This window comes from Mauremys reevesii, linkage group 14 (assembly GCF_016161935.1).
Source record: "Mauremys reevesii isolate NIE-2019 linkage group 14, ASM1616193v1, whole genome shotgun sequence".
NCBI classification, from domain to species: Eukaryota; Metazoa; Chordata; order Testudines; family Geoemydidae; genus Mauremys; species Mauremys reevesii.
In genome coordinates, this window is record NC_052636.1 from 15,746,740 (window position 1) to 15,807,687 (window position 60,948).

The 60,948-nt window shown below is 58.5% G+C and overlaps 1 protein-coding gene and 1 long non-coding RNA gene across 2 annotated transcripts; both read left to right on the top strand.

Annotated features, from left to right (window-relative positions):
* The first annotated feature begins 39,109 nt into the window (after positions 1–39,109).
* LOC120381362 lies at positions 39,110–42,985 on the top strand. The gene is made up of 2 exons (XR_005588040.1): positions 39,110–39,335; positions 39,958–42,985. It is a non-coding gene; the product is annotated as an uncharacterized LOC120381362 (long non-coding RNA).
* Positions 42,986–51,077: 8,092 nt separating this feature from the next.
* LOC120381537 (mucin-2-like) lies at positions 51,078–60,687 on the top strand. Its single transcript, XM_039499716.1, has 7 exons — positions 51,078–51,147; positions 53,126–55,492; positions 56,295–56,492; positions 58,263–58,378; positions 58,688–58,746; positions 59,219–59,367; positions 60,521–60,687. Exons 1-7 carry the CDS (start codon positions 51,078–51,080, stop codon positions 60,685–60,687), a joined length of 3,126 nt encoding a protein of 1,041 aa, XP_039355650.1.
* The last annotated feature ends 261 nt before the right edge of the window (positions 60,688–60,948 follow it).

Sequence of the window (60,948 nt, forward strand, 5' to 3'; positions counted from 1 at the left end):
CCACCACCACCTCCACTGACACAACTACCCTCATGACCACCTCCACTGTGCCCACCACCACCTCTACTGACACAACTACCCACACCACCACCTCCACTGTACCCACCCCCAACTCCACTGACACAACTACCCTGATCACCACCTCCACTGTCCCCACCACCAAATCCACTGAAACAACTACCTTCATCACCACCTCCAGTGCACCCCCCACCACCTCCACTGACACAACTACCCTCATCACTACCTCCACTGTGCCCACCACCTCCTCTACTGACACAACTATCCAAATCACCACATCCACTGCACCTCCCACCAGCTCCACTGACACAACTACCCTCATCACCACCTCCACTGTGCCCACCACCACCTCCACTGACACAACTACCCTCATCACCACCTCCACTGAACCCACCCCCACCCCCACTGACACAACTGCACTCATCACCACCTCCACTATGCCCCCCACCACCTCCACTGAAATAACTACCCTCATCACCACCTCCACTGTACCCACCCCCACCTCCACTGACACAACTACCCTCATGACCACTTCCACTGTACCCACCACCACCTCCACTGACACAACTACCCACATCACCACCTCCACTGCACCTCCCACCAGCTCCACTGCACCTCCCACCAGCTCCACTGACACAACTACCCTCATGACCACTTCCACTGTGCCCACCACCACCTCCACTGAAATAACTACCCTCATCACCACCTCCACTGTGCCCACCACCACCTCCACTGACACAACTACCCTCATGACCACCTCCACTGTGCCCACCACCACCTCTACTGACACAACTACCCACACCACCACCTCCACTGTACCCACCCCCAACTCCACTGACACAACTACCCTGATCACCACCTCCACTGTCCCCAACACCACCTCCACTGAAACAACTACCCTCATGACCACTTCCACTGTACCCACCACCACCTCCACTGACACAACTACCCTTATCACCACCTCCACTGTGCCCACCACCACCTCTACTGACACAACTACCAAAATCACCACCTCCACTGCACCTCCCACCAGCTCCACTGACACAACTACCATCATGAGCACTTCCACTGTACCGACCACCATCTCCACTGACACAACTACACTCATCACCACCTCCACTGAACCCACCCCCACTGACACAACTGCACTCATCACCACCTCCACTGTGCCCACCACCACCTCCACTGAAATAACTACCCTCAACACCACCTCCACTGCACCCCCCACCACCTCCAGAGACACAACTACCCTCATGACCACTCCCACTGTACCCACCACCACCTCCACTGACACAACTACCCTCATCACCACCTCCACTGTGCCCACCACCACCTCCACTGACACAACTACCCTCATCTCCACCTCCACTGAGCCCACCACAACCTCCATTGACACAACTACCCTCATGACCACCTCCACTGTACACCCCACCACCTCCACAGACACAACTACCCTCATCACCACTTCCACTGTACCCACCACCACCTCCATTGACACAACTACCCTCATCACCACCTCCACTGTACCCACCCCCACCTCCACTGACGCAACTACAATCATCACCACCTCCAGTGCACCCCCCACCACCTCCACTGACACAACTACCCTCATCACCAGCTCCACTGTGCCCACCACCACCTCTACTGACACAACTACACAAATCACCACCTCCACTGCAACTCCCACCAGCTCCACTGACACAACTACCATCATGAGCACTTCCACTGTACTGACCACCACCTCCACTGAAACAACTACCCTCATAACCACCTCCACTGCACCTCCCACCACCTCCACTGACACAACAACCCTCATCACCACCTCCACTGCACCCCCCACCATCTCCACTGACACAACTACCCTCATCACCACCTCCACTGTGCCCACCACCACCTCCACTGACACAACTACCCTCATGACCACCTCCACTGTGCCCACCACCACCTCCACTGACACAACTACCCTCATGACCACTTCCACTATACCCACCACCACCTCCATTGACACAACTACCCTCATCACCACCTCCACTGTACCCACCCCCACCTCCACGGACACAACTACCCTGATCACCACCTCCACTGTCCCCACCACCACCTCCACTAAAACAACTACCCTCATCACCACCCCCAGTACACCCCCCACCACCTCCACTGACACAACTACCCTCATCACCACCTCCACTGTGCCCACCACCTCCTCTACTGACACAACTACACAAATCACCACCTCCACTGCACCTCCCACCAGCTCCACTGACACAACTACCATCATGAGCACTTCCACTGTACTGACCACCACCTCCACTGACACAACTACCCTCATCACCACCTCCACTGAACCCACTCCCACCCCCACTGACACAACTGCACTCATCACCACCTCCACTGTGCCCACCACCACCTCCACTGAAATAACTACCCTCAACACCACCTCCACTGCACCCCCCACCACCTCCAGAGACACAACTACCCTCATGACCACTCCCACTGTACCCACCACCACCTCCACTGACACAACTACCCTCATCACCACCTCCACTGTGCCCACCACCACCTCTACTGACACAACTACCCACATCACCACCTCCACTGCACCCCCCACCAGCTCCACTGACAAAACTACCCTCATGACCACTTCCACTGTACCCACCACCACCTCCACTGACACAACTACCCTCATCACCACCTCCACTGTGCCCACCACCACCTCTACTGACACAACTACCCACATCACCACCTCCACTGTACCCATCCCCACCTCCATTGACACAACTACCCTGATCACCAGATCCACTGGGCCCACCACCACCTCCACTGAAACAACTACCCTCATCACCACCTCCAGTGCACCCCAAAACCTCCACTGACACAACTACCATCATCACCACCTCCACTGTGCCCACCACCACCACTACTGACACAACTACCCAAATCACCACCTCCACTGCACCTCCCACCAGCTCCACTGACACAACTACCATCATGAGCACTTCCACTGTACTGACCACCACCTCCACTGACACAACTACCCTCATCACCACCTCCACTGAACCCACTCCCACCCCCACTGACACAACTGCACTCATCACCACCTCCACTGTGCCCACCACCACCTCCACTGAAATAACTACCCTCAACACCACCTCCACTGCACCTCCCACCACCTCCAGAGACACAACTACCCTCATGACCACTCCCACTGTACCCACCACCACCTCCACTGACACAACTACCCTCATCACCACCTCCACTGTGCCCACCCCCACCACCAATGACACAACAACCCAGATCACCACAACCACAGGGCCCACCACCACCACCACTGAAACAACTACACTCATCACCACCTCCAGTGCACCCCCCAAAACCTCCACTGACACAACTACCATCATCACCACCTCCACTGTGCCCACCACCACCACTACTGACACAACTACCCAAATCACCACCTCCACTGCACCTCCCACCAGCTCCACTGACACAACTACCATCATGAGCACTTCCAGTGTACCGACCACCATCTCCACTGACACAACTACACTCATCACCACCTCCACTGTGCCCACCACCTCCTCTACTGACACAACTACACAAATCACCACCTCCACTGCACCTCCCACCAGCTCCACTGACACAACTACCATCATGAGCACTTCCACTGTACTGACCACCACCTCCACTGACACAACTACCCTCATCACCACCTCCACTGAACCCACTCCCACCCCCACTGACACAACTGCACTCATCACCACCTCCACTGTGCCCACCACCACCTCCACTGAAATAACTACCCTCAACACCACCTCCACTGCACCCCCCACCACCTCCAGAGACACAACTACCCTCATGACCACTCCCACTGTACCCACCACCACCTCCACTGACACAACTACCCTCATCACCACCTCCACTGTGCCCACCACCACCTCTACTGACACAACTACCCACATCACCACCTCCACTGCACCCCCCACCAGCTCCACTGACAAAACTACCCTCATGACCACTTCCACTGTACCCACCACCACCTCCACTGACACAACTACCCTCATCACCACCTCCACTGTGCCCACCACCACCTCTACTGACACAACTACCCACATCACCACCTCCACTGTACCCACCCCCACCTCCATTGACACAACTACCCTGATCACCAGATCCACTGGGCCCACCACCACCTCCACTGAAACAACTACACTCATCACCACCTCCAGTGCACCCCCCAAAACCTCCACTGACACAACTACCATCATCACCACCTCCACTGTGCCCACCACCACCACTACTGACACAACTACCCAAATCACCACCTCCACTGCACCTCCCACCAGCTCCACTGACACAACTACCATCATGAGCACTTCCACTGTACTGACCACCACCTCCACTGACACAACTACCCTCATCACCACCTCCACTGAACCCACTCCCACCTCCACTGACACAACTGCACTCATCACCACCTCCACTGTGCCCACCACCACCTCCACTGAAATAACTACCCTCAACACCACCTCCACTGCACCTCCCACCACCTCCAGAGACACAACTACCCTCATGACCACTCCCACTGTACCCACCACCACCTCCACTGACACAACTACCCTCATCACCACCTCCACTGTGCCCACCCCCAACTCCATTGACACAACTACCCTGATCACCAGATCCACTGGGCCGACCACCACCTCCACTGAAACAACTACACTCATCACCACCTCCAGTGCACCCCCCAAAACCTCCACTGACACAACTACCATCATCACCACCTCCACTGTGCCCACCACCACCACTACTGACACAACTACCCAAATCACCACCTCCACTGCACCTCCCACCAGCTCCACTGACACAACTACCATCATGAGCACTTCCAGTGTACCGACCACCATCTCCACTGACACAACTACACTCATCACCACCTCCACTGAACCCACCCCCACCCCCACTGACACAACTGCACTCATCACCACCTCCACTGTGCCCACCACCACCTCCACTGACACAACTACCCTCATGACCACCTCCACTGTGCCCACCACCACCTCTACTGACACAACTACCCACACCACCACCTCCACTGTACCCACCCCCAACTCCACTGACACAACTACCCTGATCACCACCTCCACTGTCCCCACCACCACCTCCACTGAAACAACTACCCTCATCACCACCTCCAGTGCACCCCCCACCACCTCCACTGACACAACTACCCTCATCACTACCTCCACTGTGCCCACCACCTCCTCTACTGACACAACTATCCAAATCACCACATCCACTGCACCTCCCACCAGCTCCACTGACACAACTACCCTCATCACCACCTCCACTGTGCCCACCACCACCTCCACTGACACAACTACCCTCATCACCACCTCCACTGCCACCCCCACCCCCACCACTGACACAACTTCACTCATCACCACCTCCACTATGCCCCCCACCACCTCCACTGAAATAACTACCCTCATCACCACCTCCACTGTACCCACCCCCACCTCCACTGACACAACTACCCTCATGACCACTTCCACTGTCCCCACCACCCCCTCCACGGCCACACCCACCCACCGCACCCCCTCCACTGCCCCTCCCACCAGCTCCACTGCACCTCCCACCAGCTCCTCTGACACATCTACACTCATGACCACCTCCAATATGCCCACCACCACCTCCACTGACACAACTACCCTCATCACCACCTCCATTCTGCCCACCACCACCTCCACTGACACAACTACCCTCATGACCACCTCCACTGTACCCACAACAACATCCACTGAAACAACTACCCTCATCACCACCTCCACTGTGCTCACCACCACCTCCACGGACACAACTACCCTCATCACCCCCTCCACTGCAACCCCCACCACCTCCACTGACACAACTACATTCATGACCACTTCCACTGTACCCACCACCACCTCCACTGACACAACTACACTCATTACCACCTCCACTGTGCCAACCTCCACCTCCACTGACACAACTACTCTCACCAGCACCTCCACTATTCCCACAACCACATACACTGACACAACCACCATCACCAGCATGTCCACTGTGCCCACAAGCACCTCTACTGACACAACTACACTCATTACCACCTCCACTGTGCCAACCACCACCTCCACAGACACAACTACCCTCATCACCATCTCCACTTTGCCCACCACCACCTCCACTGAGACAACTACACTCACCAGCCCCTCCACTGTACCCAACACAACCTCCACTGACACAACTACCCTCATCACTACCTTCACTGTGCCCACTACCGCCTCCACTGACACAACTACCATCATGACCAGCAGCTCTTTACCCACCACCAGCTCCACTGACACAACTACCCTCATCACCACCTCCACTGCGCCCACCACCACCTCCGCTGACACAACTACCCACATCACCAGCTCCACTGCGCCCTCCACCACCTCCACTGACACAACAACCCTGATGACCACCTTCACTGCGCACACCACCACCTCCACTGAAACAACTACTCTCATCACCACCTCCACTACACCCCCCATCACCTCCACTGACACAACTACCCTCATCACCACATCCACTGTGCCCAACACAAGCTCCACTGACACAACTACCGTCATGAGCAGCTCCTCTGTACCCACCACCACCTCCACTGACACCACTACACTCATCACTACCTCAACTGCACCCCCCACCACCTCCACTGATAGAACTACCCTCATCACTACCTCCACTGCACCCCCCAGCACGTCCACTGACACAACTACCCTCATCACTACCTCCACTGTGCCCACCACCACCTCCACTGACACATCTACCCTCACAAGCACCTCCACTGTACCCACCACAACCTCCACTGACACAACTATCCTCCTCACCACCTCCACTGTGCCCACTACCACCTCCACTGACACAACTACCATCATGACTAGCTCCTCTGTACACACCACCACCTCCACTGACACAACTACCCTCATCACCACCTCCACTGTGCCCACCACCACCTTCACTGACACAACTACCCTCATCACCACCTCCACTGTGCCCCCCACCACCTCCGCTGACACAACTACCCTCATCACCACCTCCACTGTGCCCCCCACCACCTCCGCTGACACAACAACCCTTGTGACCACCTTCACTGTGGTCACCACCACCTCCACTGAAACAACTTCCCTCATCACCACCTCCACTGCACCCTCCACCACCTCCACTGACATAACTACCCTCATCACCACCTCCACTGTGCCCACCACCAGCTACACTGAAACAACTACCCTAATCACCACCTCCACTGTGCCCACAGCCAACTCCACTGACACAACTACCCTCACCAGCACCTCCACTATTCCCACCGCCACATACACAGACACAACCACCATCACCAGCACCTCCACTGTGCCCACAACTACATCCACTGACACAACTACTCTCAAGACCACCTCCACTGAACCCACCACCACCTCCACTGACACAACTAACCTCATCACCACCTCCACTGTGCCCACCACTACCTCCACTGACACAACTATCCTCATCACCACCTCCACTGCACCCCCCACCGCCTCCACTGACACAACTACCCTCATGACCACTTCCACTGTACCCACCACCACCTCCACTGACACAACCACCCTCATCACCACCTCCACTGTGCCCACCACTACCTTCACTGACACAACTACCCTCATCACCACCTCTACTGTGCCCACACCCACCTCCACTGACACAACTACGCTCATCACCACCTCCACTGCGCCCCCCACCACCTCCGCTGAAACAACTACCCACATCACCAGCTCCACTGCGCCCCCCACCACCCCTGCTGACACAACAACCCTGATGACCACCTTCACTGCGCACACCACCACGTCCACTGAAACAACTACCCTCATCAACACCTCCACTACACCCCCCACCACCTCCACTGATACAACTACCCTCATCACTACCTCCACTGCACCCCCCAGCACGTCCACTGACACAACTACCCTCATCACCACATCCACTGTGCCCACCACCACCTCCACTGACACAACAACCCTCATCACCACCTCCTCTGTGCCCACCACCACCTCCACTGACACAACTACCCTCATGACCACTTCCACTGTACCCACCGCCACCTACACTGAAACAACTACCCTAATCACCACCTCCACTGTGCCCACAGCCAACTCCACTGACACAACTACCCTCACCAGCACCTCCACTATTCCCACCACCACATACACTGACACAACCACCATCACCAGCACCTCCACTGTGCCCACAACCACCTCCACTGACACAACTACTCTCATGACCACCTCCACTGTATATACCACAACCTCCACTGATACAACGACCCTCATCACCGCCTCCACTCTGCCCACCACCACCTCCACTGACACAACTACCCTGATCACCACCTCTACTGTGCCCACCACCACCTCCACTGACACAACTACCCTCATCACTACCTCCACTGTGCCCACCACCACTTCCACTGAGACAACTACCCTTATCACCACCTCCACTGTGCCCACAACCACCTCCACTGACACATCTACCCTGACCAGCACCTCCACTGTACCCACCACAACCTCCACTGACACAACTACCATCATGACCACCTCCTCTGTACCCACCACCACCTCCACTGAAACAACTACCCTCATCACCACCTCCACGGTGCCCACTACCACCTCCACTGACACAACTACCATCATGACCACCTCCTCTGTACCCACCACCACCTTCACTGACACAACTACCCTCATCACCACCTCCACTGCACCACCCACCACCTCCACTGACACAACTACCCTCATCACCACCTCCACTGCGCCCCCCACCACCTCCGCTGACAAAACTACCCTCATCACCACCTCCACTGCGCCCCCCACCACCTCCGCTGACACAACAACCCTTGTGACCACCTTCACTGCGCCCACCACCACCTCCACTGAAACAACTTCCCTCATCACCACCTCCATTGCACCCTCCACCACCTCCACTGACATAACTACCCTCATCACCACCTCCACTGAGCCCACCACCACCTCCACTGACACAACTACCCTCACCAGCACCTCCACTGCATCCCCCACCACCTCCACTGACACAACTGCCCTCATCACCACCTCCACTGTGGCCACCACCACCTCCACTGACAAAACTACCCTCATCACTACCTCCAGTGCACCCCCCACCACCTCCACTGACACAACTACCCTCATCACCACCTCCACTGCACCCCCCACCACCTCCACTGACACAACTACCCTCATCACCACCTCCACTGTGGCCACCACCACCTCCACTGACATGACTACTGTCATGACCACCTCCACTGTGCCCACCAGCACCTCAAGTGACACAACTACCCTCATCACCACCTCCACTGCGCCCCCCACCGCCCCCACTGACACAACTACCCTCATGACCACTTCCACTGTACCCACCACCACCTCCACTGAGACAACTAATCTCATGACTTCTTCCACTGTACCCACAACCACCTCCACTGACACAACTACCCTCACCAGCACCTCCACTATTCCCACCACCACATACACTGACACAAGCACCATCACCAGCACCTCCACTGTGCCCACAACCACCTCCACTGACAGAACTACTCTCATGACCACCTCCACTGTACCCACTACTTCCTCCACTGACACAACTACCCTCATCACCACCTCCACTGGGCCCACCACCACTGGCACTGACACAACTACCCTCATCACCACCTCCGCTGTGCCCTCCACCACCTCCACTGACACAACTACCCTCATGACCACCTCCACTGTACCCACCACCACCTCCACTGACACAACTACTCTCATGACCACTTCCACTGTACCGACCTCCACCTCCACTGACACAACTACCCTCATCCCCACCTCCACTCTGCCCACCACCACCTCCACTGACACAACTACCCTCATTACCACCTCCACTCTGCCCACCACCTCCTCCACTGACACAACTACCCTCATCACCACCTCCACTGTTCCCACCACCACGTCCACTGACACAAGTACCCTCCTCACCACCTCCACAGCACCCCCAACCACCTCCACTCACACAACTACCCTTATGACCACTTCCACTGTACCCACCACCACCTCCACTGACACAACTACACTCATCACCACCTCCACTGTGCCCACCACCACCTCCACTGACACAACTACCCTCATCACCACCTCCACTGTGCCCACCACCACCTCCACTGACACAACTACCCTCATGACCACTTCCACTGTACCCACCACCACCTCCACTGACACAACTACCCTCATTACCACCTCCACTGCACCCCCCACCACCTCCACTGACACAACTACCCTCATCACCACCTCCACTGTACCCACCACCACCTCCACTGAGACAACTACCCTTATCACCACCTCCACTGTACCCACCACCACCTCCACTGATTCAACTACCCTCATCACCACCTCCACTGTACCCACCGCCACCTCCACTGACACATCTACCCTCACCAGCACCTCCACTGAGCCCACCACCACCTCCACTGACACAACTACCCTCATCACAGCCTCCCTGGGATCCACCCTGATCCCCACAACTGATCCATGCCTCTATCCTATTCCCCCAGGGCATCCCAGTGGTCCTCCTCCTACAGCAGGTGGGTGACTCTTCACTTTTTCGATTGCAATATTGTTCCTGTAAAGTGGTCATTTTTGGGTTATGTACACAGGGGGCATGGGGTGTGAGGTTCATTCCCAAGTGTAGAATCTGCTCTTAATTTTCTTTATCTGCTCTTTGACCAAAAACAGTGCAACTCCTCTGCCTGTGACAGCATTATATGAGATGTGAAGTGGGTCTTGTGAGTTATGGATATGTTAAATATTTGATTTTATCACAGTGTCTTAGTCAATATTCTCCATGGGTTCGATTGGGTTGGGACATTCCACATTTTTGCCCTTTTAAGAAGGCACTGGGCAGCTATAAGGATAAGAATATCTACAGTTTCTTTCATCCAGAGAGAGAAGCATGTACTGGAGTGAAAAGGAAAGAGATGGAGAGCGATATCGACTGGCACGCAGAAATCGCAGTGGAAAAAAATCCAAGCTCAGTCCATACTAGATACTCTGCCCACAGGAGACACTGCTCACAGCAGATCATCCTGGGTGCTTTGCTGACCAGTGAATAATTAGGGATGTTGACTTTTAAAGTAACAGCACTGGGGGTCTCCAGCAGTCCCTCGTCACCACCAAGGGAGGAAGATGAAGTAGCACCTTAGGCCAGGCAGTGATCTGGGTGGGCTGTCTGCGCTATGATACAGGCGTCTTGTTGCCGAAAGCGCATCATCGCCAGCAGCATTATCGAACCTTGCTCTTGCACACCTGATGCAGTCTGTGTCCCACCCCGTGCCACATTCCTGCTCCGCTCCTGGCTCCCTCCCTGCTCCCATTCCTTGCCTGGCTCACGAGCATCTGCTCCAAATCCTGGCTATGACCCCCCATCTCCGACGTCAGACTCCGTCTCTGGCTTGACACCTGATTCCGGCACTTGGTATCGGACCCCCTCCCCCTCCCCAGCTCTGACCCTCTGCTTTGATTCCTGGTTGTCACTCTGGTGCCACCCCTGCCCCTGGTGTTCAACCTCTGACTCCAGTCCTGACTTTTGGTGTCATTTCCCAGTGCCTGACCCCGGCTCCGTCCATTCAACTCCCACTTTGACCAGTCAGGCATACTGCCTGCATCCCGGTTCCCAACACTTCCAGCCTGAAACTATATGATAACGCCTTGAAATCTGGAGTAAAATTTTCTTAAGTTCCCAAATGACTTGGGAGCTGATGGGGCTGTCTATAAATTATGTAATAAATTGGGGGGCTCTGCTTTCATTTTGCATGTTTGTTTCAGTGTTACAAAGTGTTGTGCGAGGTGGGTGCATCTTGAAAATCACCAGAAAATGGGCAGACCCTAAGTCCCATTTTTAAGATAACTTGGGCCCAGCCTACACACAAAAGTATAAGTATATTAGCAATAACTGTCAGAGAGGGGAGTGTGGTTTTTTTTTTAATTGAAATAATTATTAGAGTTCAGTGAATAATTGAGTCTCCTGAAACTAAATGAAACGGAAAGTTTTCTTTTTTTCTCACTGAAACAAAAAGACATCAGGAACGTAAATGTCACTTCACTGAAACTATGCAGGTATAAGAAAAAATTAGCTCCTGTTGATTTCACTGGAGAAGCAGGAGTTAGTGGGTTAGAGCTGGAGTGGCTGAGAGCCAGGACTCCTGGGTTCTTTCTCTAGCTCTTGGAGGGGAGGGAGATCTGGTGGTTTAGAGCGGGGATTGAAAGCCAGGACTCTTGGGTTCTCTCCCAGCTCTGGGAAAGGAGTGGGGTCTGGTGGGTTAGAGCAGAGGGGTTGGGAGCCAGGACTCCTGGGTTCTCTCCCTGGCTCTGGGAGGGGAGTGGGGGCTGGTGGGTTAGATCAGGGGGGCTGGGAGCCAGGACTCCTGGGCTCTCTCCCTGGCTCTGGGAGGGGAGTGGGGGCTGGTGGGTTAGAGCAGGGGGGGCTGGGAGCCAGGACTCCTGGGTTCTCTCCTAGCTCTGGGAAAGGATCTTTTGGATCTGCTTTGAGAGCACATCCTGAATCCCACTAAAACATCTTCCAGTTCCCTGTGAGAACGGTGGAGTTGCCCACCTGAGCCAATGCGTCTGCCTACCGGGCTTCACTGGAGACCTGTGTGACTCTGAAGCGCCCCACGACGCCTGCCAGAACGGCAGCACAGCCGTGGGAACCAAATGCCTCTGCCTGCCTGGATTCTACGGCCCCCGGTGTGAGTCCTACAATAGCTCCATGGCCTGCCAGAACGGGGGCACTCCCGTCGGAACAGACTGTGCCTGTCTCCCCGATTACTACGGCGCCCGGTGTGAATCCTCTAACAAAACCACCACGGCAACCCCTGTCACTATGACTACAAACAGCACCACCATCCGGAGCACCGCAAGCACCCCCACAAACCCCACCATGACCCAGAACAGCACCGGCACCACCACTGGCATCACCATCTGGAGCACAACCCTAAGCACCACCACCACAACCGCCACCGTCCCCACCACCACCACCATCCCCATCACCATCCCCACCACCATCACCACAACCCCCACCACGACCCAGAACAGCACCGGCACCACCACCGGCACCACCAGCCGGAGCACAACCCTAAGCACCACCACCACGACTGCCACCGTCCCCACCACCACCACCATCCCCACCACCACCACCACAACCCCCACCACGACCCAGAACAGCACCGGCACCACCACCAGCACCACCAGCCGGACCACAACCCTAAGCACCACCACCACGACTACCACCTTCCCCACCACCACCACCATCCCCATCACCATCCCCACCACCACCACCACAACCCATACCACAACCCAGAACAGCACTGGCACCACCACTGGCACCACCAGCCAGAGCACAACCCTAAGCACCACCACCACCATCCCCACCACCATCCCCCCCCGCACCACCACCACAACCACCACCGTCCCCACCACCACCACGACGATCACCACCACCACCACCACCACCACCACCACCACCCCAGGTGAGTGACAGCTCATGCTGGAGTTGGCAAGGCTCTTGTAGCCGTGTTGGGCCCAGGATGGGAGAGAGATACGGTGGGGGAGGTAAGCTCTTTTCTTATTGGGCCAACTTCTGTTGGGGGCAGAGAGACAAGCTTATGGGCTGCACGGAGTTCTTCTTCAGGGGTGGGAAGGGGACTCTGAGTATCCCAGCTAAATAAAAGGTTGTTAAGCATAAGGGGTTCGCACACCTTGCAGGACACCACATGAAGTATTTGACCTGCCCTGAGTTTAAACATAAGCTACTTGCCTTCACTTTCAGGGCCCATCACGGTCTCTCTCTACGTGCCTCTGGGCAGTTCATTGCCAATTTGTTACATTTTCACAATCACCCCTTGGTGCTCCCTCCACCCACAGCCTCTTCTGGGGACAGAGACAGGGCCGGTGCTTCCATTAGGCGACCCTAGGCGGTCGCCTAGGGCGCCAGGATTCGGGGGGCGGCATTTTGTGCGCTCCCCATGGGGCGCACAGGAGCTTCCGGTTCCGCTCCCATTGCACCGCCGAAGAAGGACCCTCTGCCGACGTGCCGCAGAAAACAGCGGCAGGCAATCGAGCAGCTCAATGACTGCCACTGTCGCCTGCGGCATTTCAGCGGAGAGTCCTTCTTTGGCAGCGCAACGGGAGCGGAACCGGAAGCTCCCGCACGCCCCATGGGGAGCGCACAAAATGCTGCCCCCCAAATTCTGCCTAGGGTGCCAGAAACCCTGGTGCCACTCCTGGGCAGAGATCCCCATAAATGTCCGCAGAGCCTCCTCATCCTCCTCCACCTAATTTTTTTCCATGACACTGACTAAAACCTTGAGACCTGTTCAGTGCTTCTGGGTTGAGACCACTGCTTGTCACGGTGCTCAGTGTTGTCTCATTGTTTCCTTGTACCCTCCGTCTCTTGTCTTATTCTAGCACCACAGGGGCCTGCTCCAGGAGTGGGGCTCTGGGTGCTACAGTAATAATAATAAATAAATCCTTGGGGTCAGATTCTGATCTCAGTCACAAATGGTGTAAATCCAGAGTGACTCCACAACAGCCTAAATACAGAGCAATTCCACTCTGGCTGGCTGGCTCGCCACTCGCTTAACTCAGTCAGGGTAACTCCACTGAGTTGAGTGAGGTGCTCCTGAGTAACAGTACCATAGTGAAGATGGCCCAGAGAAATTCCATTCCAGTGTAAATCTGGAGTAGCTCCACCCCAGTCTAAATTCAGAGCAACTCCACAGTGGTGCAAATCTTGAGTGACTCTCCAGCAGTGTAATTCCACTCCAGCGTAAACCAAGAGCAATTTAGGCATCACTGACACAGCTCCCGCCTATCAGCCAGTCCAGACTCACGCTAACACGCAGGGAATCGGATTGTTTCTTTCAGCATCCTGCAAGAATGGGGGCACTCACAACGGGATCACATGCATCTGCCCAGATGGTTACTACGGCTCCCAGTGTGAAAACAGCAATTGCGAGAACGGGGGCACCTGGAGCAATGGTGGATGCGTATGCACGTCCAGCTTTCAGGGTCCTGCATGCCAATACGCTTCTGAAGTCATCGAGGTCAAAGCTGGTATGAAAACCCGACTCAACTGGTCCTTGTGTCTGGGGTTCAGATAAAACCTTAAGGTGCTGCAATGCATGAGACCCTCGGAAACCCGAGCAGGGGCGTCCCATCTGGGCCATGAGCCATGAGCCAGGATGGCTGGTCCCATCCAGGAACACCGTTAGCATTCGAGGGGGTTGTGTGGCTGCGGCTGTGAGCCAGAACCCAGTAAGGCAGCAGGGCTGGCTCGTGGGAAAGTGGGGTCTTTAATCCCGGAGTCCTAACCTAGCAGGCCTGGCCAGGGGGGACAACCCGGTTCTGTTCCCGGGCTGGGGGAGGGCAGTGAAGAAACACATTCAGCTGCAGGATGGCGGGTAGTGAAATGACAAGTGTCCATCCTCGCTGGCCCCCTCTGGCTAGGTGACGAATGATGTGATGGGTTCTGAAGGGCAGTAGAGTCCTTTCCTCGGCCCTGGATTCTGGGGGTCCTGGGATGTGAGCATCAGGAGATCTAACAAGGACCCCCGGGGGGGGAGAGACAATTCCCCTCTCCCATGCCCACAGCGATTGCTGATTTTCACCGTGTTTCTTTTCCCCCCACACCCCGATGAAGAGGTGAATGTAACCGTGGACGTGAAGCTGCAGGTCACCAGCCAAAAATTCACCCCTGAGCTGGCGGACAACACAACTCAAGAATACAAAAAGTTTACCTTCGACTTCAAACTGCAGGTGGGACCCGGAGGAGCAATGGGGGAGGGGGAGTTAGTGAGACAGAGGCCCCCAGAGACAGGGGATGGGGTGGAAGGTCGGGGAGATCTGGGGGAACTTCCCAAGAGAGGCGGGAGATTGAGGGATTGTCCCCCAAGGGAAGGGCTGGGAGACCCATTACTGGAGACACTGGGAGCTAGGACTGAGCACAACACTGGGGAATGGGACGATCCCAGCCCGCCAGAGGGGAATAGACTTTAATGGGTGTTTCCCAATGCTGAGCGCTGGTTTTCTTGGGAGCGTCCAGGTGGGAGCATGTTCACTGCTTAGGTACCATGGCTGGGAATCTCGCCAGCCCCCTGGGCTCGCCAGGCCTCATCTCAGAGGGGCGGGGAGGGGCAGCCTCTGCTGGTGACATGCGCACTATTCCCTTCCAGATGAGGTTGGTTTACAGCAACGTCCTGGGGTACAAAGACGTGGAGATCCTGAAACTGACGTGAGTATCGGGAGCACCCCGGAACCTGGTACCCCCAAAGCTCTGCCCACAACCTGAGCTCCACCCACAAGCCACGACACATCCCTATGAGACTCCTAAAGGAGACTCCCACCGCAGTAGGCACGTGTGCGTCTGTGTGTGTTGGTCGTGTGGTTTGGCACCAGCAGTTTGCCAGTGTTCAGAGCCTTTCCAGGCTGCGTCTGTTAGGAGGAGACATTGATGTTATGGGTCAGGTCTGTTCTTGGTGCAGTCCTGTTAATCTACCAAGAAAAAAAATGTCCACCCAGTCCAGTTTCCCTGAACGCAGCAGCAAGTGTTTCCCTTGCTCAGAAATCCTCACATCTACCACTCCTTTTAACGCAGTCCCTGCCATACCCAGTCCCCACGGTACTGTGCATGGATCTCAAATCCCGTGTCCTAGCGAGGGTCCGGTGTACTTACACACCACACCCAGGCATGCCTATGGTGGCTAAGTACCTCCGCGGGGAGCAGATACCAAGTGGTAAGGGGCTCTCTGTGCGAAAGGCAGCACAAGAATCAAATTAAAGCCAAACAAATTCCACTTAGAAATAAGGCAAAATGTTTTCCAAGTGAGGGTGATTAACAAACGCCAAAGGGAAGTGGTGGCTTCTCCATCTCGCCCTGTCTTCGGATGGACACCTCTCTGGAAGATGCTTTATCCAAACACAAGTTATTGAGCTGGTACGTTTCTCCAGCCTGGGTTACGCAGAAGGTCGGACGAGATGAGTCACTGCTTCCTTCCACTCGTAAACCCCATGAATATATTAATCAAATTCAATGGGCATTGGTGCCTCACCCCTCTGTGCCTGGGTGACAATCTCCGCGCACATGCTCTGTGGTGGGCATATGAGCGGATGTCCCAGGAAGGAGGGACATGCCGACCCGAGGTGGGTTTGTTCCTTCAGGCAGGGCAGCGTCGTGGTGGATCACATTGTCATCCTGGCTTTACCTGTCACCGAGGAACTCAACAAAACCTTTGAGGATGTGGCTGGGCAGCTGATGACGCAGATAGAGATGGCAGCTGAGAACCAGGACTGCAACAGCAACTCCTGTGAGTCTCTGTGCGGTGAGGGTGGTGAGGGCTGGGCAGAGAGGGGACAGATCCATGGTCCTGGGAGGAAGATTCTCCATAGCTCCACCCCCAATATCTGCCAGGCGCGCTGGAGACTAGATAGATAGATAGAGAGATAGATAGAGGGTATGTGTGGAGATAGATAGATAGATAGATAGATAGATAGATAGATAGATGATGGTAATGTGTATGGGGATGGATGGAGGGGATGGGAAGTGTGACAGGGGATGGAGGAAGAGATGGATGGGGGTGTTTGTTGTGATGGATGGGGGATGGAGGGATGGATAGAAAGATGAGTGGAGGGTGTGCATGGGGGATGGATGGATAGAAGCATGGAGGGAGGGATGGAAGGACATTTGTGGAAATGGATGGAGGGGTGTTTGTGAGAATGCATGAATGGATAAATGAATGGAGGGGTGTTTCTGGGGATGGATGGATGGAGGAGTATTTGTGGGGATGGAAAGATACATGGAAGGTGTGTGTGTGAGAAGGGAGGGAGGGATGGAGAGTTTGTGTGGGGGAGGGTTGGAGGGATGCAGGGATGGATGGAGTGGGGGTGTGGCATGATGGATGGAGGGATGGACAGAGGGGTGCTTGTGGGGATGGATGAAGGGATGGAAGGTATGGGGGGATGGATGGAGGGATGGACAGAGGGGTGTTTCTGGGGATAGATGGAGGGATAGAAGGTGGGGGGAAGGGATGGAGGAATGGAGGGATGGATGGAGAGTGTGTGTGTGTGTGAATGGAGGGATGGATGGAGGGGTGTTTGTGGGGATGGATGGAGGGATGGATGGAGGGGTGTTTGTGGGGATGGATGGATGGATGGAGGGGTGTTTGTGGGGATGGATGAAGGGGTGTTTGTGGGGATGGATGGACGGGTGTTTGTGGGGATGGATGGAGGGATGGATGGAGGGGTGTTTGTGGGGATGGATGGAGGGCTGTTTGTGGGGATGGATGGATGGATGGAGGGGTATTTTGGGGCATGGATGGAGAAATGGAGGGATGGGTGGAGGGGTGTTTGTGGGGATGGATGGAGGGGTGTTTGTGGGGATGGATGGAGGGGTGTTTGTGGGGATGGATGGATGGATGGAGGGGTGTTTTGGGGCATGGATGGAGAAATGGAGGGATGGGTGGAGGGGTGTTTGTGGGGATGGATGGAGGATGGAGGGCTGTTTGTAGGGATGGGGGAGAGGGGCGGGGAGATGGATGGAGAGAAAAGCGTTGACCTCTGTGATTTCAGTGGTTGGCCCGAGGTCGCAGAGAACACCTTTCCCCCACACCTCGAGCCCCGTGGGCAGCCTTTCACAGGCCCAGACAGGGGTCGGGTCGTCGGCCAGGCCTTTTCCAACCCTCAAGTCAATGGCAAGGCCGGTGCAGCTTGGGGAGCTTCAGGGGCTGCAAGGGGGGGTGACCATCCCCGTCTCTCACTCCCGCTCGGCCCCGGGGGTGGCTCACTAACAACTGCCTGTCCCGTGTCTTCCAGCCACGATGTGTTTCAACGCCTCCTCCGCTAATGTCTCCAAGGGGACAATGCCAACGTTCAACGGCGCCGGTGAGTGACCCACGGCCGCCCGGTGGGGGAGCGGTGCTGGGCTGGGACTGGGGGGGTCGGTGCGGCCTCTCCAGCCAGCCACCCACTGACCCCCCCCTCTTCCGCAGAGTACTGCCAGAAAATTGCCCCCAAAGGCTACGAGCAGTTCTACTTCCCTAATTTCACCAAGTCCGGCTTCTCCTGCCTCTCCAACTGCACCAAGGGCGCGCCCGGCTTCATCAACTGCAACTACGGGCAGTGCCAGCTGACGCGAGCCGGCCCCCAGTGCATGTGAGTTGTGCGCGGACACGCCCATGCAAACGCAGGTGCCTGAGCAGACGCAGACGCGGGCGCGCGCACACCTGCCCCCCTGCGTGGCGAGTGCGTGGAATCGTTTGGACCAACCCCCCCCCGAGAAACCCCCAACTGCTTTGGAAACGTCAGGCCGAGCCATCTCGTTTCGACCCGACTCCGAGCTGCTGGGGGTTCCATTCCGGGCACTTTACCAGAAGCAAAGGAAGAGTGGACTTGCAAAGTAGCTGGAGGAGGCACCCCCAAGGGTGAGGGGGGAACGCCCTGGGGTCCGGCAGGTCAGTTCTCCCCTCTGCTGGATATAGACTTGTAGGATGGAAGGGAACTCGGGAGGGCGAGGACTCCAGTCCTCCGCACTCACGCCAGGACTAAGCACCATCTCCATCTCTGACAGGGGGTTTCCTGGGGAGGAGAGATTTGAATCTGTGTCCGTAGCACTGCAGGGGAGAGGTGATGGGCTAGTCCCATGTGGGGCTTTCTCCGATTCTCCTGGTGCAGCTGCTCCATGTTGCATAAATAATTAACTAGCCCTTGGAGAAGGGATTTGAACTCGAGCCTTCCGCAGCCGACCGAGGGGCCCCAACCACCAGTCATTCTCACTCGCTTTCACTGGCGCGGTGACTATTAATTGTCGTTATGAATGATGGCCCTGGCACCCTCTCCTCCTCCTCCAGCTGCCGTGTGACTCTCGTCCTCGTTTGCTTCTGTTACAAACACCCAAGCGAGAAATGAAAAATGTCGGGTCAGGTCACAGAGGTTTTGTTTCCTACTTTTCCATTTGGACCCTGCAATCTTGGGACCCACTCAGCTTTGGCTCGACCCAAAACAATTATTTCTCTGTTTTGTATTTGCTCAAGTGGCCGTTGAACAGGAAAACCCATGACTGGGATCGCACAGGCTGCGTGGGATAGCTAAGAGGTGGGATAGTTAAGTCCCAGGCAGACTGGGAAGAGTTACAAAGGGATCTCACAAAACTGGGTGACAGGGCAACCAAATGGCAGATGAAATTCAATGTGGATAAACGCAAAGTGATGCACATTGGAAACATCATCCCAACTCGACCTATACAGTGATGGGGCTGAATGAGCTGTTACCGCTCAAGGAAGATCTTGGAGTCACTGTGGCGAATTCTCTGCAAACATCCACTCAATGTGCAGCAGTGTCAAAAAAGCGACCAGAATGTTGGGAATCATTAAGAAAGGGAGAGAGACTCAGACAGAAAATATCCTGTTGCCTCTCTATAAATCCATGGGACGCCCACACCTTGAATACTGTGGGCAAATGGGGTCGCCCCATTGCAAAAAAGATCTATTGGAATTGGAAAAGGAACAGAAAATGGCAACAAAAATTATGAGGGGTCTGGAATGGCTGCCGTGTGAGGAAATATTAATAAGTCTGAGACTTTTCAGCGTGGAAAAGAGACGGCTAAGGGGAGATATGAAACAGGTCTATAAAGTCATGACACGTGTGGTGAACGTAAATAAGGGAGTGTTATTTACACCCTCTCATAACACAAGAACTAGGGGTCACCCAATTAAATTAATAGGCAGCAGGTTTAAAACAAACACAAGGATGTATTTCTTCACCAACGCACAGTTAACCTGGGGAACTCCTGGCCAGGGGATGTTGCGAAGGCCAAGACTATACCAGGGCTCAAAGAAGAACTAGATCAGTTCCTGGAGGACGGGTCCATCGATGGCTATTAGCCAGGCTGGGCAGGGACGGTGTCCGTAGCCTCTGTTTGCCAGAGCTGTGAATGGGCGACAGGGGATGGGTCACTGGATGATGCCCTGTTTGGTTCATTCCCTCGGGGGCGCCTGGCATTGGCCACTGTTGGCAGACAGGACACTGGGCTCGATGGACCCTTGGTCTGACCCAGGGTGGCCGTTCTTATGACTCGGATCCATGCAGAAGGACCTGGGCACAGCAGGGACCACTCACTGGAGACGGAGAGTCCAGACTGGATGGGGGATCCCAGGGAAGCGGCTCCGGGGACGGGAAGGGGCTGGGGCGGGGCTGTTCTCACCCCCTGTGTCTCCCCCACAGCTGCTCCGAGCAGGAGTTGTACTGGTACCCCACGGAGCGCTGCACCACCCGCGTCAGTAAATTGGGCGTCGGTCTGGGCGTGGCCATCGCAGTGCTGGTGATCGTGAGCGCCGTCCTTGGCATCTTTCTGTTCAGAGCCAAGAGGATGAAAACCCACTTGAGGTAACTGGGCCGGGAACACGTAGGAGGGCCCAGCCTGCAACTGAGACAGTATGAGCCTGTGGTTAGAGCATGGGGCTCGGTACCAGGACTCCTGGGTTCTCTCCCTGGCCCTGGGAGGGGAGTGGGGGCTGGTGGTTAGAGCAGGGGGGCTGGGAGCCAGGACTCCTGGGTTCTCTCCCTGGCACGGGGAGGGGCCAGGGGCCAGGTGGGTTAAAGCAGGGGGGCCTGGGATTCCAGACACCTGGGCTCTATTCCAAGCTGTGCCCTACATGTCTGTACCAAGTAGGGATAATGTTCTTTCCCGGGGCAGAGGGTGGGTCGCGAGACTCTGCCGAGGAAGATTTGCTGTGAGCTCTGAGGGGCCCTGGTATCCGCGGTGGGGGTTGGGGTTGGTCCGAGTCGGACCCTCGCCCCTTTGACTCAAGGGGCGGGTGCAGCAGGTGGGATCAGAGGGGCTGCCCCACAGCCATGGGGCAGAGGGAGGTCGAGTCAGATGCCCTGGGGGGCCCAGCGGGGTGGTGGAAGGCTCCGAGGGACCCTGTGCACCGAGCGGCCCAGCGCTGACGGGCACGGCTGTCGCTGCTCCCCCCGCAGCCTGCACTCCGACGACACGGATGCCGAGAAGTGGTATGAGAACGACTACAATGAGTGGAACACCGCCGGGAGCTTCTGCATCCGGAACGAAGGAGCCGACTCAGGTAACGCTGGCTCCATCCCGGGCTGGGCGAGACGGGCTGGTGGGAACCCCTGGGCCAAGGACAGCGGCCCACGGAGACCGGCTCAGCACCGTCAGCATGGGAGGGTGGGTCCAAGGGCCTCCTGCGAGGGGGTTGGGGTCCTGGCCGCGCATCTGCCAGCCGAATCCTCCACCTTCCTAACCCTGCTCTCTCGCCAGGCTCAGATGGCACCGGCTCCTTCAAGGTTAACATGGAATCCGTTGACACCTCTCTCCCGGTAGGTTCGGCCGTATCGGTCCCCTCCTCCTCCCGCCTGGGCAGCCGGCTCTGCTCCGGATGGTAGACATGGGCATTAGGAGCCATTGGGTGGCAAAGCCGCTCCGGTGCACAACCAACCTGCTCAGGCAGCCCGGAGAGAGACGCGTCCCTTTCCGGATGGCGGCCTCTCTCCTGGGAAGCTGGGACTCTGCAGAAGATTTTATGGGGGGTGTAATCAGCCGAACGCAAGCGCCCGGTCCGACACTGTGGCCAAAAGGGCCAACGCGACCCTGGGCTGCATAAAGAGGGGCAGGACATGGGTGAGTTTACCTCTGAATTTGGCCTGGGTGCAACTGCTGCTGGAACCAAAAAGAAAGAGGGTGGGTTTTGGGGGGGGCGGGGGAGGTTGGTTTTTTTCAGTGGGAAAAAAAACAGATGGGAAATGAAAATTCCCATGTGACCATTTTTACCAAAGAAAAGTAAAAATATCCCCTCGCCCCTTCCCCACAAAAACCGTGGCTGGGAATGAAAAGTGATGATACTGGTGAGGAAGTTAAGAACAGACGTTTTGGCCATTTTGTGACCAGCTCTGCTCATGGTCCCCCCACCTCTCGCCATCCCAGGTGCACATCCAGAGGCCGGAGATTGTCGTGACCCAGCTGTGAGCCGGACCCGGGCCCCCAGGGTGCTAGGGAGGAGCAGGGGATGCAGCCCGAGGCACCACGGCCCCCAGAGAAGAGCAGAAATGTTTCCACGCTGCAGCTCAGGGAGGATGGAGGAGGGCCAGGAGGGGAGGCCAGGCAGCACAGGGGCTGGACAGCTGCAGGGCCCTGGTTCTTGGGCATCATCTTCGGGGAACCTCCTCGCCTCAAACATCCTCCTCCCTCAGCGACCACCCTCCACCTCCGTCCGGTCCCCAGTCCCAGCTCCCCTGTCTGGGACACCAGGGCCCTGCTGCTGGAGTGTCGGTGGCGCTGCCTGATGTCCTCGCGCAGCCCCCTGGAACGGTTACTGAGACGGGGTCCTGGAGGAGCCGATTCTCCTCTCGCCCATGTGAAAATCAAGAGTAACTCTGCTGGGGCAAATTCCCCTCTCGCTCCCCCAGCGTAAATCAGGAGTAACTCCACTGGGACCAATTCCCCTCTCGCTCCCCCAGTGTAAATCAGGAGTAACTCCGCTGGGACCAATTCCCCTCTCGCTCCCCCAGTGTAAATCAGGAGTAACTCCGCTGGGACCAATTCCCCTGTCACTTCCCCCAGTGTAAATCAGGAGTAACTCCGCTGGGACCAATTCCCCTCTCGCTCCCCCAGTGTAAATCAGGAGTAACTCTGCTGGGACCAATTCCCCTCTCGCTCCCCCAGTGTAAATCAGGAGTAACTCCGCTGGGACCAATTCCCCTCTCGCTCTCCCAGTGTAAATCAGGAGTAACTCTGCTGGGACCACCCCAGTGTAAATCAAGAGTAACTCCGCTGGGACCAATTCCCCTCTCGCTCCCCCAGTGTAAATCAGGAGTAACTCCGCTGGGACCAATTCTCCTCTCGCTCCACCAGTGTAAATCAGGAGTAACTCCACTGGGACCAATTCCCCTCTCGCTCCACCAGTGTAAATCAGGAGTAACTCCGCTGGGACCAATTCCCCTGTCACTTCCCCCAGTGTAAATCAGGAGTAACTCCACTGGGACCAATTCCACTCTCGCTCCACCAGTGTAAATCAGGAATAACTCTGCTGGGGTCTATGAGGCTGGTCCCCTGCCCCCGCCCCCGTGCTTGCCCTGGTGTAGCACAGGCCACGTGAGCTCAGAATCAGGCCCCGCCAGGAGGGGCGCTCACCCTGCCCCTGGCGGGATGTGAGATTTAGCAGTTCCAGAGGCTGATTCTGCAGTGACAGCCCAGCTGATCTCCACAGGCATGATGCAGATTTTCCTGTCCGCCTCCACCCTCACCCCACTGACCCCACCACAAGGGCCGACCTTAGGGAAAACGATGCCCTGGGGGAGCGTGTATTTTGGTGTCACAGTTCCCCACTGCTTCCTGGGCTCCCCACTCATCCCCTGCCCCCACTGCCTCCCCCAGCTCCCCACTCATCCCCCCTGCCCCCATTGCTTTCCCCAGCTTCCCACCCTTCCCCCTGCCCCCACTGCCTCCCCCAGCTCCCCACCCATCTCCCTTGCCCCCACTGCTTCCTCCACCTCCCACCCAGCCCCCAGCCCCTGCTGCCTCCTGGGTTTCCCACCCATCCCCTGGCCCCCAATGCCTCCCCGGCTCCCCACCCATCTCCCTGCCCCGCTGCTGACCCACCCATCTCCCCTGCCCCACTGCTTCCTCCAGCTCCCCACCCATCTCCCGTGCCCCCACTGCTTCCTCCAGCTCCCCACCCAGCCCCTGCTGCCTCCCTGGGTTTCCCACCCATCCCACCTGGCCCCCGCTGCCTCCCTGAGGTCCCCCTTGCCATTTTCCTGAGCTCCCACCCGCAGCCTTGCACCCCAGGCACGCCCCACTCCTTGGCTCGTGACCACGGCACCCCAGTGCTTAATTTGTGACACTGCAGCACCTCTGGGCAGCCAGCCAGCAGCCGCCGCTCTCCACCCACCCAGCTCTGAAGGCAGCGCTGCCACCTGCAGCAGTGCCAGAGGAAGGGTGGTAAGACCATGCCGAGGCCACCCGTCCTTGTGAGCTGCTGCTGGCAGCGCCGCTGCCTTCCCTGCTGGGCACCCAGCCAGCAGCCGCCGCTCTCCGGCCGCCCAGCCTGTGCTTAATTTGTGCACCGCTTTCATTACCAATTAAACACTGCGCTGCCCCGTGACCAAAGCACCCTGGGCCATCGCCCACCCCCAAGGCCGGCCCTGCCCAGCACACGCACTTTAGCGCACGTCTGGCACCTGCCCCGGCCCGGTTAACGCTGGTGAGGCCCGTCAGCCGCCCACGGGGCCGGGTCTGGGGTGGGGAAGGCGTGTCCCTTGTCCCGCTCTCGCACTCTGTCGCTCCTTTAGTGAGGAGACTTGACCCTGCAATAAAATGCTGATGATTGAGGATGCCTTCGTACTGTTGTTATTTCAGCACACGCACCCCATCTAGCTAGTGCTGTTAATACTCCTGGTTTGATCTTTGACTCAGAGCTATAGCAATAGACAAGACTTGTTTGGTTACATCACAAGACCCGAGCTAACATCTCCCCTTCTACCTCTAACAATGCCGGCTGCATTTCAAAGCTCTGGTCATCTACATACCTTCCTAACAAATCTTTAAAGTTCGGCCCTGGGTCAGGTCAGTCTGGGAGGTAATTCATTCTTGCTGGCCCTGGCCCCTTTCAGTGAGATATTATATCACACTCATAACGTCGCATAAGTAGAAGCTGGAGCCCTGAAGACACGGAACAGCAGGTGTCGCTCTTGGTTGCCCTGAATGGTGTTAACAGAGTAACGCAGAGATTTCAAAACTCTCCAGGTGGTTACAAGTCGCTGAAATCTTGCATGGAAGCTACGCCAGGGCTTGGAAAGGTTCGATTTTTATCCACGCGTGTCAGTAAACAGCGCTTTCAGCGCACACACACACATCGAGTACGTGTTGATTATTGATGGAAATATTTTCCAGGGAGGCACAGCAGGAGAAATGCTGCTTGAGAACCAGTCGGAGCTTCACGTCAGGATATTTCAACACGGGGTGGCGACAATTTGTGCTTTAACAGTTATCAAGGTTAAGTTTATAGCTCAACGTCTATTGTCATTAACTAATTGTCTGACCCCCCCGCCCCCATCTCCCGCAAGTGTGCAAATTAAAATAGTTAACAATGGAACACAACGCTTAAAACCCCCACGCTTTTGCACCACTGGAATTTGAATTTGATAACATTGGGGGGGCGGGGAGCAGAGTTTTAAAATGAACATGGATAATCTCTGTCGTAATTCTGACACAAACATTGAATCTGCCACGCCTGGCTCTACGCCAAGAACTGACGTGGCCACTAAGCTATTCACGAGCATTGTAGTTAAGCGAAGTTATTCAGGAGCGTATCTAGGTGCCATGACTTTACAAGCTACACCTCGGCCCAGGTCAGCGGCATCTGTAGCGCTAGGTGGCGTCATCGGGGTTTGGGGGTGTGATGGTGCTGCCCGTGGGAACCAGCTGAGGTCACTCAATCAGGATGAACTGCAAACCAAACGGGGCAGACAAACCCCAAACGCTGGTGGTTATTCCAATACTTAGATTTACCAACCAGCACAAAACAGCTTCTACAGCACCTCACTGGTCACTTAGAGTCCAAACCCCGCAGTTCCCTTAAAGTGCCCAGCCTCAGGCCTCCGGCCAGACACACCTGTCAGATATGATGATGATTCCTGAGAATCTTACTTCATCATATAAAAGAAAAGGTTCTTCCAATCCCAAAGGATCAGCCACATACCCAGGTCCAATTATAACTTAGATCTTATCCAAAATACACGCTATAGCCAATTCTTATTAACTAAGCTAAAATTTATTTAAAAAAAGAAAAGAGAGAGAGTGTTGGTTAAAAGCTCCATATACAGACAGACTTGAATTCAATTCTTGAGGTTCAGACACACAGCAGAGATGAGCTTGTAGTTGCCAAAAGTCCTTTTAGAAATAGTCCATAGGTTATAGTCCAATTTCCATGTTCAGGGTGGCTCCAGTCAATGACTGGGGATCTCAATCCTTGTGGCTTAAGGGTTCCCCCTCTTGAAACCCGAAGCAGATCTGAGATGAAGCAGGATCGTGTCCCAGGCTTCTTATACATTTCCAGCAGCCTTTCGGCCTGAGAAAACAATAGGCTCAACTCCTTCTCCCAAATATCCTGGCAATTAGCACAGAGTAATTTATCCATTAAACAGTTCAGATACAGGTTAGCACAACCTTCAAAGAGACACATAGACAATAATACTATTTCACTCAAGTATCATCATAAATGTTAATATTCCCTTTTTGATCTTTGAATTAAAACTCTAGCAATGGACAAGACTTGTTTGCTGACATCACATGACCTGAGCAAACATCTCCCCTTCTACCTCTAACAATGCAGACTTGCATTTCAAAGCTCTAGTCATTTACAGATCTTCCTAACCCTCCTCAAGGTTCACCCATGGGTCAGGTCAGTCTATGAGTTAATTAACTCTTTCTGGCCCTGTCACCTTTCAGTGAGATATTATATCACAGTCATAACGTCACAGGGGGGGTGGGGGTGGGTTGCCATACAAAGTCACGCTGCAACCTGTTCGTTGTCGCGCGTGAAAAGACTTCGGTTTACTGGTCGCATGCTTGGACGCTGCTGCTGACTGGGCCCTGCCAGGCATGGCGGTAGCGCTGCTGGGGAAACTGAGGCAGGAGCTCAGGGATGGCCCTTCGAGCACCACAAGGCTTGAAAGCACTCCCGACAGCTTAATGTCTGTGTAGCGGGGCGGTCACCCCGCTCCGGCCCTGAAGGGGTTAAAACAACCCTGGGGAAGGGCTGCCCCCGGGAGCCAATAGGCTGGGCCGAGGGGGGAAGCAGCCACAGCTGGGGCCGTGCCCCAATCAGGCCACACCAGGCCCTATAAAAGGGCTGCGAGCCAGGAGCTCAGAGAGTCTCTCTAGCTGTGGGACCAGACGGGCCTGGGAGCTGAGCAGGGTACTAGGGTGGAGCAGGGCTGGGGGAAGGCCAGAGGACTGGGGGGGGGGCTCCAGCCAGGAAACCCCCCAGGCTGCCGGCCTTGCTAAAGGCCAAGAAGGGTACTGGGGTTGCAGAGGTGCAGCCCAGGGTAGGCGAAGGCAGCAGGTCCCACTCCCCCTTGCCGATGACGAGTGGTTTACAGACTGCGTCTGCCCCAGGGAGCGGGGGCTAGATGGAGACTGGCAGTAGCCACTGAGGCAAGGTGGGGATAGAGGGTTGGGGGTTCTCCTGGGTGGGGAGACCCAGAGTGTGGGGGTACGGCCGGGGGAAGCGCCCCAAGGAAAAGAGGCACCGGGGTCCGGGAGGGACATGGGGACCAGCGGCAGGTGAGACACCGTCCTGCAGAGGGCGCGCTGAAGCCGGAGAGCTAATTCCCGAGACGACCAGCAGGAGGCGCCGCACCGGTGAGTCGCGCTGCAGTCTGGCACTCGAATCAATTGCCCCGGGAGGCTGTGAGATCTCCAGCACTGGAGCTTTTTAAGAGCAGGTCAGACAAGCACTTGTCAGGGATGGTCTAGCCATTACGTGGTCCTGCCTCTGTGTAGGGCACTGGGCGAGAGGGACAACTGAGGTCCCTTCTGGTCTGACAAAACAGGAGCTCTCACGCCGACACAAGCACAGGGAGAGAACATACAGTCTGTGTCCCCGGCTCTGGGAGGGGAGTGGGGGCTGGTGGGTTAGAGCAGGGGGGCTGGGAGCCAGGACTCCTGGGTTCTCTCCCCGGCCCTGGCAGGGGTGGGGGCTGTGAACCAGGACTCCTGGGTTCTCTCCCTGCTCTGGGAGGGGAGTGGGGGCTGGTGGGTTAGAGCAGGGGGGTGGGAGCCCGGACTCCGGGGGTCTCTCCTGGCTCTGGGAGGAGTGGGGCTGGTGGGATAGAGCGGGGGGGCTGGGAGCCAGGACGCCTGGGTTCTCTCCCCGGCTCTGGGAGGGGAGTGGGGGCTGGTGGGTTAGAGCAGGGGGGCTGGGAGCCAGGACTCCTGGGTTCTCTCCCCGGCTCTGGGAGGGGAGTGGGGGCTGGTGGTTAGAGCAGGGGGGCTGGGAGCCAGGACTCCTGGGTTCTCTCCCTGTGCCTGGCATGGCTGGGGCTAGTATAACCATCAGGACCATGCTCCAAACCAGTGTGAACGCTGCACCGCCCCGTCTGACCATGCCCCTCCACTCCCCTGCCGTATGCTCAGGCGGGGCCACACGCTGATCCGCCCAGCAGCTCAGCCCTCCCACCCGGCCGCTTGGTGCCTGGCCCTGGGATGCCTCCCCTGCTGCACCCTGGGCAAGTGAAAGTGAAACATGGAGCAGAGCTGAGTCGCTGGAAAATTCCCCTGACGGAGCCTCCAGCAGCCAGAGAATCGTCTTGGGGGGCAGCTTCCCACAGCTAAACAGGTACCACTGCGTCCTCTTGGGGTGTGGGGGGTGGGAGCCAGGACTCCTGGGTTCTCTCCCCGGCTCTGGGAGGGGAGTGGGGACAGGTGGGTTAGAGCAGGGGGGGCTGGGAGCCAGGACTCCTGGGTTCTCTCCCTGGCTCTGGGAGGGGAGAGGGGGCTGGTGAGTCAGAGCAGAGGGGGCTGAGGGCCAGGACTCCTGGGTTCTCTCCCCGGCTCTGGGAGGGGAGTGGGGGCTGGTGGGTTAGAGCAGGGGGGGGCTGGGAGCCAGGACTCCTGGGTTCTCTCCCCGGCTCTGGGAGGGGAGTGGGGGCTGGTGGGTCAGAGCAGGGGGGCTGGGAGCCAGGACTCCTGGGTTCTCTCCCTGGCTCTGGGAGGGGAGTGGGGACAGGTGGGTTAGAGCAGAGGGGGCTGAGGGCCAGGACTCCTGGGTTCCCTCCCCAGCTTTGGGAGAAGAGAGGAGTTTAATGGGATCAGGAGGGAGGAGGTGCTGAGACACCTGGGTTCATTCACTGGCTCTTGGGTGACTCCAGCTGCTTCTGTCGGCCTCATGGCCTCCCTGGGGCCCTGTTTCTCTTTCCCCCGAGAGCTGGGAGAGTGAGGGGAGTGCCTACTTTGGCTTTGCCTCAGCACTGATGGGCATGGCCGGCGTTTGGCTCTGCAGGGCACAGTGGGGACGTGGCATGTGCCGGCGGACGTGTGACAAGAGGAACCGGAGTGGGACAGGGACGGGCAGGCCCACCAGGGATGCCCAGATGTGCCCCAGCACAGGCGGGCAGCTCAGTCACTTGGCGAGCCCTCGGGTTGGGTCTTGTCCTGGGGCCGGGCGTTATCTGTCGCCTCTGGCCACAGAGCTCAGCTCATCTCCGGGCCTGGGGGGTGCCCTACTGGGGACCTACGAAGAAAGAGGGCTGGGTGGGAACCTCAGAGGTGTTGCCGATGGCTAATGCTCCATCTCCCCCATTCCCCCAGCACCTGATCCGGACCCAGGCATCCCAAGGGCCCTGCCCAACTGCCTGGATGGCCTCCTCCCCCGATGCCGACCTCAGGTGCCTGCTGCAGACGGCCCTGGATGGGGCACCCAAAATCAACGATCGCAGTTCGACGGTGCACGGGTGCCCGGCGCTGCGGGCCTGCCCCGGCTGCGGCGCTCTGGTGAGCCACACCCAGGAGGGCTGCCCCACGGTGTGGTGTGCCGAGTGCCCGTGCTCCTTCTGCTTCCGGTGCCTGAAAGTGGGTTACTGCGGGTACAAGCTCCCCCGGTGCCGCATCAAGAAGAGGCAACGACTGCAGGGCAAGGGAAGCAGCCAGCCCCAGCTGTGAGCGGGAAGATCTTTGTGCCAACAACAGGGGATAAATGGACGAGGGGACGGACCCTGCTGCCCACCCCTCCCTTTTGGGGTGTCATGAACATACAGCTAAGGGGAGCATAAAATCCCTCCTTTACCTGTAAAGGATTAAGAAGCTCAAATAATCTGGTTGGCATCTGACCCAAAGGACCAGTAATGGGAGAAGATACTTTCACATCTGTGGGGGAAGGTTTTTGCTTTGCGCTCTGCGTGGCGTTAGGGAGAGACGTACTGAAATGATGCATCTAATATTACAGAAACAGTAAGTCACAGCAAGGAAATGCGTTAGATTATCTTTTGTTTTAGCTTGTGAATTTTCCTATGCTAAGAGGTTTATTCTTGTTTTTTTGTTTGTTTGTTTTTGTGTAACTTTAAAGTTTTGCCTAGAGGGGAATCCTCTGTGTTTTAAATCTTATTACCCTGTAAAATTACCTTCCATCCCGATTGTACAGAGGTGTTTCTTTTACTTTTTTCTTTATTATAAAGTTCTGGTTTTAAGAACCTGATAGGTTTTTAGTGTCCTAAAAACCCAAGGGTCTGGTCAGTGCTCACCTTGGTTACCTTTTGGTTGGTAGATTATTCTCAAGGCTCCCCAGGAAAGGGGTGAAGGGGCTTAGGGGGATATTTTGGGGACACAGGAATTCCAAGTGGTCTTTTTCCTGAATCTTTGTCTAACTCACTTGGTGGTGGCAGCGATACCGTTCCAGGGCAAGAAATTTGTGCCTTGGGGAAGTTTTTAACCTAAGCTGGTGGAATATGAGGTTAGCGAATCTTTCATGCGGATCCCCACATCTGTACCCCAGAGTGGGGAGGGAACCCTGACAGGGGTCCTTGGAAATTACTCTGGGAGACAAATCAGCTCTTTGCTGCTGCTACTGCTGTGTTCGGGGACCTCGGGCGTTGGTCGCCCTGAACCGAGAGATCTTCCGACCAGCCCGGGCCAGAGACGGGGACCCAGGTGCCACCTCCGGCGGCTCCGGCTGAGTGCCGGCCACCAGACACGGGATCGGATTCGAACAGCTCCGGCCCATGACAACGAACTTCTGCTCTTTGGCCCTGGGGGAATCCCGCGCCCCATTCTGGCCTCCTCACTTCCAGCAGGGCGGTGGTTAAATCGGAGAGGGGCCAGAGGGGGATTCCCGGAGCACACCGTTGATGCAGGCAAAGTAATAACCCCTCCCAAGAATTGCAGCTGAAATGGAGGCATCCATTCGTCACCGCGTGTGTAATTAGCTAGTGGGACAATTTCCCCAGGGGCGTCTCCATCCCTGGTAACTCTTAGAGTGAGACAGGCTGTTCTGACAGATCTGCTCTGGGTTCCCACAGGAACTACTCTGTGTTTTAGGGGAGGGGAAGGAAGGGGAGTGGGGGCTGGTGGGTTAGAGGAGGGGGGGCTGGGAGCCAGGACTCCTGGGTTCTCTCCCCGGCTCTGGGAGGGGAGTGGGGGCTGGTGGGTGAGAGCAGGGGGGCTGGGAGCCAGGACTCCTGGGTTCTCCTTGTGCCTGAGCCAGGGCTGGTGCTGGTATAACCATCGAGACCGAGCTCCGAATCGAATTGCTTGTGCCAGTGTGAACGCTGCAGGACTCCGCCTGACCGCGCCCCTCCGCTCATGTGGCGTAAACTCGGGCGGGGTCACACGCCGACCCACCCAGCGAGGCCCTGGTCTGTCCTGCAGAACTGGGCGCCCCCGGCTCAATCCTGCCACCCGCCCCGGGCGCCTCCCCAGCTGAGCCCTTAGAAAGCGAAACCGAAACCAAAAACGCGGAGCCGAGTCGCTGGGAAAGTCCCCTGCCGGAGCCTCAACAGGTACCGCTGCGTCGGGGGGGTGGGGGTGAGAGCCAGGACTCCTGGGTTCTCTCCCTGGCTCTGGAGTGGGGACTTGGGGGAGCTGGGAGCCAGGACTCCTGGGTTCTCTCCCGGCTATGGGAGGAGTGGGGCTGGTGGGTCAGAGCAGGGGCTGGGAGCCCGGACTCCTGGGTTCTCTCCCCGGCTATGGGAGGGGAGTGGGGGCTGGTGGGTCAGAGCAGGGGGGGCTGGGAGCCAGGACTCCTGGGTTCTCTCCCGGCTCTGGGAGGAGTGGGGCTGGTGGGTCAGAGCAGGGGCCTGGGAGCCAGGACTCCTGGGTTCTCTCCCGGCTCTGGGAGGAGTGGGGGCTGGTGGGTAAGAGCAGGGGGCTGGGAGCCAGGACTCCTGGGTTCTCCCCGGCTCTGGGAGGGGAGTGGGGGCTGGTGATTAGAGCAGGGGGGTTGACTGGGAGCCAGGACTCCTGGGTTCTCTCCCCGGCTCCGGGAGGGGAGTGGGGGCTGGTGGGTCAGAGCAGGGGGGGCTGGGAGCCCGGACTCTTCGGTTCTCTCCCCAGCTCTGGGAGGGGAGTGGGGTGTCTGGACCTTTCATTGCATGACACTTAACACAAATGAAAGCTAAAATCCTTGCATAGTCCCGTGACTGCAGGAGCTGGGACTTCAAGGAAAAATACCAAATACCATGAGCAGGAAATAGGGGCCCCAGGCGATGTGTGCTAAGTCAGAGATGCCAAGGCCAGGAGGGACTGTTTGATCATTAGCTCAAAGTGACTCATATTTCCCTGGGTTTATCTTACACATTCCATATGCATTTATAGTAACCTCCTAACAGCAAACCATAAACCTTCTCCGGACTCCTTGTTCCGCCCCCCAGCCCCTCCCCGGCCACGCCGAGAACCTGCCCTCCGAGGGGCAAAGGTCCCGGCTCGGCGCCGCCCCGCTCAGAGTCGGGGAGCTGGGGGCAGGATCCCCCGGGACGCCCCTGGCCTGGGCTGGATCGGAGACTTGCCTGGGGACGGAGGAAGACAGTCCTGTCCCTTCTCCTGCTCCTCTTACGCTGGGTGTCGGCGGGGGAGTGGGGGCTGGTGAGTTAACACCCAGGCTCCCTTCCTATTTCGGGGTGTCCAGCTCCCCAGAGTGCCCAGGTCTCTTGAGATCCTCCTGGGGTATTTGCTAGTGCCCGGGTTATGTCTCAGAAAGCAGCGAGGGGGCTGGGCTCAAGATGAGCCCCCCCCGCCCCGTAAGGTGGGAGCACGGCCGGAGCGGCTCTCAGTGGGCGGGAGGCTGCAGTGGGGTCCCGCGGGGGTTGGGGGCTCGGTGTATGCTGGGGCTAGTCACTGTCCTCGCTAGAGACCTGGATAACGGAAGGGAGGATGCACGTAAAGTGTGTGCAGACACCACCCAGCTGGCAGGGTGGTAGGTGCTTGGGAGGTGGGGGCCGGGACAGGCTGGTGCGGGGGCTCTGCCAGGAGGCGGAGGGGGCACGGTGCAGACAAGGGCCCCCCCGGGGCACAGAGAGCCAAGGAGAGATCTCACAGCCCCTTCCCCCCTCTCTCAGTGATACAGCTCCGGGAAATGGGCGCCTGCTGCAGCGGCGGTGACTGGGATGAAGTCGGGGACAGTTCTCGGCGCAGGACGGCTCCCAGCACTGGTGACAATGGCGGTGGCTGGGACAGTCACGGCGGCGGCTGGGATGGTCCCCATGGCAGTGACCACGCCGGTGACCACGCCGGCGGCTGGGATAGTCCCACTGGCGGCGACTGTGGAGGTGGAGGGGGCGGCGACTGTGGAGGTGGAGGGGGCGGCGACTGTGGAGGGGGTGACTGCTAAACTCCCCCCAGAGCCGGCCCGGGGACTTGGTGGCGCATGGGAGCAGCTTCCAGGCAGCCAGGACTCGGCCCTTCACCACAGCACCAGCAGAACGGGGCTGGCTCCTCACGGACCCCCTGCTCTCCCCAGCTCTGGGAGGGGAGTGGGGGCTGGTGGGTTAGAGCAGGGGGGCTGGAGCCAGGACGCCTGGGTTCTCTCCCAGCTCTGGGAGGAGTGGGGCTGGTGGGTTAGAGCGGGGGCTGGGAGCCAGGACTCCTGGGTTCTCTCCCCCGCTCTGGGAGGGGCGTGGGGGCTGGTGCGTGAGCGCAGGGGGGCTGGGAGCCAGGCCTCCTGGGTTCGCCCCCGGCTCGGGGCGGGGCGTGGGGGCTGGTGGGTTAGAGCAGGGGGGTGCTGGGAGCCGGGACTCCTGGGTTCTCTCCCTGGCTCTGGGAGGGCAGTGGGGGCTGGTGGGTTAGAGCGGGGGCTGGGAGCCAGGACTCCTGGGTTCTCTCCCGGCTCTGGGAGGAGTGGGGCTGGGGGGTTAGAGCCGGGGGGGGCTGGGAGCCGGGACTCCTGGGTTCTCTCCCGGCTCTGGGAGGAGTGGGGCTGCTGGGTTAGAGCAGGGGCTGGGAGCCAGGACTCCTGGGTTCTCTCCCGGCTCTGGGAGGAGTGGGGGCTTGTGGGTTAGAGCAGGGGGCTGGGAGCCAGGACTCCTGGGTTCTCTCCCGGCTCTGGGAGGAGTGGGGGCTGGTGGGTTAGAGCAGGGGCTGGGAGCCAGGACTCCTGGGTTCTCTCCTCGGCTCTGGGAGGAGTGGGGGCTGGTGGGTTAGAGCAGGGGGGCTGGGAGCCGACTCCTGGGTTCTCTCCCGGCTCTGGGAGGAGTGGGGCTGGTGGGTTAGAGCAGGGGCTGGGAGCCAGGACTCCTGGGTTCTCTCCCGGCTCTGGGAGGAGTGGGGCTGGTGGGTTAGAGCAGGGGGCTGGGAGCCAGGACTCCTGGGTTCTCTCCTCGGCTCTGGGAGGAGTGGGGCTGGTGGTTAGAGCAGGGGTGCTGGGAGCCGGGACTCCTGGGTTCTCTCCCGGCTCTGGGAGGAGTGGGGCTGGTGGATTAGTGCAGGGGGCTGGGAGCCCGGACTCCTGGGTTCTCTCCCCGCTCGGGGGGGGGGGGCGGGGGGTTAGAGCAGGGGGGCTGGGAGCCAGGACTCCTGGGTTCTCTCCCCGGCTCTGGGAGGGGAGGGGGGGCTGGTGGGTTAGAGCAGGGGGGCTGGGAGCCATTTTTACATGTAGAATTTCAGTGGAGAGTATTGATTCTTTGAAGTATTTTAAAGATTTTTGTATTGATTGAAATGTTCACAGGTATGGGAAATGTGCGGGGTGTGTGCATGCGTGTCGCTGTTTAATAACCATCTCTAGATTGAGTGAAATCTGTGGAATTGTTCACTCACAACCTGTCACCATCCCCTGTCGAAACACACAAAGTAAACGGCTGCGAATCGCCAAATCGCCCGTGTTTGTATTGTTCCTGTCTGGCTGGTCCACGTGGAACAAGCCTCGGTCCCTGAGGTCTGACTCCAACACGTCCCCAGGCAGCGTTTCCCTGGCTTTGCCGCTCTGTACACTTGGATTGCGATGGTGGGTTCTGTGTCGGCTCCCATGTGCCGAGAGGAATGGGGAGAGGTGATTGTCTCCCTGTTTGGCACTGGTGACCAATTCCCACTGGAAATGGGGTGTGTAGTGAGGCGGTTACCCCGCTCCTGCGATAAAAGGAGTGAGGGAAGCTGGCTAGGTGTGGCCAGCTCAATCAGGGCACAGCAGCCCAGATAAGAGGGCTGTGAGTGTGAGTCCTGGGGCGGCACTGGGTTCCAGGAGGGACCCGGGCCAGAGGTGGCGGAGACGAGGAAGCAGATACCATTAGGGAGAAAGCGGCCAGCAGGAGACGCTCCGAGGCTGGACTGAGCTAATTCCCGGACGACCAGCAGGAGGCGCCGTGCCGGTCTGTCGGCGACATGCCACGCGTGGTGGAGAATGCGGGCGCGTGTGCTCCACCCCTGATCTAAGGGGACTTGTGAGGACTGGGCAAGGTGTTCTTGGCGGAAGGTTTTTATGCCACCCCAAGATAAGGGGCTCCGTGGGCCAGGAGGGACGTGGGGCCTGAAGTCCAGTGGTGGAGACCAGGAAGCAGGTACCGGTAGAGAGACACCAGCCAGAAGGAGGCGCTGCAAGACTGGACTGAGCTAATTCCAGGTCTGACCAGCAGGAGGCGCCGCCCCAGTATGTCGGTGGCATGCTACACACTGCTCCCGAGGCATTCAAGAGACGCTCTCCTATTTCCCACGCAGCACATGTGACTTTACCCTCCCGTCTGGGGCTTTCAGCACAAGATTCCTTCCTGCTGCTAACAAACCCTGGGACAGATTCTGCCCCATCCAAAAAAAAATCATTCCCCAGTAGAAACAGTGCAAAATTATGTGCCACCGCTGCAACAGTCAGTTCAGCCCGAAAATCACCGATGTCCATGTGCACCTTAGCGAAAGGTGCAAGGACCTTAGAACCCCCCACCAGTTCTAATTCTGCCATTTTCCCTGGCAACAAATCCTTCTCCTGGATCAGCTCCCTCCTGACCACAGAAATTTCTGCACCAGCATCTCTCCAACCTTAGAGCACTTTGCCATTAAGCTGGCTGCAACCCAGACCCAGGGTCCGGACCATGCTCCCAAAGCTGCAGACTTGAACCAAAAACTGCTCAGCAGGTCACCTCTCTCCAGCACCCAGACACCCAGCTCCCAATGGGATCCAAACCCCAAATCGATCCCTTTTACTCTGTATAAAGCTTATGCAGGGTAAACTCATCAATTGTCCACCCTCTGTAACACCGACAGAGAGAGATGCCCAGCTGTTTGCTCCCCCAGGGATTAATCACTTACTCTGGGTTCATTAATAAACAAAAGTGATTTTATTAAGTATAAGAAGCAGGATTTCAGGGGTTCCCAGTAAGAACAGACAGAACAAAGTCAGTCACCCAGCAAAATAAAACCAAATCACGCAAGTCTGAGCCTAGCACAGGAGGAAACTCAACACAGGGAAAATCTCACCCTCAGGGTCGTTCCAATGAGCTTCTGTCACAGACCAGACTCCTTCCTAGTCTGGGCCCGACCCTTTCCCCGGCGCAGCCCCTGTTCCAGCGCAGGTGGGAGCTGGGGGATAGCTCACGACTGGGCCCCTGTGTCCTGCTCCACCCCTCTGAGAGCTGTGGCACAAGGCGGGAATCTCCTGTCTCTCTGGGTCCCCCCCCCCGCCCCCTGCTAAATGGAAAGGCACCGGGTTTGAGATGGGTTCCAGTTCCAGGGGACGTGGGCACATGTCCTGTGGGACCCCCAAGCCTCCATCCTTCCCGGCCTGACTCACACGTACCCCGGAAGGTCTGTAAGTAAATAGAGTCATTTGCAGCCAATGGGAGCCCTCAAGCTTCCAAACCACCATTAATGGCCCCCACTTTGCATAATTACAATAGGCCCTCAGAGTTCTAGTTCATCTTTCTAGTGTCAGATCCAAGAGTGACACATTCATACAAACAGGCTGGCCACACTCAGCAGATTACAAGCTCCGTACTGATCCCTTACACGAGACCTTGTGCATGAAGCATGTTCCAGTTACATGACATTCACGCTCTAGCATATTTTCACAAAGCACTATGGAGGGCAGCGTCACAATGGCTGGCGCGAGAGACCTGGATAACACAGCGGAGGATGCACGTGAAACTTGTGCAGAGACCACCCAGCTGGGAGGATTGTAGGTGGTTTGGAGGCAGGGGCCGGGACAAGCTGGTGAAGGGGATGGGGGAGGCCAGGAAAGGGGCACAGTGGGGCAGGGATGGGGGGACCCTTTGCACGGGTTCTGACTCTCTGCAACTGTCCTGGGCATGGGTTGTGGCCGGCGCAGTGGGGAGGGCCGTGGGGCCTGTGTCGGGGGCAGGGGTGACAGAGCTGAGTTTCTGCAGCCACGCGCTGACTGGGACCCTCATTGCCATCGTGGTAAGGGGGAGATCTGCCCAAGGGGGGCCCTGCAGGCTGGTCTCCTACCCAGCCAGTGCCCCTGGCTTCAGGGGGCCATGCCACGAGGCAGAGGGGTGCAGTGCAGACATGGGCCCCCTGGGGTGCAGAGAGCCAAGCAGAGATTTCATGTGCCCCGCCTCTCAGTGATACAGCTCTGGGAAATGGGCGCGTGCTTCACTGACTGGGACAATGCCAGGGACGGCTCTCTGTGCAGCACGGCTCCGAAGATTTGTGGCGGTGGCTGGGGCGGAGGTGGTGACTGCTAAACTCCCCCCAGAGCCGGGGACTTGGTGGCACGTGGGAGCAGCTTCCAGGCAGCCAGGACTCAGCCCTTCACCACGGCACCCTGCTCTCCCCGGCTCTGGAAGGGGAGTGGGGTCTGGTGGGTCAGAGGATGGGGGGCTGGGAGCCAGAACTCCTGGGTTCTCTCCCCGGCTCTGGGAGCGGAGTCGGGGCTGGTGGGTTGTAGCGGGGGGGGGGGGGGCTGGGAGCCAGGACTCCTGGGTTCTCTCCCTGTGCCTGGCACAGCTGGTATAACCATCGGGACCACGCTCCGATCCGAATTGGTTCTACTGGTGTGAACGCTGCACCGCCCCGTCTGATTGCGCCCCTCCGCTCCCCTGCTGTATGCTCAGTTGGGGCCACACGCTGATCCGCCCAGCAGCTCAGCCCTCCCACCCGGCCGCTCGGTGCCTGGCCCTGGGGCGCCTCCCCCGCTGCACCCTTGGCAAGCGAAAGTGAAACACGGAGCGGAGCCGAGTCGCTGGGAAATCCCCCTGACAGAGCCTCCAGCAGCCAGAGACTCGTCTGGGGGGTGACTTCCTGCAGCTAAACAGGTACCGCTGGTCCAGGGGGGCTGGGAGTCAGGACTCCTGGGTTCTCTTCCCAGCTTTGGGGGAGGGAGAAGTTTAATGGGGTCAAGCGCGAGGTGGGGAGGAGGTGCTGAGACACCTGGGTTCATCACTGGCTCTTGGGCGATTTCAGCAGCTTCTGCCGGCCTCTTGGTCTCCCCGGGGCCCCGTTTCTCTTTCCCCCGAGAGCTGGTTCTCTGGCTCCACCCCAGCACTGATGGGCATGGCCGGCGTTTGGCTCCGCAGGGCACCGCGGGGACGTAGCATGTGCCGGGGGATGCTGTGGCAAGAGGAACCGGGCAGGTGCGCCAGGGATGCCCAGACGTGCTCCAGCACTGGCGGGCAGCTCAGTCACTTGGCGAGCCCTTGGGACGGAGCATGTCCTGGAGCTGGGCGTTATCTGGAGCCAGGCGTTAGCTGGGGCTGGGCGTTATCTGGAGCCAGGCGTTAGCTGGGGCTGGGCGTTATCTGTCGCCTCTGGCCACAGAGCTCAGCTCATCTCCGGGCCTGGGGGATGCCCTACCGGGGACCTACGAAGAAAGAGGGCTGGGTGGGAACCTCAGAGGTGTTGCCGATGGCTAATGCTCCGTCTCCCCCATTCCCCCAGCACCTGATCGGGACCCAGGCATCCCAAGGGCCCTGCCCAACTGTCTGGATGGCCTCCTCCCCCGATGCCGAGCTCAGGTGCCTGCTGCAGACGGCCCTGGATGGGGCACCCAAAATCAACGATCGCAGTTCGACGGTGCACGGGTGCCCGGCGCTGCGGGCCTGCCCCGGCTGCGGCGCTCTGGTGAGGCACACCCAGAAGGGCTGCCCCACGGTGTGGTGTGCCGAGTGCCCGTGCTCCTTCTGCTTCCGGTGCCTGAAAGTGGGTTACTGCGGGTACAAGCTCCCCCGGTGCCGCATCCAGGAGACGCAACGACTGCAGGGCAAGGGAAGCAGCCAGCCCCAGCTGTGAGCCGGGAACATCTTTGTGTCAACAGGCAGGGGATAAATGGACGAGGGGACGGACCCTCCTGCCCACCCCTCCCTTTTGGGGTCCTTGGAAATTACTCTGGGAGACAAATCAGCTCTTTGCTGCTGCTACCGCTGTGTTCGGGGACCTCGGGCGTTGGTCCCCCTGAACTGAGAGATCTTCCGACCAGCCCGGGCCAGAGACGGGGACCCAGGTGCCACCTCCGGCGGCTCCGGCTGAGTGCCGGCCACCAGATTCGAACAGCTCCGGCCCATGGCAACGAACTTCTGCTCTTTGGCCCTGGGGGAATCCCGTGCCCCATTCTGGCCCCCGCAGTTCCAGCAGGGCGGTGGTTAAATCGGAGAGGGGCCAGAGGGGGATTCCCGGAGCACACCGTTGATGCAGGCAAAGTAATAACCCCTCCCAAGAATTGCAGCTGAAATGGAGGCATCCATTCTCACCACGTGTGTAATTAGCTAGTGGGACAATTTCCCCAGGGGCGTCTCCATCCCTGGTAACTCTTAGAGCGAGACAGGCTGTTCTGACAGATCTGCTCTGGGTTCCCACAGGCCTTGCTCGAGGGCGGGGGGAGCTCTCTGTGTTTTAGGGGGTCGGACTAGGCGATTGTGTCGAGTGATGGACGCCGGACTAGCCCGTGCGTGTCCCGTTCCCAGTGTGGATGGGACGCGGCAGGCATGTATCGGGATGCACTGAGCACGCCCCAGAGATCTAATGGGAGGTACGTTCGCTAAATCGGCCTGTGTGTTCTATACAATTCTGCTCACCTGCGCTAAGCGACCCATCACGCCCGGCGTTCACGCAAGCGTCTGGCCCGAGTCGGTCGTTAACGGCTCGAAATCAAGGTAGATTCATCCTACGGCTTTGTGCTGGCCGGGGAAGCACCTCCATCGCCCGGCCCCTGGAGCGCCAGGATCCAAAACCCAGCTAAGGAGGGAACAGAACCAGCGAGGGAGCTGGGGAGGGGATTAGCAACGGGTCACTTGTGAAATCGTGGTAGAAATACCAGCGGCTGAAATGTGTCACGGGGGGACGCACCACTTCCCGCAGACCGGCACCGCAGAGAACGGCTGTCCTGCACCGTGCGATTGGCTCACAGGGAACAGGGCTTTTCCAGGAAGCCGGCTGTGGGTGGCTGGGGAAGCCGGGTGAGGCATGCACACAAACCGGGAAACGACGGCCTAGGAAGGAGAACTGCAAAAACGGACCACAAGCTAAATATGAGGCAATAGTGTGACGCTGTGGCAGAAAAAGGGAACATGGCTCTGGGCAGGCATGTTGTAAGCAAGACAGGAGAAGTGATTCTTCCGCTCAGCTCTGCACTGATTAGACCGCAGCTGGAGGATCGTGTCCAGTTCTGGGCGCCACAGTGCAGGAAAGATGTGGACAAATTGGAGAGAGTTCAGAGGAAAGCAACAAAAACTATGAACGATCTAGAAAAATATGCCCTGCATGGGAAGATTGAAAACCCTGGGTTTGTTTAGCCTGGAGAGGAGACGACCGAGAGGGGACGTGAGAATAGTTTTCAAGTACGTAAAATCGTTGATCAGCTGCCTCCCGGCTGGGTCGGGGAAATTGCTAAGAGCCCGTGGCACTGGGGAGCTGCAGAAAGCAGACGGAGGTTGTACGGGAGCCTGTGGGCGGGGGGAGGAATCCAGCTATTTTAGGGACACCCCCCCCCCCGCAGATTCTCCAGGCGAGGGGCCACCCAGCCACGCTGGGCCGGGGCGCTGCTCCGCTGGGACGCTTTGGTCCCATTCGCTGGTTAACGCGTGGGGCAGAACTGGTCTGATTTTCCACCCGGACGTGTTTAATTTAGCACGGCGCTGCTGGTGAAAACGGGCGCCGTCGCCTTCGTTCAAAGTCCAGGCCTGAGGGCTGGAAAACACAGACCAACTAGTGCCAATCCCCCGGATGCCCAGGGAGAGGCGGCTTTGCCCAGAGCCGTGGGTGAGCCAGAGGTCTTGCAGCGGACGCCGTGCTCGTGTCAAACACGGTACCAGCGCACGGGGCGCCGGGCTTATGGGGAAAACCCTTCCCCGGGCCGGGACCGGTGCGTGGGAACAGGCCGTGTGACAGGCCCCTCTGGCTGAACGAGAACGCACATGGGGGTTAGAAAGCCGGGCGATGTTACGATTTCACGGCCCGGAAACAGCCCTGGAACCATCCACAGCAGCAAAACCGTGACAGGTGCAAAGGGGGGAACTGAGGCACAACCCAGTCGCGGCCGGCTCGGCTAGATGTCGCAGCGAGAGCCCTCTGGAGAACGCTGTTTGAATCGGGTGGTCGGGGCTGGCGTTGGGTTTGCTGGGACCGGGGCCGGAGCTCGAGGCTATGGATATCCTGCCAGGGAGCTGTAAGAGAACCGTAGGGCCCCCAAGCTGGTGTCTCCGATTGGCTTATGCTTGGTCTGGGGAGGCTTGATTCGTAACCCTGAGGTCTCCAACCCCCTGCTAATCCCCGGGGCTGAATCTGAACCAGCTCCGTATATGGCCTGCCCGTTCGGACGGTAACCCGATGAACTGATCCTGGAAGGAACTTTCTGCAACCAGCGTTGCTACGAAGCTGCGCTAAGAACTTTACTCGTCTCTGTAGGTATCATGATCTTAATCACAATCGTCCCTCTCTTTGCTGTGTTAATAAATCCTAGTTTAAGAACTGGCCGGAAGGGTGTATTTGGGGGAGATCTGAAATACCCCTTGACCCGGTGGGTGGATGTGTCCGGTCCTTTGGGACCGGTAGAACTTTATAGCGGATGAACAGGATTTTCGGTGATCCTCCTCGTATTCGACTCGGCCGTCTGGGCGGGAGACCGGGGCTGGGTTGCTTTTGGGGAGCGGCAGTTTTGGCTTCTGGGTCGTCCAGCAGGTATTGGATCCCGTGTCTTCCACAGCGCTGGGATGCCGGGTTCTCGGGCCAAAGGTCCCCGTCACGGGGTGTCCACCCTGCCCTCGCCTGGCCGGAGGGGTAAGCTCGCTGGGGCGGAGAAGCCTGGGAAGGCCAGGACCCAGGGGTGCGGCTGAGGGACCGGACCGGGGGGTCGCTGAGCCGGAACCCGCAGCGGCAGGCGGGCAGACGGACCCGGGCTCCCCCGGCAGCCGCTGTGGGTGTGGTGGTGGTGAGGCCGTGAGGAGGATCCCTGCCCGAACCTGTCTGGGAGAAGAGAATTTCTCTCCCCACCCCTCCCCGGAAGGGAAACCCGGAGGGCTGAGTCCCGCAGCGAGAGCGGGGCCGCGGGCGGAGCAGGAGGGTGTCGAGCCGGCGAGGAGGAGGCGCCGTCTCTGCGGTGAGTGGATTCCCCCCCCCCATCGCAGCCCCTGGTTCATGATGCCCCAGGCAGGGTCTGTGCACTGGGGTGGGGGGCAGTGCTGAGCCCCTGGGGGGTGGGGACAGGCCGTGCTCAGACTGGCACCTGCTGGCTCAGACGGGTACGGGGGGGTCCTCTTTCTCTCAGCCCCCCACCCCAAGCATTCGTCTCCGTCTCACCCTCTTTCCCCGCCCTGCCAGCCTCCAGGGCGTGTGGGCCTCCTGCGGGAACACGGTGAATTTGGCCCCCCTCCGGGTGTAGGCGCAGATGGACTGGGGAACCACCCGCCCCTGGAGGTGAGGGGGGGTGTCTCAGCCTGCCTGGGGGGGAACAGGGCGGGGACAGGCACCATGCCCCCCCTTGCTGTTCTGCGCGGCCCTCGACCCCCGGACATGCCCTGGGTCCGGCAGGCGGGTGGCAAGCTCCCGGAGGGACACGGTGCAGACACACCCGCCCCCGAGAGCTGCGGGGGGATCTCAAGGCCCCTCTCCCCTGCCCCCACACAGCGCTGGAGGATGGGCGCGTGCTGCGGCTGTTGCCGTGACTGTAGCGGCGAGATGGGTGTCGACTTCGGAGGGGGCAGCGGCATTGCCTATTGGCAGGAGGCCAGCGCCGACGGCGGCAGGGACTGCGGCTACGGGGGTGACGGTGGCGGTGAATGAACCCAGCAGCCGGAGGCAGCCCGGGGAGTTGGTGACGCGTGGGAGCAGCGGGGGAGCAGCTTCCAGGCTGCCAGGACTCAGGGCTTCACCGTGGCACCCGAAAAACAGGGCTGGCTTCTCACAGGCCATCTGCTCTCCCCAGCTTTGGGAGGGGAGCGGGGTCTGGTGGGTGAAAGCAGGGGGGCTGGGAGCGAGGACTCCTGGGTTCTCCCCGGCTCTGGGAGGGGAGTGGGGGCTGGTGGGTTAGAGCAGGGGGGGCCGGGAGCCAGGACTCCTGGGTTCTCTCACCGGCTCTGGGAGGGGAGTGGGGGCTGGTGGGTTAGAGCAGAGGGGCCTGGGAGCGAGGACTCCTGGGTTCTCTCCCCGGCTCTGGGAGGACAGTGGGGGCTGGTGGGTTAGAGCAGGGGGGGCTGGGAGCCAGGACTCCTGGGTTCTCTCCCGGCTCTGGGAGGAATGGGGCTGGTGGGTTAGAGCAGGGGGCTGGGAGCCAGGACTCCTGGGTTCTCTCCCGGCTCTGGGAGGAATGGGGTTGGTGGTTAGAGCAGGGAGCGAGGACTCCTGGGTTCTCTCCCCGGCTCTGGGAGGGGAATGGGGGTTGGTGGTTAGAGCAGGGGGAGCCAGGACTCCTGGGTTCTCTCCCCGGCTCTGGGAGGGGACTGGGGGTTGGTGGTTAGAGCAGGGGGAGCCAGGACTCCTGGGTTCTCTCCCCGGCTCTGGGAGGGGAATGGGGGTTGGTGGTTAAAGCAGGGGGGGCTGGGAGCCAGGACTCCTGGGTTCTCTCCCCGGCTCTGGGAGGGGAATGGGGGTTGGTGGTTAGAGCAGGGGGAGCCAGGACTCCTGGGTTCTCTCCCCGGCTCTGGGAGGGGAATGGGGGTTGGTGGTTAGAGCAGGGGGGGCTGGGAGCCAGGACTCCTGGGTTCTCTTGCCTGCTCCATGTGTCTCAGCCTGTCTCAAATCACGTTAGCACAGGGACTTGTCTCTCTCAGTGACCTGTAACGTGTGCAACTTTATTTAGAACTGTACATGTCGAATTTTGGTGGAGAATTGATTATTCTGACGCATATTTAAGAATGTTTTAGTTTTGACTGAAATGTTCACGGGCGTGGGAAATGTGTATGCGGGGCGGGGCGGGGGTAGGGGCTGTCTCGCTGTTTAATGTCAGTCCTGGTTCAGTTAACGGTTTGTGACTGTTCACACCCATCCTGTCGCCCTCCCCTGGCGAAATACACAGAGCAAAGGGCCGCAAATCGCCAGCCCGCCCGTGTTTTCATTGTTCGTTCCTGCCTGGTCCGTCGGGAACCCACCAGCCGCTGGAGCCGGCAGAGTCTCGGGCAGCCTTGTTCGGAGCTGTAGGTGCTGGTCGGCTCCCGATGGAAAGATTTCCGTCCCTCTGGGTGCGCGGGGAAATCTGCACTGCCCCACTGAGAGGTGACCGCCCCCAGCCAGTCGGTGAGCTGCGCCCCATGGCGAGGGCCTCACCCGCACCCCGGGGAGCCAGTCAGAGGGGTGGGTCCCCCAGCGAGTCGGCGCAGGAGACGCACAGCTGAGCGGCTCCCGGTCCCCGGCCCCTGTCCGGCTGGGCCTGGCTCTCGCTTGCAGGTCCGGGTTGCAAAGCTGCTTGTTTTGGGCCAAAGTCCGCCCTTCTGCCCTGCCCCCCTGTAGCGGGCGGTCACCCCATGTGATGAGTGGGGGGGGGGGTTGGCCTGGGAGGACGATCTGCATTGGGGGACGGGAGACTGGCTGGAGGGAGGGGACCTGAGCAGGTAAGGTGAGACCCCAGGAAGGGGGGAGAGGCCAGGTGACACCTCTGCCCGGGAAGCTGAACAAACAACAACAATAACATTGCAAACACACGGAACAACAACATTGCAAACACACACACACACACACAGCAGCAACAACAATAACAACATTGCAAACACACACAGACTGAAAGAAAAAAAATTGCAAATGCACAGAACAACAAAACCATGGCAAACACACACACAGCCAGTAGCAGAAACATTGAAAACAAACAGACCAACAACAACAGAACCATCGCAAACACACACAACAACAAAAACTTTGCCAAAACAGCCAGGAGGAAAAACATTTCAGAACCCAAAACAATTACAAAAAGTTTGTGCTGCATCAGCTGCTGCTTTAACCATTTTGATTTAATAGCCCCGCGAGCAGTCTCAATGACCCTGGCCCCCAGGAACCGGATTCAAACCTGGCTCGCTGATCGCTCTCAAAACGGAACTGTGAGCGGAGGATCCTCCCTGAGCCAAGGGGGTGTAAAGTGGCATCCCGCAGGGCTCGGCTCTTTCACGGTTTTATCAGTGAGCCGGAAGGAGACGTAAAATCACCCCGATAACGTTTGCCGATGACACAGAAAGCGGGGGAGTGGGGGATCAGGATGGGGGCAGGGCAGGGCACGGATCTGGATTGCCGGGTAAACCGGGCGCAAGCCAGCAACAGGTGCATTCATACAGCTCCATGTAAATGTATAGATCCAGGAACAACGTGCGCCGGCCGGCCATACAGGACGGGGGCCTCTCTCCTGGGGAGCAGCGACTCTGAAACCCATTTGGGGGCGTGTGGTGGGTTATCAGCTCGACACGAGCTACCAGGGCTGATGTGACCCTGGGCTGTATCATAAACAGGGGAATCTCGAGTAGGGGCAGAGGTGATTTTCCCTCTGTACCTGGCCCAGGTGTGGCCGCTGCTAGGATCCGGCGTCCAACCCTGGTGCCTCCTCCAGGAAGGATGTGGCTAAATTGGAGCAGGGTCCGAGCAGAGCCAGGAGAAGGGTTGGGAAATAGGCCTGATCGTGCTAGACACAAGGAGCTGAAACCATTTGGCTTCACACAGAAGGGGTGACTTGAGCAGAGTCAATATTAGCTGCTACGTGGGGGCTGGATATTTAATAACCGGCCCTTCAGCCTAGCAGAGGCAGGTCTAACCCGGTCCGAGGGCTGGATGCTGAAGCTAGAAATTCAGACTGGAAATATGGCACCAAAGTTTTAGCAGTGACCGTAACTGACCATGGGACCAGTTTCCCAGGGGTCAGGGCGGATTCTCCACCGGTGACAATTTTTAAATCCAGAGGTGGTTGTTTCTCTAACAGCTCTGCTCTGGGAATTCCTTGGGGGCAGGTCTCGGGGGGTTCGGGCGAGGTGGTCCCGTCCGGCTGGCCGTGCAATCTAGGTTCTGGTGGTTTGAGCTTTCATTCACAGTTCTTGCAGCAGGAGCCCGGCGTGAAGCTGGCGTTTCGTTAACGAGGAGGGCTGGTGGCTCCATAAAAGTCTGCTTTAGCAATGGGCTCGACCTCCGTTAGAAAACACTTCGGTTTTTCCCCCACGTCTGTTCTTTCTTGAAAATACATTTTCGTGAAGCCTTCCTGCAGTCTTACCACCCACAGCCTCAGCGAGCAAAGCAAACGAACCAGAACAAAGCCTGGGTGAACAGAGATTTTTTTAAGACAATTAATAGCTTTAAAACCATTGCAAGCCCCTCTCCTTTCAAACGCAGACCGAGCCGAACCATTCACGGTTTGCTCTGCGGGCGTAGCTCAGACAAGACTTTGAAATCAAACTTTTCTTGTTAACCGACTTTGGAAAGAGCTGCTTGTTTGCCCAGGTGCGAGCTGCTGCGTGGGAGGGTATTAACCCGTTACGCCCGACGCTGGGATCCCGGAAAGGTTGTATTCCTGTTGATGTACGATACGGGCCCAGGGGGTTAGCAGAACCCAGTCACTGTCCAGCGCCAAGCAAGGGTTCGACACAGAAGGGCCGGGTGCTGTCGGCAGACTGGGCTAGCTGGGCCAGTGTGGCCGTTCTTAGGGCAAACACCCTATTAAAAACCCTGTACACCTTGTATTAAAGATCTAGACAAGAAGGAAAAGCCGGCAGAGCCTTTCATAGACTCAGAGAAGCTCAGGGTCGGAAGGGACCTCAGGAGGGATCCAGTCCAACCCCCTGCTCCAAGCAGGACCCACCCCAACTCAATCATCCCAGCCGGGGCTGTGTCAAGCCTTTGAAACGTCAAATCCTGAGTGGGGCTTTTGGTACGAGGCCGGCCCCTGTCCCCGGACCCGGAGGAAAAGCCCCTGCGTCCGGCGGCCTCTGAAGACGTACGAACCTTTTGGAGACACAAGCAGCTGGGACGGGACGGAGCAGCCCCTTGTCGCTCTGATTGTTAACGTCCGACCCCGGCTCGCCCCGGGTGGGGCTGGGAACCTGCTGGAGCCGGGGAAGGCGGCAGTGCCATCGGGGTCCCCCTCTCCGGCCCGGTCTGGTCAGGGCGTCTCTTGGGATTGAGAAGACGAAGGCCCTGGGGGCACAGGAGACCGTGATGGTGAATTTCGCTGGTAGGTTTAGTCATTCCGGGGCTTACTCCGGATTGAGACCAGATTGAGGCGGGGAGGGGTTCCCCTTGGTGGAATCGCAGAACTCCTCCGGATATACCTCACGGTGACCATCTAAATCCAGAGTCGCTCTCCACCACTGTCAGCCCGGCGTGCACTGAGTAAACCCGCTAACACCGTTCTACCCGCAGGTTCGCACCCGCAGCAGCGTTTGATGCAGGACACGTTCGCTGGGGCAAATCACGTCTAGGGCAAACCACATGTGTTTGCAGCCTGGAACAAAATCTGGCAGAGTCTCTGAACGGGCCTGGGCAAAAATGTTAACTAATATGAGCACCGAGAGAGAGAGAAAATGCTTCCGCCCCCGCTCCCCCCCGCCCCATAATTAGGCTCGGCCAAACTCAATTTTGTTTATAATTTTGACAGTAACAATGATTATTGTGAAGCATTTTTAAAAAACATTGAGTTTGTTTTTACAGTGGTGCAAAATTATGGGGTTCACACTTTTCCCAATGTTTATGGATCAAAGTTTTCACAGTGGGGGCAAATGGGGGCGGGGGGTTTCAGACCCTATCGGATGAGAGGAGACGCGGTTCGGAACGGGAAAGCACTATGCGCCGTTCAAAAACAAATTGTATCGCGTGTCAAAAAGCACGGAGCGGCCGCCCTTCCGTCGAGCGGCAGTCGGTTCCCAAGAGGCGTGTTTCTGCCTTTGCCGAATCAGGATTGATGGAAATATTTTACGTTTGGCCAGCGCGGTGAAACCGATAATCTAACCCTTCCCCGGCCTGGTCTCCACCAGGACCCGAGGTCGGTAGAACTCCCTCCCGCTCAGAGGGGTGAAAACCCCGAGTGACGCGGTTCACACCGATCTGACCCTAGTGGAGACAGCGCTCCGTGGACGGCGCTCCAGGAGGGGGCACAGCTGGGCGACGGGAGAACCGCAGCCATCGCAGTGTGGACGGGGTCGCAGTCGGTCAGATCCCTGAACTGAGTGTCCCGGCCCAGGTCTCGCTGTAACCGGCTGTGGGGTGTGCGTGGCAGACGGGGGGGCTGGACAGCTGGGAAGGGCTCTGAGAGTGGAGGTGTCTGGAACGGTCCCGGGGTTGGGGGGCCGAACCCAGGCCGGCTGAAAGGTGTGGGGCTGTGGAGGTGGACTCTGGGGCAGGGGCTCAGGTGGGTCCCAGCCAGGGGAGATGTGGGGCAGGGCTCTTAGGGGGAATGTAGGGAGCCAGGGGAGGATGGGTGGATGTGGGGCAGAGAGACTTTGCTGCAGGTCCCTGTTCTGTGCCGTGTTCCCAGCAGCTAATGGCCCGTCTGCGTCACACGCTGGCCGGGAGACCCGGCTGGCTGCAGAGGTGGGGGGCAGGGCCCCTCTGGCTTCCCCGGGGTCCTGTCCGGGTGGCTCAGTGCTCCGTGGTCAGACCCGGGACAGCTGTAGCCGGTGCCCTGGCCAGCCAGCCCCGAGGGGAGTCGGCCACCCCAGAGTCCTCTCTGGCTTCGGCCCTGGGACTCCGTGACACCAGGGTCGCCCCACCGGCTGAGACGTCCGTGGGAGATGCAGCGTGGCCGGGGGGACCTGGCCAGCAGAGGAGAATGAGACCTAAATGGTGCCTCCCCGGGGGCACCAGCGGAGACGTGGTCTGGTTTGCGGCGGTGCCTGCGGCGGGACGCTGCCGGTTTCGGCGGAGCAGGACACGCGTGGCCAGGGATTTGCTGAGGCCGCAAACCCGGTTTCCCAGCCGCTCCGGCTTGGACCGAACCCTCGAAGAGCTCTTGAAACTTTGCCAAGTTCATGCCCAGATCAGATCCAAGCGGCTGCGTTGTCCTTGGGGAGGGCCGTGCGCTTGCCAGGCGGGTGATAACAGGTGTGCAGCCGATTGGTGCAGCCGGCCGGTGCCCGGAGCAATAAGCTGCTATCTGCCTTGGCCGGCTGGACGGGGAAGTCGGGGAACAAAGGAGCCCTTGTGGGCTGTGCAGATAAGCAGCCGTCCCCTTCGTGTCACCAGGGCCGAGTGATGAGCTGCGTAGCTCCTCGCGGGAAGGAATGAGCCCGGGCGTCAGATACACACACACACACGCACACAGCTCTGGGCAGAGCCAGGGTGCGTCTGGCAAGGCCAGAGAGCGAGATGAGGAGGGTTTTCACGGGGATCATGGCGTATCCGTCTAATCCGAGCGCTAGGGGAACCCGTGCCTGCCTCCAGCACTGGGGTCTCTAGCCCGCTGCGCAGCAGGGAATCATCCTGCAGCCAAGAGGCTGGTTTATTCCCCCTCGGTCGCCCTTTGGCCTGTGAAAGCGAAAGGCTCAATCTCCTCTTAATCGCTCACCAAGGTGTGAGGCAAAGGTTCCCGGCGCAGCGGGGTGAGGATGGGCGCAGGGGCGGGAGAGGGGCAGCGCCGCTGGGCATTGCTCCCCCGACTCGCGTGGTAAAGGATGAAGAAGCTGCTGGCCCTCGTCCTCCTCCTCTTCCTCGGCCACTTGGCTTCTTCGCACGGGCCAGGAGGTGAGTGCAGCGGTGGTGAGAAACCAGCCAGCCCCCGCTCCTGTCTCAAGGGCGCCTGGGGTTTACTGAGTTCGTTAAGTTCTCCGGACGTTCCCACGCCGGGGATGCAGCCGTGGGGTCTCCGCAGGACCTCCGGGTCCCCTCGTCGTTTACTATCCCAGATGCAGATGCCCCTCTTCCCCCTCTAGGGTCCTGGTGAGACGGGGTCCAGGGGACAGAGGCAAGGAGAGCTGGCGGGGGAGGAGGTTTCATACAAACAAGAGGGAGTCATTTTTCGCCGAACTCGTAACTCGTCTGTGGAACTCCCTGCCACAGGATATCGTGATGGCCAAAAGCATAACGGGGGTCGGAAGAGAACTAGATAAGTTCACGGGAGGATCGGACCATCGATGGCAGATGGCCAAGAGGCTCAGGGACGCAACCCATGCTCAGGGCGCCCCGAAACCTCTGACTACTGGAAGCTGGTGTGGGAGCCGGGTCGGTCCCAGGATACGAGAGAGACAAGTTGGGGGGAGGTAATCGCTTTTGTTGGGGAGAGAGACGAGCTTCCGCAGAGCTCTGCCCCAGGCCTGGGAAAGGGACCGATTGTTTAGCGTGTAGTGTAGGGACCAGTCAAGGAGAAGTGGCCCCGTAACACCACCGCAGTCATGGGACAATACAGGGGGGTGAGTGCTCCCCGGTTCTTGGGGGTCTGGCAGAGTGATGAGTTTCTGGCTCGTCTCTGGGAGGCGGGGGGCAGGTTTCCTTCGTGGACCAGATGGGGAGCGATCGCTTTGTGAGACGGGTTCGCCCACCGGTGATGGGGCAATTTTGTCTTTTATCGTTTTCCTGCATGAGGTCAGTCCTGGGGGCAATGGGCTGGTCCCCCCCACGTAATGGCTGGGGGGGATATTTAGCGCCCTGGTGGGCGTGGGACCCCTGGATCTGGAAATGAAAGGGGTGGTTTTTGTGCCCCTTGTTCCGGCAGGGGCTGGAATTGGTGGGTGCATGTTGGCGGGGCACTGGCACCCGATGGTGAGTCTGGAGAGGTTTGGGGTTGTTCGAAGGCCAGAAGAGGGGGTTCGGGAACAATTTCTTCCAGGGCGGGCTCAGGGCTGTAATTATTTGATGACACCCCGTATGGGCGGTGGGTGACGCTAGGGGTGTGCGGTCAGAAGTGGAGGGTTATTTCTCTCGGGGTATGTGGATGGCCCATTCTGTGCTGGGATCTACTTCTCCGGCGGAGTGGCCCTGTTTGGTGAAAGTGGGATTGAGAGTGCGACAGTGCGTACCCTGGACTTCCTCCTCGGCGCTTGTTCTGAGGCCTCGGAGGCAGATCACCAGTGTCTTCGTGCGCTCAGGGTGGTGACGGGGTCTGGGAAGGTAGGCGGGGCCAGGGCGATCCGGGGGTCTCTTGGAGACGGTTTTCTGTTGGGTTCCACTATTAAAGCTGATTGTGTCCAGGAAGCTGACGCGGTTGAAGTTGTGAAATCTCTGAAAGTTTTGGTCGTCTGTGCAGACGAGTGTCGTGGGCAGGCATGGAAGGGGGGGATCTCTCTGTCCCTGCCCTGTTCTGCGTGCTTCCCCTGGCGCAAGGGGGAAAGAGAAGGGGACAGCATGGTTCTGCTGGGAGATTGCCGGAACGGGGAGGGGACCGGCACCAAGGCAGGTGTTTCTGGGCGAGGGGGAAGGTGAATCCTCTGCTGCCAGGATCCAGGACTTAGGGACATTTTCACCGTCTGGCCCAGGTCAGCCGATTTCACCCGCTTCCCCCTGCAAGAGCCCAGTCATTCGCTGACAGTTCCCAGGTGCCATGGAGGTACTGTAGGTCTCCGAGCTGGAGTTCCCGGGAGCAGGGAAAACGGGGCTCCCGCAGCGCAGCTCGGAAAGGGCAGACTCGGAGGTGGATCGCGTTGTCCCCCCGAAATCCTCTGATCTCTTCTCCCGGGGCTCGGCGTAGGAGAGACCCAACCCCAGCTGTGCAATGTTCTCCCCGCAGGATCCCCATGGCAGCCGGAGAGGGAAGCGCTGCAGAAAGGAGGAGACACACCGGCCGGGGGCTGGGATGCCGGGGTGCCCACGGGTGCCGGAGCAGGCGTTTGGGGTGATCTCGCACCCGGTGTGAGCGTAGAGGCCAGGAACCCCCGGCACCCGGCGATGCATGAGGAGACCGAGCGCAGGACTCCGCTGCCAGGAGAGAGACGCGACGCCAGTGACTTCACGGGCTCCCCCGACAGCCCCGCTGCGGCCGGGCCACCTCCCGTCCTCCAGGATCCCGGCACCAGGGCCCTGCCGGCTCCCCTGGCTAAAGCCTCGGCCACACCCGTCCCGGCTGCCAGCCCGAGGGCCTCGGATGCCACCCCCCCACACACCCCTGCTACACCCACCACTGCCTCTGCCATAACCACGGCTACACCTGCCGCTGCTGTAACCAGAGCAACACCTACTGCCGCCTCAAATACAACCGCTGCCTCAAGTACAACCGCCGCTACCCTCATCCTCACAACTACACCTATCACCACCTCCGCTATCCCCACAGCTACACCTTACGCTTCACCCCGTACTGACACCACCATAACTACACCTAACGCTACACTCGCCACCAACATCACAACTACACTCACCATAACTACACCCACCACAACTACAACTGACACTATGCCCACCGCCACCACCTTGGCTGCCCCCACAACTACAGCTAACATGTCACCCCTTACTGACACCACCACCACTACATCTAACACTACACTCTCCACCTCAACCACAGCAACATCTGCCACTACACCCACCACCAACACCTCAGCTATCCCCACAATTACACCAACAACTACACCTTACACTCCACCCCTTACTGAAATAATCACCACCACCACAACTACACCTAACACTACACTCACTACCAACACCACAACTACACCATCTTCAACTACACCTGAGACTTCACCCCTTACTGATACCATCACCACTACACCTAATACTGCACTCGCTACCAACATCACAACTACACCTAACACAACACTTTCTGCCTCCACCACAACTACACCATCTACAACTCCACCTGCCACCTTCACAACTACATCTGACACTCCACCCCTTACTGATACCATCACCACTACACCTAACACTACATTCGATACCAACACCACAACTACACCTAACACTACACTAACCACCTCCATCACAACTACACCTTCTACAACTCCACCTGTCACCTTCGAAACTACATCTGAGACTTCACCCCTTACTGATACCATCACCACTACTCCTAACACCGCACTTGCTACCAACACCACAACTACACCATCAACAACTAAACCCACTACCTTCACAACTACACCTGAGACTTCACCTCTTACTGATACCATCACCACTATACCTAACACCGCACTCGCTACCAACACCACAACTACACCTAACACTACACTTGCCACCTCCATCACAACTACACCATCTACAACTCCACCTGTCACCTTTGAAACTACATCTGAGACTTCACCTCTTACTGATACTATCACAACTACACCTAACACTACACTCACCACCAACACCACAACTACACCATCAACAACTAAACCCACCACCTTCACAACTACACCTGAGACTTCACCCCTTACTGATACCATCACCACTACACCTAACACTACACTCACCACCAACACCACAACTACACCATCAACAACTAAACCCACCACCTTCACAACTACACCTGAGACTTCACCCCTTACTGATACCATCACCACTACACCTAACACTGCACTCACTACCAACACCACAACTACACCTAACACTACACTTGCCACCTCCATCACAACTACACCATCTACAACTCCACCTGCCAGCTTCACAACTACACCTGACACTCCACCCCTTACTGATACCACCACCACTACACCTAACACTACACTCACCACCTCCATCACAACTACACCATCTACAACTCCACCTGTCACCTTCAAAACTACATCTGAGACTTCACCCCTTACTGATACTATCACAACTACACCTAACACTGCACTCACCACCTCTATCACAATTACACCATCTACAACTACACCCGCCACCTCTGCAACTACACCTGACACTCCACCCCTTCCTGATACCACCACCATCACTACCACTAGCACTACACTCATCAACTCCACCACAACTATACCCATCACCCCTACTACACCAACCACAGCTACACCTGACACTATACCCATCACCACTACATCAGCTACCCCCACAACTACAACAACATCTACTACCACTGCCACCAACACACCCACTTCCACAACTACCAACACCAGTGCTACACCCACTACCACTACGAGCACAAGCACTGCTGTGTCCTCGCCCACTCCATCCTGGAGCATCACAACAGCAGGTGGGTGAATGTTCATAGGGTGAATGTTCATAGGGTGAATGTTGTGACGAGCCATAAATGGACACTTTTATCTTACACATTTATACCATGTATTTTTATGTTGTGCATCAAGAACAAATTCCCCAGGGCATATTCAGATTGGAGTGACATCAGAGTGACTCCTCAGTAGTGTAAATCCTAACTCCTGTCAGAACTCCTGGGTTCTCTCCCTGGCTCTGGGAGGGGAGTGGGGGCTGGGGGCCAGGACTCCTGGGTTCTCTCCCTGGCTCTGGGAGGGGAGTGGGGGCTGGGGGCCAGGACTCCTGGGTTCTCTCCCTGGCTCTGGGAGGGGAGTGGGGGCTGGTGGGTCAGAGCAGGGGGGGCTGGGAGCCAGAACTCCTGGGTTCTCTCCCGGCTCTGGGAGGAGTGGGGCTGGTGGGTCAGAGGAGGGGGCTGGGAGCCAGAACTCCTGGGTTCTCTCCCTGGCTCTGGGAGGGGAGTGGGGGCTGGTTGGTTAGAGCAGGCGGGGCTGGGAGCCAGAATTCCTGGGTTCTCTCCCCGGCTCTGGGAGGGGAGTGGGGGTTGGTGGGTCAGAGCAGCGGGGCTGGGAGCCAGGACTCCTGGGTTCTCTCCCCAGCTTTATCATGGTCTCTTGGTGGTAGGTCACTCATTTCCCTGTTCTCTCCCCCGCGTACCAGCGCTAATGACGGTGACCCACCTCTGTACGGTGCTTTGCGATCTGCAGCTGGGGCTGCCTGGGAGGGGGGCACTGGGGTTGTCCCACCTGGCGCTGAGCCGCTGGACGATGGCTTGTCTCTTTCAGCGCCCTGCCAGAACGGTGGCACGCCAAACGGCACCGAGTGCCTCTGCCCGCCTGGCTACTTCGGCCCCCGCTGTGAGTCACTGGACACCAGGTTCTGCCAGAACGGGGGGGTCTGGACCGGGGCAGAATGCAAATGCCCCCCCTTCTTCCAGGGGCCAGAATGCGAATTCGCCGTGGGCACCATCGCGCTCAGAGTCGGTAGGAAGCTCTGGGTTCAACCAGCCCAGCTCCGTGCCCTCCGAGTGCCCAGACTGGAGCATCCCGGCCAGGCTGTGAGCCAGGCCCGTCCTCCCTCCCCTGGGAAAATAAAAGTTTGGCCCCTGGATCCTGGGGTGACCAGACGTCCTGATATTATCGGGACCAGCCCGTTATTAGAAGCTTTGGCTTATACACCCAACTGTCCCCTTTTCCCCTGATTTCTCACCCCAGGCCTGACTGTGTTGGATAAACCGGTTTAATTCCTGGTCTGCTGAGGATGGGGACAGCGCGGAGGGTGGGTAGGCTGGACCCCCCCACCCCCGGCTCCTTAATAAACCCAACGTTTTGTTTGGTGCTGAAAAGGGATTTTTTATGGAAACAAAAATAATTCACAGGAGTGTTTTGATTCCCCCTCCCGAAATTCCCCGTTTTCCACTAAGTTGCCGAACGTTGTGTTTGTGTTTCATATTCAGGTGTCTCCCCCGTGTGCCCCCCCCCCACACACACTCCCAGTGCCAGTGTCGATGGTTGGTTTGATTTTTTTAATCACACGGCGGGAAAACATTTTCCAATAGGGCCGGTTTCGGTTTTCCAAAATCAAAACATTTTTGCCTCCAGAAATTCCAATTTTTTAACCAAAAATCTCAACAAATCAGGAAAAAAAAAACTCGCCCAAGAATGTCAGACAAGAAAGACTTCAGCTGGCTGTGAAATGTCAGTGATATTTCAAGTCACTCCAGGGCCCTGCTGCTCCATCCAGTCCAGGCTGGACCCCCCCAGTCACCCACTTACCGCTGTGGGCAGGACCCCTGGAGGCTCCAGCCCCATAGTGCCCAGCCCCAGAGTAATTCCCAGAGCCGAGGGGTCAGGAAAGCCTCCCACTGTCACTTAACCATCACCCGTGATGGAGACGCCAGCCCGACCCCGGGACGCTGTTCTGAGGGTTCGTTCCCCTGATCTGGAAGAGAATTGGCCCCCCCGTGATTTCCACTCTGAATTTGTCTGGCTTCGGCTCCCAGCCCCGGCTCGGGTTGGAGCGGGACGGGCGAGGCTGTTAAATGTTTGTTCCCCCCGTCGGTACTTCCCGTTCGCCTGCTCTGCGCTGAGCTAATTCGATCAAGCTCTTTGAGGTGCTTCTCTGACCCCCACCTCCATGGACCCACGTCCCCCCATGGGATCCGGCGGCCCAGAGCCCAGCATCATAGACCCAGAGAATCTCAGGGCTGGACGGGACCTCAGGAGGTGTCTAGTCCAACCCCCTGCTCAAAGCAGGACCAATTCCAACTAAATCATCCCAGCCAGGGCTTTGTCAAGCCGGGCCTTAAACACCTCTAAGGGTGGAGATCCCACCCCCTCCCTAGGGAACCCATCCCAGTGCTTCACCACCCGCCTAGGGAAACAGTGTTTCCTAATATCCACCCTAGACCTGCCCCACTGCAACTTGAGCCCATTGCTCCTTGTTCTGTCACCTGCCACCACTGAGAACAGCCGAGCTCCAGCCTCTCTGGATCCCCCTTTCAGGTAGTTGAAAGCAGCTATCAAATCCCCCCTCATTCTTCTCTTCTGCAGGCTAAACAATCCCAGTTCCCTCAGCCTCTCCTCATAAGTCATGTGCTCCAGCCCCCTCAGCATTTTTGTTGCCCTCCGCTGGACTCTCTCCAATTTGTCCACATCCTTCTTGTAGTGGGGGGTCCGGGTCCCGCAAGGCGCAACGTGGGTGCCTGGCTCCTGGGGGTTCTCACTGGGGTGTCTGATCTCTCCCCGGCCAAGAGGTGAACGTGACGATGGACGTGAAGCTGCAGGTGACCAACCGCGAGTTCACCGCTGACCTGGCCAACGCCTCCTCTCCGGCCTGGCGAGGGTTCGGGGCCCTGTTCACACAGCAGGTGAGCCCCGGGGGAGAAACCGGGATGAGAGGAAAACCCGGTGGGGGGGTGTCAGGGTGAGAGGCCTCCGGTTGGGGCCAGAGCCGTGCTCTGCCTCAGTTTCCTCCGCTGTGTAATGAGGAGGAATGGACCTGAGTTGTGGGGGGGAGGGTCCCCACGCTGCTTTGCTGGCGAGGGCCGAGCTGGGACACTGGCTGCGTCCGTGGTGTGGCTGGGAGCCCCACTGGCCCCCTGCCGCCCTCCCCCCTGCTCGGTGCACGAGGGCCAGGACAGCCCTGGCCGGTGGCTCATGTCCCCTTTCCCTTCCAGATCAAGCCGGTTTATAGCCAGATCCCGGGGTTTCAGGACCTGGAGATCCTGGAGCTCACGTGAGTGTCACAAACCCGGGACCCTCGGCGCCACCCGCAGGCCCCGATCGCTGCCGCCCCCCCGGTGGGTGGCAGATGTTCCTGCTAAGGTCCCCTGCCAGCACCGACATATTGAAAACGGCCTGGGGAGGGGCGGGGTAGCAGGCTGCTTGCACGGAGAGGGAGGGATCTGTGTGTGTGTGTCCTTGCACGTGTGTGTGAGAGCACGTGTGTCCTTGCACATGTGTGCATGTGTGTGTCCTTGCACGTGTGTGTGTGTGCACACGTGTGTGCTGCTACCTTGCTACCCCTGGTGCACCACACCCCAGTCACACGCGGGGCGGTGGCAGAGGCTGACTCGGGACAGGAACCGGGGGGACCCCCCACAGCGGGAGCAGCCCTCGGGTCCCTGGGACTCTCTCCTGGCAGGTCCCGGTGGGCGGGCAGGGGAGGTGGGCACAGGCTGACGGCCCCTGGGCGTTTGCTCCCCCAGGCCGGGCAGCGTCGTGGTGACCCACAGGGTGGCCCTGGCCGTCCCCGTCACCGCCCGGCTCGAGGCCACGCTGGAGAACCTGCCGCGGCGGCTGGCAGAAGAGATCAGACTGGCAGCCCGCGACCAGGTCATCTGCACCAGCAGCTCGCGTGAGTCCCCCTGCCCCGGGTGGACGGGGGAGACACAGGGCAGGGAAACCCCCCCACAGGCCTCGATCCCCTTCCTGTCCTGGGGGGGCACGTTTCAGACTGTGCTGGCGCGGCAGAGATTGGGGAGGGAGGGGGGTGAGGGAGGAGGGAAGGGAGAACAGGGAGGCGGGAGGGAAGATGGGGGACAGATGGACGGACATGGGGACATATCTGGGGAGGGGGAGGGAGGCTGGAGGTGGCGGATGGGCGGATGGACGGACAGCAGGATGTATCTGGGGAGGGAGGATGGAGAGGGGCGGATGGACGGACAGCAGGACGTATCTGGGGAGGGAGAGGGAGGATGGAGGTGGGTGGATGGGCGGATGGACGGACAGCAGGACGTATCTAGGAAGGGGGAGGGAGGATGGAGAGGAGTGGATGGGCGGATGGACGGACAGCAGGACGTATCCGGGGAGGGAGGATGGAGGGGGGTGGCTGGACAGACAGCAGGACGTATTTGGGAAGGGGGAGGGAGGATGGACGGACAGCAGGACGTATCTGGGGAGGGAGGATGGAGGGTGTGGCTGGACGGACAGCAGGACGTATTTGGGAAGGGGGAGGCAGGATGGACGGACAGCAGGACGTATCTGGGAAGGGAGGATGGAGGTGGCGGATGGGCGGATGGGCGGATGGACGGACAGCAGGACGTATCTAGGAAGGGGGAGGGAGGATGGAGAGGAGTGGATGGGCGGATGGACGGACAGCAGGACGTATCTGGGGAGGGAGGATGGAGGTGACGGATGGGCGGATGGACGGACAGCAGGACGTATCTGGGAAGGGGGAGGCAGGATGGACGGACAGCAGGACGTATCCGGGGCGGGACGGGCAGAGGGACGCTCTGGGGAAGCCGGGAGGGGGGCGGTTTTCCCCCTCGCTGCCCGGAACGTCCCCAGCGGCCAGGCACCCAGGACGTCCCTCTCGGTCTCTCTCCGGCCCCAGGGAATCTGTGTTTCAATCCCTCCTCCACCGAGGTGACGAGCCGGACGACAGCAGAGTTCAATGGTGCAGGTGAGCCCCTCACCCCGCTCCCTTGTGGGGTGTCGCACCCCCAGAATTGGGGGGCGCTGCCTCCTCCCCCACTGCTCTCTCACCGGCTCCCCTCTCCCCTCCCCAGAGCTCTGCAGGCAGACGCTGCCCCCCGGATACAGCCCCCACTTCTTCCCCCACCCGACGCCCGACAGCTTCACCTGCGCCTCCCTGTGCACCGGGGGGGTGCCGGGCGCCCTCGGCTGCAACGCGGGACAGTGCCGGGTGTCCCACGCCGGCGCCCACTGCCGGTAAGTGTCACCCACCCGCCCCCGCGGCGAGGATCCCGCCCGTACGGCGGGGAAATGAGCCACACGCGGCCCGGGTCCCGCCCTGGCCAGGGAACGCCCCCATCACGGCCGGGTGCCCTGTCCCGAACCCCAACCCGTATCCTTCCTTCGGAGGTGACTCCCCTACTCCTGACCTCTAACCCTGACCCCGACCCCTAACCTCTAACCCTGACCTAACCCCTGACTTCTGACCCTAACCCCTGACCTCTAACCCTGACCTCTAACC

Bases quoted from the DNA above. Each gene is read 5' to 3' on its own strand.
- LOC120381537 (XM_039499716.1), top strand. From the start codon at position 51,078: ATGAAGAAGCTGCTGGCCCTCGTCCTCCTCCTCTTCCTCGGCCACTTG. The intron at 56,493-58,262 runs GTAGGAAGCTCT...TCCCCGGCCAAG, and splicing joins CACCATCGCGCTCAGAGTCG to AGGTGAACGTGACGATGGAC. The intron at 58,379-58,687 runs GTGAGCCCCGGG...TTTCCCTTCCAG, and splicing joins GGGCCCTGTTCACACAGCAG to ATCAAGCCGGTTTATAGCCA.